At 36.8% G+C, this 53,723-nt stretch overlaps 1 protein-coding gene, 1 long non-coding RNA gene and 1 other non-coding gene across 9 annotated transcripts; 1 reads left to right on the top strand and 2 right to left on the bottom strand.

The window, feature by feature from the left end:
* Positions 1-9,742: 9,742 nt before the first annotated feature.
* LOC103437261 (uncharacterized) lies at positions 9,743-10,778 on the bottom strand. Its single transcript, XR_011578091.1, has 2 exons — positions 10,391-10,778; positions 9,743-10,226 (listed from the first exon to the last, which is right to left on the bottom strand). It is a non-coding gene; the product is annotated as an uncharacterized protein (transcript).
* A 4,746-nt stretch (positions 10,779-15,524) lies between these two features.
* Positions 15,525-19,007, top strand: LOC103437262 (uncharacterized). Of its 6 annotated transcripts, none has more exons than XR_011578052.1 (6): positions 15,525-15,925; positions 16,026-16,091; positions 16,185-16,252; positions 16,787-16,886; positions 17,398-17,548; positions 17,682-19,007. It is a non-coding gene; the product is annotated as an uncharacterized lncRNA (long non-coding RNA). The 6 variants fall into 6 exon arrangements; XR_003770483.2 differs by having other exon boundaries at positions 17,670-19,007; XR_011578053.1 differs by adding an exon at positions 16,624-16,686 and having other exon boundaries at positions 16,793-16,886; positions 17,398-19,007.
* Positions 19,008-24,402: 5,395 nt separating this feature from the next.
* On the bottom strand, positions 24,403-28,978 carry LOC103437260 (phospholipase D alpha 1). Of its 2 annotated transcripts, none has more exons than XM_008375733.4 (4): positions 28,717-28,978; positions 28,361-28,466; positions 25,476-27,375; positions 24,403-25,064 (listed from the first exon to the last, which is right to left on the bottom strand). In XM_008375733.4, exons 2-4 carry the CDS (start codon positions 28,457-28,459, stop codon positions 24,631-24,633), a joined length of 2,433 nt encoding a protein of 810 aa, XP_008373955.2. In that variant the 5' UTR covers positions 28,460-28,466; positions 28,717-28,978; the 3' UTR covers positions 24,403-24,630. The 2 variants fall into 2 exon arrangements, with proteins under 2 accessions (XP_008373955.2, XP_070673272.1); XM_070817171.1 differs by having other exon boundaries at positions 28,606-28,814.
* Positions 28,979-53,723: the final 24,745 nt, after the last annotated feature.

The raw sequence follows: 53,723 nt of genomic DNA, 5'->3' as shown, positions 1-53,723 counted from the left end.
AACGTAAACTTTTGGGCCAAAGTGCAAATACACAAAAGTATCAAAACTTTATGTAATTGCATAAAAGCCCCAAAAGTACTCCCTTTGAGGGAGTGGCCTGTTTTAGGGAGAGATAAGGTTGGTGTGTGTGTTGATTTGTGAGTTTTGTCAAAAACATGCAAGTGTATGTAAGATAAGATATGTTTTTGAAATAATTCAAACACAATTATTTCAATCATCATTTATACAAATATTTAACACTTTAAATACATAATAAATCATTTAAAAACATATCACATAAACTTTATGAAATAATTCAAAACTTTGAATCAATACACCAAACCTTTTTGTTCTTGGCAAGAACATCAAGAACAATGAAGAACATCCATGAAAAACCCAAATTTTTCCATGAACTTTTTCCACCCAAAAACATTCCAAAAACATTCTTACTTAAGGGAAATAACATCTAACCAAACTAGGGTACTTAGGGGTTCCAAAGAACACATTAAAACACTTTTAACAAGTCAAACAAGAACCCAAAAATTCACCCTTTGATTTTGGCCGAATTTTCCCAAAAGCATGGCACCAAATTTTAGCTCCAATATTCATGCTCATATGAACAACATCTACAACATTTGAGATAGCAAATTTTCCAACAAAATTTACTTTCAAAGAAGCAAGAATAAAGCTTGTAACAATTACAACTTTTAGATCACATACTATGAACTACAAAACACAAAAGGATTCACCAACTACTAGACCTAGGCTCTGATACCACTTTGAAGGAATTATTTTGTAAAACATGTTCATTTGAGCAACATCATATAGCATGCAATTAACAATTAAAGGCGGAATCATGCTTACATGCACTCAAAAACAAAACATTTACCCATGAAATTCAAAGCCTAGTAGATTGGTGAACCAATAATCAACTCAAAAATAAGTGAGTTGAAATTAATACCTTTGTAGATTCCTCTTTGCATAAGCAAAGGCTAATCACCCAAAGAGATAGGGGCCTTCATTCCTTGCTTCTTAGATCCATGGATTTGTATGGAAGAATAGGTTCTCCAAGTTCCCAAAATTGAGAACCTCTAAGTCTCTACACCAAGGAGAGATTGGATGATGAATGAGTGACCTTGGAGGATTAGATGACTAGCTAATCACCTCCAAGGTGTTGGCCTCTTTAGAGAGAAAATGGAGAGACAATTCTCACCAATTTTCCCAAAAATAAACCCTTATTTCACTTAATGAATATTTGGCTATAAAATCATTTATATAGTCACTTCTTTAAGTGACCTAAACAACCAAAACCCTAATTCATTTCATCATGGCTGGCCATTTAGGGATTTTTGGGCTTTTGGGCTTTAATGAATCTTTATTCATTAAATTGTCATACAACTTAAGTTAATGGGCTTGACGTTCGAAGCCCATTGGGCCTTAAGGTCCAAAACTATCCCGTAGTCTTTAACGAACTTATTCGTTTGATTAATTAACATATTAATTAATCCTTGCCATAAATAATTAAACCATTCAATTAATCTTACTCATTTCATTTATTTCGTCCATCTCTACCTTACACGGTGTATGATCCATTAGGTTCCTTTTAGCGAGGTAGTGGGCGATTAAAACCATTTTACATCGATTGTGAATTGAAACTATTTTCAATTCTCCCTTTAGTGATTACACACGTTTAGGGCTTCCACAAACCATGAGTGACACCTAGCCGTATGTCATGGTTACCCAAGCTAATCAGAAGAGGTGGAGAACCTATTCAGTCTGGGATTACAAATGCAATACGGTCTTTCTCTAATCTAATACTCTTGACCACATTGTTTGGTTTGATAGTTTATTTTCTCATGTCTACTATCCAATGTGTGTCTTGTGCTTATATGATTACCTTGAATGTGATTCGGAACGCATTCCCTAATCTCATTCATACTCTGGCCAGAGATTCAAATCATATCAGAGAGTATTCTCCCTCAAACGGTTTGAAGGTTAGAGATCCCTTGTTGCGCATTCATTTGTCTCCATAGCTAAGCGGCTTGACCCCAACGATGCCGTGGACACCCTCCTGGTGGGATGACTTTGACATAATCAAAGATCAAGGTCTTAACCACAAGACAACTATGATGCCTCAGGTCAAAGGACTACTTTGCATTATCCCAACCATGAGTTCTCATGTGACATGGAATATGAGAACTCTTCGTTGATCGCGTTCAGTGAACTCATTCTCTATTGAGCACCTACCGTACTTGTCTTGATGTCACACACACCAATGACTAGAGACTAATCACTCTCCCTGAGAGAAGACATAGTACGTACCGATCTTGACGGACTGTCAATGCCCAATTGGCAATCCTATGATCAGGAACGTTTAGGATGTGTCTACGAAAGAATGGTCTCAAGAATCTAACTTCATTAGATTACATTCTCCCAATCACATATTCCTTGGACTTTATCGTTTAAGCATATAACATTTATATGAGACGGCTCAAACAATAATCTATGCCCTTTATATGTTAAACTAGATTAGTTTAACATGTGAAATGTCCGTAAAGTATCATCACATGATTGGCTTTAGGGCACATTTCCAACAGGATTGGCCATGCTAACACTGAATGCTCTGGTCTTCCTGGGCAAGGGAATGTTGCTACCTATGGTGAATGGACAAGAACTGCTTCAATCCGTGATGAGGTAAAGGTTCAACACCCACTATCACTAAATGTAGGGGAAATGAGAGTTGCTGGAGCTACTAGGGGAGGCTCAGGGACTAATTCTCAGCGGCATGTGCGGGCTACAGAGGGGATGGAAACTGGGCGGTCTATGGGAGGGTTGCGGGGCCCTCATCAGCAGGACGAGGCACACAATTTAAGAAGTGGGAGTAGGAAATGGCAGAGAATTCGCAATCGATCGGACAATCAAGGATGCGCCACGGGACGATGGATTGCGGACCAAGCTCCCTTTATAACGCCACATTAAGTGGTCTTGGGCTTGGGGTAATTGGGCAACAGACCTAGTCCACTATCTGTGTCTCAAAACCCAGGTCTCGACACTCAGGCCGTGAGGATCCATGAGATTGACGATGAGGGAGTCCAAATTTCTGCGAGCTTGGGGGTGGAGAGTAACCCAGGACAATTGGTTTCCCTATAAACCCATTATCAGCCTCGGATGATAGTGAATGTCGATTTATCCCAAACTAAGTCTCCATTCTTTGGGGCTTGGTAGCTCAGAAAGGACCTGCAAGATAACATTATTCGAAGGAGTTCAAAAAGGGAACCATATCAGTTGGAGCATGGGGGCCAAAAGAAGAATAAGGTGGGCGAATGTAGTTTGGAAGGCAGTGGGAACTGTTTAAAGGTGGAACACACTACTTCGGTGAACGAGGCTTCGTTAAAGGTCCCCGAGGAGCATCAGGAACTTGGGAAGCAAGTTCAAGTGGGGTCTGAATTACAGAACAGCAGAAGGCAGGCGAAAGGAAAAGGTGTATTCTCTTTGGGTGGTGGCGGCTGGCCCACAACAGCCGCAAGGGAACCATGATTTACATCTTGTGGAACTGTCGTGGTCTTGGGTTGGACACGGTAGTTCGGGCCCTTCATGGGTTGATTCGTAAATATAGACCCTCTATGATCTTTCTATCTAAAACGAAAATGAAGGATCATAGAATTGAAGGAGTTAAACCTCGTATAGGGTATTCTAATGGTTTTCATGTTGCGCCTATTGGACGAGCAGGAGGTCTGAGCATGTGGTGGGACGATTCGTTGGAGGTGGAAGTGGACTACTCTTCTAAGCATATAATTGATGCTCGGACTCGGATGGTTGGCGAGGAGTGCTGGACCCGAGTCACTTGGGTCTATGGAACGGCCTATAGGGTTGAGAAGGCTGAATTTTAGGGGTGGATGAGGAATAGGTTTGGCCCTTCTAATCTTCCTTGGCTTTGTGGAGGTGACTTTAATGAATTCCTTTGGGACTTTGAAAAGGTTGGGGGAGCGGATGTGTTATATAACAGACCTCGGTTTCTTGAAGACTTTATGAATGGTGCGGAATTACTGGATTTATATTTTAATAGGCCTTGTTTCACTTGGAGGGGCACGAGGAATGGGCAATTAGTGGAGGAGAGATTAGATCGTGGGTTATCAAATCGGCTCTGGTTGGATAAATGGCCTAATACTTCTGTTACTCACAGCACGGTTATGGGATCTGATCATTGCCCTCTAATCATTCAAAATCACCCCCGGGATTATAGGTTGAAAAAGCTATTTCGTTTTGAAGCTTTTTGGACTAAGGAGATCTGTTGTAAAGAGATTGTTGATAGTTGTTGGAGACGTTCGTTTGGTGGCGATGGGATCTCTCGGTGGAAGAAAAAGATGAATTTGTGTCGAGCACAGCTTATTAAATGGAGTCGGTATGAGTTTAAGGCGCGGGGGAGGGAGATGGAATGCCTTGTCCATAAACTTGATCAGTTACAATTTGATTGGAATTCAAATTGGGAGGAAATTAAGGTGATGTCTGAAAGACTTGACCGGTTGTGGGAGATTGAAGAAAGCTACTGGCATCAGAGATCTAGGGTCAGGTGGCTTCGGGAAGGGGATGCTAATACAGCTTTTTTTCATCACTCCACGCTTCAAAGACGTCGGAGAAATAGTGTGCTATAGATAAAAAATGGGAATGATGACTGGATCGACAATCAGGAGGCGATTCAGAACTTGGTTGAGGAACATTTCACCACTGTTTTTACTTCTACTGGGCCTCGTGATTGGCATCAGGTCTTAGATTGTATTCAATGCTCTGTGACTAGGGAGATGAATGATGTGTTGATAGGCCCGATTACGGAAAATGAAATCAAACTTGCTGCTAACCAAATGGGGGGGTCTGAAAACCCCGGGTCCTGATGGATTCCAGGGTGTGTTCTATCAGTCTTTCTGGGACTCGTTAGTTTCGGAGGTTAATGTTGTGGTGAGGGATATTGTGAATGGTGTTAGCTCTCCTCAACGAATTAATTCTACACATATTGTTCTAATCCCAAAGGTGAAAATTCCTGAATCTGTGGGACAGTTTAGGCCCATCAGTTTATGCAACTATTCTTATAAGATTCTTTCTAAAGTGCTGGCTAATCGTCTCAAACCTATGCTTCCAGACATCATCTCTCCCATGCAGAATGCGTTTGTGGCGGGGAGACAAATCCAGGATAACATTGGCATAGCTCATGAATTGTTCCACTTTCTGAAGTTCCGGAAAGCGAAACGTCTGTTTGAGATGGGAATAAAGCTGGATATGCATAAGGCTTATGATAGAGTGGAGTGGGATTTCTTGGAGGCGGTAATGGAGAAGATGGGATTTTGCACGAGATGGACCTCTCTAGTGATGGGGTGTGTGAAATCTGTTGATTTTGCGGTTATTCTGAATGGACAGCCGGGTAGGCGGTTTATTCCTTCTAGGGGGATTCGGCAGGGCGACCCTCTATCCCCGTATCTGTTTCTCCTTGTTGGTGAAGTGTTATCTCGACTTATCCAAGTGGCGGTTGATAGAAGGGATCTTAGGGGCATCTGTATGAATCCTGCTGGCCCGATTATTTCACACTTATTTTTTGCCGATGATACTCTGCTTTTCCTTAGGGCGGATTGTCAAAATTGTGAGAATCTTGTTAAGATACTTGCTGATTATTGCTTGGCGTCTGGACAGCAAGTGAATCTTCAGAAATCTTGTATCTTCTTTGGTGCTAACATTCCGGGGGGTACAGCTGATGAGCTTAGTCAAGTTCTTGGCATGCATTTGGTGGATGACCCGGGGAAGTACTTGGGTTTGGCCTCTATCTGGAACCGCTCTAAGAAGCATGGCCTTGCTTATGTCAAGGGGAGGATCTTAGAAAAAATTCAAGGCTGGAAACAATGCACTCTCTCACAAGCAGGAAAAGAGATTATGATTAAGGCTGTGCTTCAAGCTATTCCCGCGTATCCTATGAATTTATTTAAATTCCCTACTACACTATGCTCCAAACTGGACTCTTTAATTGCTGATTTTTGGTGGGGGAATCAAGGGAGGAATAAGGGGATACATTGGGTTTCTCGGGAGATTTTGGGAATGCCGAAGAAAATGGGGGGTATGGGCTTCCGTAATTTCAAGGATTTTAATGATGCCCTCATTGCTAAACAGTGTTGGAGACTGGTTGTGGATCCTAACTCCTTATGGGCGCAGGTTCTTAAAGCCCATTATTTCCCCCACTGTTCGTTTCTTAAGGCCACTCGAGGAGGTCGGGCTTTCTGGGGTTGGTCCAGTCTTTTAGTGGGCCGCGACATCCTCCTTCAGGGTGCCCATTGGTAAATTTTGAATGGGGCTAATGTTAGAGTTTGGTGTGACAGATGACTTTCTTCTCTCTCGCTCGGGCATCCTCGTCCTCTAGGTAATGTGCAGGTTTCTAGGAACTTGTGTGTTAGCTCTTTAATAAGTGGATCTTCAAGGTCTTGGGATATAGACTTTCTCAAACCTTTTATTTCTCATGATGAGTGCCAGGCGATTTATGATACTTGTGTTGGTGATCCTTTGCTTAATGATCGTCTGGTTTGGCCGAACACGAGGAATGAGGTGTATTCTGTAAAATCGGGATATCACTGGATGCGGTCTCGTGCGGTTTCAGCGATATCTAGGGGTACCTCATCTTCGACTGTGGTTCCTTCTTCAGTTTGGCAGGCTATTTGGAAAGTGAAGACCCTCCCGAAAATTCGCTGCTTTCTTTGGAGGGCGTTGAACTGAGCTTTGGCTACGATGGAGGCTTTATTTCGGCGTAAATGTTCCCCGTCTCCTATATGCCCTATTTGTAATTGTGAGGTTGAATATGTTGAGCATATTTTATTTTTGTGCCCGTGGGTCGCTATTGTATGGTTTGGTGGTTCTTTAAATTATGTGGTGGACAAAGTGGGCTTCTCTACGTTAGCTAACTGGTTTTCTTCTATTTTATGTTCACCATTGGGCTCAAAGGATGTTTCTATTTGGTTCATGCCTGTTGTTGCCTTCACTTGCTAGTTTATTTGGAAGGCTCGGTGTAATTTTATTTATAACCAGAAGGCTATCAACCCTCATCAAGTTATTCTGTCTATATCCTCTTCGACTGCAGCTTTTTTGGAGGCGTCCCGTCCGACTGTGGGAACCTCTTTACCTCAGCCGGTTTCCCCTCTGGTTGTGGCTCGCTGGTATCCGCCTTGCTCCTCCTTTATCAAGCTCAACGTTGATGCTAGTTGGGATGTCATTTCGGTTAAGGGCTATGTGGGGATTGTGGCTAGATGCGCTCTCGGTAAGTTTATTGGGGCTCGAAAACTTAGGATTTCTACTCCTTGTGTTGCCGTGGCTGAGGCACTTGCCATTTGGTATGGTTGTGAGTTTGCTAAGTCTATGGGCTTGCATAGAATTATTGTTGAATCAGATTCTAAAGAGAACATTTCTGCTTTGGCTCAGGATTTGTCCTCTGGCCGCTGGGAGGCTTATCCGACGTTAACAAAAATTTTAAGGATTAAGGATATCTTTCAGTCGTGCCGCTGGTCTTGGGATTCGAGATCGGCCAATCTGGCGGCGGACCGCTTGGCGTCGAGAAGTAACACGGAGATGTGCGGGTTTACTTGGATTAGCCGTCCCCCATCGTCGTTGGTTCATATTTTGAACAAGGATGGCCTCCCTTGTCCTCCTTAATTGTATTTTGGTAGTGAAGGGGGTGACGCTTGGCACTCGGTTCTGTGTCTTTAGTCTTTTCTCCCCTCTTCACTGCTTTCTGTTGTTCTCCTCTGGTTGTTGCCTCCTGGTAGGCTTCCTTGTGTTTTGGCTGCGGCCCTGGTTATGAATTTATCCAGTTTCTCAAAAAAAAAAAAAAAAAAGGGAGAGTCCTTATAGTATAATCCCTAAATTTGAAGTTTTTATGATTTTGTGTGATAATTTGACTAGGTGCACATTTTTTGTTTATGTTAACCTTTTTTTATTAATTAAAAGCATTATAAGTTTCAATTAAGATTATGGATCATGTTTTCAACTCAAGGTTATCTCTATACATTCTTATATGTGAGGACATACACTATGTATCCAGTGAGTCCCTATACTTTAGGGACTCACTTTTCGATCTATTGAAGATTCATTTTGTCTTTATATTTATTTTATACATATTTAATATGATAGTTGTCCATATTTAAAAACTCCACTAAAGATAATGAAACTCCCAAATTTTTTTGGTCAGCTAAAACTCTTTTCCCAAAACATTGAATGAAATAGTTAAAACCAAGGTATAAAATATTGATGATATCGGAAATATCGGTAGTCCAAAAACACCGAAATTTCGATGGAAATATCGGGATATTATCGATATCGATAAAAATTGAATAAAAACCACGGAAATTGTAAGAAAAACTTGAAATTTTTTATTGAAACTTTGCAGGATGATTATTTAATCAATTATCTATTAGTTTATCACAAAAAATTTGGAAGGAATTGCATTGCATGATAGATTTAACTGATTTAAGTTGATTATATAGCGAGCTGGCAAACATTGTGAGTGTAGAAAATATGTAGTAATTAATGAAAGAAGTTTAAACACACCATAATCATTTATATATAGTGAATTAGTACAATATTTTACATTTCATACATTGCATGGTAAGATACATGAGTGACTTAGTACCACATAGAGTTCTTATCAAGATCTAAAATATCGATAATATTAGAAATATCAGTAGTTCAAAAACACGAAAATTTCGATGAAAATATCAAAATAATATCGATATTTTAGAATAGATTATTTGAATTGTGAAAATAAAAGCTTACACTGGTTAGATAAATGAAAAGAAAAGAACCATATAAATGTATTTGGCACGACTTGATAGAATGCGAGTCAGTAAGGAGCGGAGTTCAGTTCAATGAATCGTGAGAAATACATTTGACTTAAATATAACATTTTTAAATTCTTTATCCTTCAAAGCATTTCCAGCAGTCAAGATGAATATTTTACTCTCTTTTTTTTTCACTCATTCATTCAAAAGCTTTTCAATCAACAAAGAATACAAAATAGAAGATACTGTTCATTTTAACGAAAAATCATATTTTAACATTAAAAAGTTAATTTGAGTATTATTCACTTTATCCTTTATTTTGTCATTTTCGTTCAAACTTAAAGTTTTCAAACTATTTTCATTAATTTTTCTTATAAAATACCCATTTTGTGGAATTTTCTAGATGCAGTTAAAATGTCTCATTAGGTTTAAAAAAAGATTCATTTCGAGGGTACTTTTTTGAATTGTTAATAACACATAAGTACTGTTAAGACTTGTTAAAAGTATTTTTAAAATTACTGAAATGATTTTTAAAAATAATATTTTTGTTTTGGTTTTCAAAAACACTTGAACTGCTTTTTTAAGATTCGCTTACAATGTATACTAACTATTAGTTTCAAAAAACATTTCACTATAAGCGTTTTCAATTATTTAAAAGTAATTATAAATTAGCTCTTATTCATCACAAATGAGCTATAATCTATTAGACACGTTAGTTTAAGTTCAACATGTGTACAATCGAAAGAAAAAGATCAACATGTGTGACAACAAAGTCTTGGAAACGTTAGTTTTCTAGATTCTTACACTCTCTTCCAACCAAAAAACAATAGCAGAGATCTCTAAATTCTTAGAACATTTTTTTTAATTAAAGTATGTAAACGAGTTAATTTATCTGATAAAAGACAAAGTTTTACGAATAATCTCAAAATTCAAACCAAATAAGGAAAAGAAAAAGCAAGTAATTTTCGTAATAAACCAGAAACATGAAATTATATTCAAACATTTCTAAATTTGATGGGTCGAAAGTAGAAGAAAAAAGCATTGCCCAAATTTTCTTAATTAATTGGACAGAGTTCGAAGTATTTACAACCACATTTTTTTGGGGAACAAAGAGAAAAAGAAAGAAGACAAAAACAAATTTACAACCACGGAAGACCAAGACTTTTTTCCTTCTATGTAGCCAAGAAACCAAGAACCCCAGAAATTTCCAGACCAATCAATGAGAACACTCCATCCTCTGCATGCGGTTCTTGAGAATTCCGTTGTACAAAGCGATTCGATTCGCCGGAATTTTTCGTCGAATTTCGTTTCTGCAACTTGTTTCGACTTTGCTCTTCTCTATACTGATCGGTTCTTCTTCCTCCTCTCCATCCCCAGCTCGCTCCTCCTCCTCAATATTTTCAGCAAAATGTACTTTCTTCTTCTTCCTCTCCCTCTTCCTATCACCTGAACAAAACAACTCAACAACCATAAGAAAATAAAATTACTGAGCAAAGAGAAACAAGAAAGAAAAACGTAAGCCAGTTGGTCAGGCCAGTGTGCCGGCCACGTTAGTTTACAGTACTTAGAATATCGCCGGAAAAGTAAAGAAGTAAGAGAAACCCAATTACCTGAATACAAGCAAGAACGTAGAGGGATTTGGTTCGGAGACTGATGGGAAAGTTGGGTTGGTGGGAAATTCTTTTGCCTGGAGAAATGAAGAAAGACGAGCATGCTGGAGACGGCCATGGCAGTTGCCAGGACCAAACCTTGAGAGCCTAGCATAGAAGACATGGCGGAGAAGAAAAACAGAGGGTAATTTGGAGGAAGAAAGGAAAGTAGCCGAGAGGGTTTCGGTCACCGATCGAAGAGGCGTTTTATGTTATATTTGTGAATTGTTGCGTACAAGAGGACATGTAGAGGCGGTTGTCATATATAAGGACTCTTTTCTGGCTCGTGATAAAAAAAGGGGAAGAAATTATGTTTTAATAAATAAGAATAATTTGATTACTCACAGGTATGTAGGAGTTTTTACTTAAAATTGTTCATTGTTGATTTATATAACTTTTGAGTTTATAATCAGAACTCATCATATTATAAACCACCCTACAAAAGTCGTCTTAAACTAACATTGTTTAGTCATCCAATAATATAAATACAGATGAACAGAATTCATGTATTAAGAACCATCTATGTATTTGTTACTATAAATTGACTAAACTACTTTAGCTTTAAAATATTTTTATTCATAATATGAACTGTTCTGATCATAAGCACAAACATTTGGACTGGAACACGAAAATTTTTGAGTAAGAGTTCCTACTAATTCATAGAGAAAATTGTAGCAATGATCTCTCAACTTTAACCTAATTGGAGCAATGGTCCCTCAATTAAAAACTCATGACCATTGATCTCTTAACTCATCAAAATGTGTAGCTATGATCCTTTTTGTAAACTCTGTGAGAATTTCATCAAAATGACTCATTTTAAAATGACCATTGCTATAATTGAGTTAAAATTGAAGGACTACTGCTCCAATTGGATTAAAGTTGGGGGACCATTTCTCCAATTTGGTTAAAGTTGGGGGGACCATTTCTCCAATTGGGTTAAAGTTGAGAGATCATTGCTACAATTTTTTTCATTTGGTTTTCCATGTTTGCCCCTTGATTCAGCCACATGTGTGTGACACGTGACCTATTTTGACAAAAGTTCTAATGGAGTTAACGAAAATGACCATAGTTGCACGTTTTTATGAGTTGAGAGACTACTAGTCATGAATTTTTAGTTTATAAATCATTGCTCCAATTGAGTTAAAGTTTAGGGACTATTGCTACAATTTCATCTAATCCTTAAGTATCCAAACAATTAAACAATTAACTGTAAATTATTAATGTGGAAAAGATAATGGATAAAACTTAGACTAACTTTGACTCATGGTAATATGGTAAAAGGTTAGTACAAGTTTTATCGTAGACGCCACTTAGTATTATGGTATAGTTGTATTCCTCTTCACTTGTAAGTAAGATGTCTTATGTTCGATTATCTCCAAAGACGAATTTGAACAACACTATTGTTAGTTCACTGTGAGGTTTAACCCACCCCTCTCCTTAGTTTAGATACTATTGTTTGTTCAAAAAAAAAAAACAGTTTTATCATGGAATAAGCTATAAACTAGGGTAAACTATTGAATTTTTGGCTAAGATGATCTAATTTCAGTTTGTATCTGGTGAAATTATCATTTCTTTACTATATCTCATCATTGTATCGTCAATACATAATTGATATGTCGTCAATATTTGAGCAATTCAACAATTGAGATTTCATTTTAAATCATTTTTAACCAAAAGTCCTAAATTTTTGTGTATGCTGATGCAAAGTTACTAAAGCCATCTCTAGTTGTTTGCCATATTTAGCCACCATGTCATTTTTTAGCCTCCTAAGTATATTGTTTTCACATCTCCAGTCGTGCAGGGGCAACATTTTATCCCTCTCGATATTTATTACTTTTTTGTATATTGGAAAATACTATGGTACACTACACAAACATTCAAATACCGTGCATTGTTTAAATTATTTGAATCCATAATTTCTTTTAAAAAGATAAATATAGAAAGTATCTATCTATGGAGATATATATTTCGGATATCACACGTGTAGGCTTGTGGTGTTCTAAGAGCGGATATATATTTCTGATATCACACATGTAGGCTTGTGGTGTTCTAGGAGCAATTGTGCCTCCAAGTATTTTTATGCAATGTGATTTCAAAGCGTTTCTTAAGATATGTTAGTCACTTTAACGTTAAGCCTTGCAAAGAACTCGATCTTCACTTCATGTCCAATTTTGAATCTTCATATTTCTCAAACGGTTTGAAAAATTAAATGACTGAGGAGAAAAAAATCGGGAAGAAATGTTTTAAGGAGAAGTGTATGAAAGCTATGTGGAGAAGTAGGGAATGTTAGAATTTTTCTTAACTTTATGTTTATTTTTTAATAAAATTATAGAGGCTAGTAGCGCCCTGACGTCAGCTAGCTTTCCAAACAAATCTCATTGTGCGGCACAAAAGCTGCGAGTGCATGATAAAGCATGCAATCCGCAACAGCAGATCATTTACTTTCGGTTGTAACGTAGTGGGCTTCGTGAACACTGATGTCCTAGACTACCAACTCGGCTTAAATTACTTTTTGGAGATTCTCTTTTGCTATAATGGAGATGGTTTTTTTTTGGAAAGTTTTAGGCCCTTAATGATCTTGTAAACATGCAAATTTCGGTTAAAATAAATATTTATCAACGTATTAAATTTTGGCATGCGAGAGTTTAGGTGGCATGTATTATATGTCTCACAAATTGTACACATGACATGTGACTCATCAAAATCAGACGAGTCATCAAGAGGACCCGTGGCAACGTTTGGCAGAATTTAGTTAAAGAATTATCTTTATTAATTCTTTAATTAGTTTTAATTTAAATCAAACAAATTAATTGATGGAGTCAAATTACGAACCAAGACACAAATCAAGTCTTGGTTCTTTCGTAGGTAAAGTTTGGAAAGTCTATAAATAGAAGGCTCAAAGACAAAAAAAGTGATCCAGAAATCATTCAAGCATTCTGAGTTGCCAAAGCTCAAGCACCTAAATCACCAAAGTACTCAGAAGAATTAAGAACGTTCTCAATGTTCTTCACCTAACATTCGAAGAATCATCAAGCACTATTACCCATGTTGATCCTCAAATCGCCAAGAGCCAAAACCTCGCGACAACCGTTCATCCGAGATCAAGTCATTGCAACTCTTAGGTCAACAACCCTTACAACACTACACAATTACATGTTTGGAGAGCGAATCATAGGATTCAAATTGTAAGGAGATTGTAACTTTAATCTCATTAATACAATACATTTATTTGGTACACTTGTTCTCTTGTTCTTTGTCGCATAATTTTTCGTGCTTACAAACCTAATTTACTCAAATTATGACACATGGTCGGTGGCATATCTTTATAAACGTAAACCCATTTGAGGGGTGGAGCTAGGGATGGGCAAAATACCCATGAGTTGGGTAATCGCGGTTACCCACTCATTTAAAGTTCACAGTTATGATTATGGGTAACCGTTTAGACAAACAAATGGTTATAAGTATAACCGTTTATCCGTGAAATTTAAATGGGCAATTATGTGTATTACCCGCGGTTATAATGGGTATCCATCGTTATGGGTATTACCCGCGGTTATAACGGGTATCCATTTACCCAATTAATTTAATATATGTAAAATTAAAAACCCTAAATTTTCAATCCTTCCGCCAGACTCAGAGTCTCAAACGCCCCGTCCCCCGCTCATCTCTCCCTCCTCGCTGCCATCTCTCTCATCTCAGCTGCTCATCTATCTCTCTTCGCTGCCCTCTCTCTCATCTCTGCTGCCCTCTCTCTCATCTCCGCTGCCCTCTCTCTTATCTACGCCTCTCATCTCTCTCTCATCGCCGGTCATCTCTCTCTCATCTCCACCGCTCTCTCTCTCATCTACGCCTCTCATCTCTCTCTCTCCTCGCCGGTCATCTCTCTCTCATCTACGCCTCTCATCTCTCTCTCTCCTCGCCGGTCATCTCTCTCTCATCTCCGCCGTTCTTCTCTCTCTCCTCACCCCTCAAGGTGCATTTTACCCTTCCAATTTCATACTTATCTGATTAATTATTGATTTATTTGTTTATGAATGCTTATAAGATAGTTCCTTGGTTTTTGCCTTTACACAAATGAATCTATTAGAGAGGTGTGTGTGTGTGTGTGTGTGTGTGTGTGTGTGATCTTATTGCTTCTAGGAAATCAAATTCTTCTTGAGCTGCTATGTAATACCTCTGTTGGATTCATGCTAATTGGTGTCGGTGTTTCAAAATGGGATACTAATTCAATTTATACATTTCTTTTGTAGGTCTCTTTTGGTGACAACGGGACGATGAGACATTGTGATTGAACGTGCTAAAGCATTAGTGTTCGAAAGTGTTTAGTTTCAGAATATTTTTGAGCTTTGAATCATCTAGTATTCACGATAATAACTACTTTTTGTTTTTAGAAGCTTTACTTTGTAATCATATGGATTATAATTAAAGACTTGCTTGGGTGTAGCAGAAAAATATTGTTTGTAAACTATTATTTCAATTATTGGAATTGTATGAGGACTTAAATGATTAAAATAAGGAAATGCATGCTAAAATGTACCTATAACGGTGTTTAATTGTCAGAAAATGAAAATTATGACAAATTTTTCTTTTGTAATTTTCAAGTTGTTAATAAAAAAAAACATGTAGACCGGTGAAAAAGGGGTAAATGGGTAAAAAAAGGATAAACGAGTTCAAAAACGGATAAACAGGTGAATGGTTATGGTTAAATGGGTAAACGGTTATGGTTAAATAGTACACGATTATGGGTATGGTTAACTGTTTATAAACGGTTATCGGTATAGGTATAACCATTTATGCAATTACTCAACGGATGAACGGTTATGCGAGTATGAACATATATGGTTATGGGTAAATAACCATGATTACCCTTCCATCGTAACCGTTACTCATCCCTAGGTAGAGCAAGAGATCTTTGACAGCAGGCGTAACGAAGCAAGAAGAAAAATCTCTCTTTTCACAGTCAGCAATCAAACAAATTATACATATACTAAAACCCAACAGAAAAATCACTGTTCATTAACAGTGTTCTCCCATTTCCATCCCTGTTTCGTTTTTGTTATTTCAACTTTGCCCTTCCTTCCTATATCTTCTCGACCCAACTTTTCTCTAGATGCTTCCCCACCGTTTCAGACTTTAAACCCACCTTTTCGACTCATGCTCTCACCGCCTCCCTCATCGCCTCACTCTTCTCTGCACCAAGCCGCTCGATTTAGGAAGGGCTTCACCATTTCTCTTCAATCGAGGTCTCTATTTCTGGATCTTTCTTTTGCTTTCGCCTATTCTCTCTCGCATATCTCCATTTGCTTTGTTTCTGGCCGTCCTTTTTTCTCCACTTTCGCTTCTGTTTTCTTCATCGTGTTACTTCATTGTTCAAAACGCGGGCCATTTTGCTTAGTTGTTCTTCGATTAGTGGTCACAGTTGTTAATTTCTCTGCCTTTTTGGTTCGATTCCAATAATTTTTTGGGTTTTTGGTTCGTTGAATCCGGGTTTTCCAAGTAAGTTTTACATGTATATTACCGCACGGGGTTTCGATTTTCCATGTTTTTTTTGGATTTTTTTTGTTAATATCTCATGGGCTTTGCTTTTTGATTTCAGAAATTTTGTGCCCATCTTGGGTTCGCTTCGAACTTGGTTGCGATCGATCTAATCCGGCGTTTCCAGGTGAGTTTTGCATGTTTATCAGCTTATATGGTTTCGATCTTTTTTTTTTCGTTGGATCGTTGTTGTGTGTGTCTGATGCGTTTTGTTTTCCAGATTCGGGAAACAGTCCCTTTCAGATTTTGGATTTTCGATTCTGATTCTTGGAACTCTCTGTGCTAAAGGTATATAAATGTATTATTTGTTTTTTCCTTTGTTTTCTTTGCGGCTGAATTTTTTTTTTTTTTGGTTTTGTTTTGGTGATTTGGGACTTTTTTTGTGCGTCTTTGGGTTGTTAATTGGTGATGCATATTTTCTTGCTGATTTTTGTGCTAGCAATTTTATTTAAATCCATAGCTTCTTCTATTTATTTGATTTGCTGTGATGGTTATGCTTGATTCATAAGATTTGAGGTTGTGGTGATAAAATTGGAAGAGTGATATCTACGTTATTTTGGATTTGTAAAAGTTTTTTGTTAAAGTGATGGGTAAAATTTCATATGTAGTGTAGGGTCAAGTTTAATAATCATTAATGCGACTTGGTATATGTTTGGTAGAAACGCTATCAAATTGTAGATACACAGTTTGTTGGTGCAGGAGGGGGTTGGAAAAAATTTTCGGTATGTTTTTTATGGTACCTGCCTACTCCTTAATTAATTTTTTTTATTAATTCAACTTTAACCACTGATTATTACAATTCTACCATTTTTGCTGGTGAAGGTACAGATAATGGTCTGGACTTTGAAGGAAGCTTGCTTTGTGTTGGAAGTACGTTGATGTCTTGAGCTCCCATCGAAATCTTTGATATCACTCCTCATAGGTATTTGCTCTGCACTTTTTTCTCCTTTCTTTTTTTCAAATGTATACACGAAAACTTTGGGATGTCAATGATAACGTGTCTATATAATTGTACCAACACAATGTACCACTATGTTATTTCGATGCATTTTCTACAAATTTAGGATTTAGATAAAGTAATGATTGAGATAAGGGTATGATGTGGCTGATATGAACGCAATCCACTTCTTGCCTTCATAACGTGGGTTTTGAATGCAAGCACTTTTTTAATTTTATATGCAAACAAAATCAAACCTTCTGTTTGCTTTTGTTTTTTTGTTTGCCTCTGTTTTCAAATTTATTTTAATATAATTTTTGTTTGGGGATTAATTACATGCTTAGAGTTTTAGTAGCTTTGGATTAAATTTTGGTTGAACAGATTGTGCAATTGCAAATCTTGATCTGATGGATAGGATTGTCTAAAGAATTCGTGGATTTATCTCATCTAAAATTATTTATATTTTTAAGATTATAAATTGTTTTATGATGCCAAGTTTGGTAGAAAGAAAATGCCGGAGCCGCAGCAGAACGGGCAGTCCACTGCTGGAGCTGTGAGTAATGGGAGTAGTAATTCCTGTGTGGCAGCAAATGGGAATATGTGAAGAGAAAACTGACTTGGCCATCTATGAGCAATTTCAATACCAGGTTGTGGATTTGATCTTATCATATGCTACATTGCATTTGAATCATTGCATAGACTTTGTAGAGTTGGATTCGTTAGCATTTGATTTTCTCGGATTTTTTACATGTATTTGCGGTGACACAGGACGAATTCTAGGATGGAGGTGGAAATATTTGGAAGAATCAGATGTGCCTATTCATTTGCAAGGTGATTGTTTTACAGCTTAAAATACCGTGCAAATTTATTTCACTAACATTGCATTGGTTTTTTAATTTGATATGTTGTTTTGGTGTGTGAAAATCGAAGAACTTTTAGATGTTTGCAAATTTGGTTGACACTTAAGTGGAATTCATTTTGGTCAAGGCATTGGTTTGTGGCCAGTTGGAATTCATTTTGCTAAAATAAGATAAATCTCTTTTTGCAGCCTGCAATTGGCTTTCAATTAGAGAACTGTACAAGGTTTTTTTTTTTTTTTGTTCTTTGACCAAAGCTTTAAGAGCTTTGTATTAACAGAGTCCTAAGAGATTCCTTGGATTATTTTGCTTGAGATGAGATGTGTTTTGGAAATTCTATGAATATAATTGACATGGATTCTTGAATTTATGAGTGTTCAATTAGGTTCTACCAAATTAACTGTTTTTGAGAATTTTTCTTTGTCTTTATTTTTTTTGAGATTTGATGGTGTTTTTCTTTAGCCTAAATACCTTCGATGGTTCCTAGATTATATCTCCAACATTCCTTAGAAGAAGATGGTAGCTACTGTGTTGCATTCTACTTCCTTGGGTTGAAACCATTGGTTACTGTGCATCCTCGCTGCTCAATGTGCTCATCAAAATATAAAAAAATGAATATTTTCAGTCAATTTAATTATCATTTTGTTATATTTTTTTTGTTTGTTGATTAGTGTTTGCAGATATATGGAACATTTGCAAATTCACTTCATCACACATACATTAAATGATTGCTAAGAACTCTTCTTCTGCAGCCATTATTGGGCCTTCTAGGACGTGAGAAAAGAAAAAAAAGTCTCTCATTTAAAACATTTTTTTTATATAAGTATTGTCTTCGACGATGTATGTCGAGTCCAAGAGGGTGCGGGTGTGGACAAAGAGCAAACAGGTTATGATGGCCACCGTAGAAAGAGGTTGGAAGACCTTGGTGTTAGGTTCTAAGAGCCATGTGCTTGTTGATGAGTGGTCCCGTAAGCTCATTAAAACTATTTAAGTTTTGGGTTTTGCTGTAATTAATTGAAAATTTGATAAAGACATTATCTTTACAATTCTAGGGTGCCCATTTTGGGATTGTTTTGGAATATAGAGAATTTTTGCACCATTGTCTTATTCCTGGATTTCCTGATGATTTAGCATTGAGATGTTAGGCAAAGGTGTCTCATGGGAATCACAGATTGCTCAAAACTATCTCAAAGAAGTGGAGAGATTTGTTACTAGCTCAGACTATGCCAACTATGAAGCTATAGAAAAATGGTGCGGAAATTGGCTATTTGTTATTGATGAGATATAATCCAATAGCTAATAAGTATGCTCCTATATTCGACGTTTAAAATATGTCTGGAACTGATGTTACCATTACTACTTTCATTCTTACAGAAGGAAAGGTTTTTCATTTTCTACTTCTAGCTATATTAAAAGTCGGTTGTGCAAACTATCATTATAGGGGATCCCTTCATATATATTAGTTAATTCTTGCTAAGATTTGTCCAAACTGTTTTTGTTATGTCAAAGTTGAAACCTTATTTTAGGGTTGTAAATAGATTTCACATGTATGTAAATAGTATATGTACACAGTATAACTTTCTACATATTTTATACGATTTAAAAACCCACATCATCGCGGGGGCACTTTTCCTAGTCACTTACTAAAAGGTTTTGGTAATACTTTCTTTTGAAAGCTTTCCTTTTGGACAAGAATTAAGGGGGCAAGTGTCGCACGGGACCTCACCTCCTTATGTCATGCATGCTATACTTTTTGGGTGGGTTGCTGGCTTTCATGTTAGCATGTCATTTGATGTTAAGGATACCGGATGCGTAAATAATTTTTCGCAATAGTACAAAACGTGAGCATCTCGAATTTTCTTTTACTTTCTGAAAGTTGGAGGGAGGAACAAGTGTTGATATTGGCTTTTAGTTTGACTGGCTTTGAGTGGCTTGGTTTTGTTGTGATCTTCTAGAACGAGTTAGAGAAAGGCTAAACGGGTCTTTGGGATGAGTTAACCAGTCAACTTCTGTTGGACTTCTAGAGAAAGGAATAGTCAAAGTTGTAGTCTGGATAAGGTGTGTGAAGGAGTGCATTGTGTTGTTCTAAAAAGCAAACAATAAAAAAAGGTAATGCTAGGAGTGCATTGCATAGCATTGAACTAAGTTACGTAAATTAAATTATGTGATTGTTAATGATTAGATTATTAATTAAGTATTAATTAATATGTTTATTTTTTATTGGTAACACATCATTTGATTTGTAAACTTGATTTAAAAATTTAGTTTCCTTAGTATTATCTTAAAAGAAAAATTAAAGACTTATTAATTGATTTGACCCATAAAACTGCAATTAAGTCTTATTTTTGCTTTGCTCTCTAAAACTACTATTTTTATCTTATTTAGTCTCAGTTAACTTCATTTTCGTCTATTCCACCAAAATAGACATTAAACTAAAGAGTAGTATGGACATTTTATTTTTTGGACACCTCTTTGCCTCCAACTTGCCTACTAAAAGAATCCCAATTTTATTTTCGATAACTCTAAATCAAACTCCTGTTTGTCTCTCTAGCGGATTGGTGTGGAGTTGTAATTGTAGTCGTTGACAAAGTAGATAATGAGTTGTGTTTCAAAAGCAACTACTGCTCCGCATCAATTTGCAAGAGAGACAAACCGGGGTTTGAACTAGAGTTATCGAAAATGGAATTGGGACTGTTTTAGCAAGCAAGTTGGAGGTAAGGAGTTGTGTCAAAAATAAAATTTCATACTAACTTTTAATTTAACGATTATTTGACGGCATTAACGAAAAAGAGATAAAGACAAGGCTAATTTTTAGCAACGGTCATGTAACTCTATTTTGATCTCACCTTATCCCTGTAACTCAAGTCACTACTTTACTCTATGAAATTCAAAATTCGTTTCACTTTGACTTGTGGACTCTTCACCCTGAAACTTATAGATTGCCTTCTAAACATATGGTAGACCAACACCCATTAAGAATATGAAGTTTAAAAGAAATTGAAGAGATGAAAAAAAAATTGAGTAGCCTAGAACACTCAAATCAAATTCACATAAGAAATTAACATAACTAAGACAATGTGAAACGGATTTTGAGTTTTATAAAGACGACTTTCAAGTTTTGGGGCAAAATGGGATCAAAACCTTTGAGTTTGAGAGAGTAAAGTGATAACTTTTGAGTTCTAGGGAATAAATTGAGATTAAAATTGAATTACAGACATAAGAAATTAACAGAACTAAGACAATGTGAAACAGATTTTGAGTTTTATAAAGATGAGTTTTGGGGCAAAATGGGATAAAAAACTTTGAGTTTAAGAGAGTAAGGTGATGACTTTTGAGTTATAGAGAATAAGGTGAGATTAAAATTGAATTACAGAGAACATAGCTAAAAATAACACAAAACTAGTTTTAACGAGTAAAGTGAGACTAAACGACAGTTTCAAGAGGCAAATCAATGAATAAGCCCCACACACACAAAAAAAAAAAACATTGTTGTAGAAGTCAATTAAATCTCGCATCAATGAAGCTTATGCGGGTCAGCTGTATATTAGGCTAGGCTAGTTGGTTAAAATAGTATGACAAGTATGTGGTCGGAGAAGTGGCCGACGATGGTGGCATTGAGGGAGGAGCCCGAGAGAGATTTCAACAAGAAGACTGTGATGGCGCTGTCCTAGGGGACTTGGAAGAAGTATTCCAACCGATGGCTTCGTCAACCTCAACCAAATTCATGTATTATTTATTAATTAATCTCTTGTAGAAAACCTAATTCCGGTTTATTCGATACACCCGACTTTATGTAGATTAGGCAAAGGAAGAACGAGGACCCAAGTTCCATTTTTATGCCATAGCCGCACGCCATTCTTGTTTGCGATTTGCTTGAGAAAACCAGGTGGGCTCGTCAGTAGAAAGAGAACTATTCCAATGCATGGGCAAGAGAACACCGAATCGAGCCGTCTGTCCATGTCTTGGACTTGCAGGTACCCTCTCTGGTACGGGTGACCATAGGATGGGATGGTAGAGGCAGAGATGGCTGGGCAGCGGTAGGAGCAAATGGCAGTGAGGAGGACGGCTATGACGGCTCACGGGAAGAACCTGGAGCTGAAGGCTGTAAGGATTGCATTGAGGGAGAGGTAGCACACGGGTTCAGAGGGCTTGAGCAGCTTTGTAGCCCACGGTGAGAGCAAGGATAGGCTCTGCCAATGTAGAAGTGATGTAGCTAACCATCCATTGATCTTGTTGGAACCATTTTAGTTATTCCAGATTCGGAGCAGTTGACGAGGTGATTGTAGCAGTGGCTGAAGAACATCTGAATCAGAGGCAGGAGTGGGAGGTACGGTTGTGGTGGTGGTGGTGGTGGTGGTGGTGATAGTACAGGTGGGGGATTTGAGACATCAACAAACTTCCAGAGTCCTATTGGGATAATGAGTTTCCCGTCTATATCTCATACAAGATAATACATATCAACAACATGTATTTGAAAATAACAGAATACAAACAGATTCTAATGTATATTGACTCTTGTTTAACATCTCTCTAACGTTAGGATTGTGGACAAGTCCGAGCGAGGAGGTTGTCACAAGAGTTTGGCACAACCATATGAAAGACATCTATTTTTATGACACGTTAGGATTTTGCACCAACAATTCCCCTTCCATCTCGTCTAAGTAATTGATCAACTTGTTTTGTTTGTCAACTTTGGATAATATTTAGGTCATTCCTGTACTCTATATACTTACTTTTTAATTTTGGCCCAATAATATTTTAACACGTGTTTTATTATTTAGTAAATAACAGATATTTTTCTTGGACTTTAAAAAACAAGGAATATGTGACAACTTTTGATTGGGCCATATAAAAAAGTGAGGATATAAGGTACTCACTAGTGAGTATCCAAGTATTATCCGTCAATTTTTACCACACATGTATCAATTAACTAGATTTCGTATTCCAACCGTACCTTGTGTAAAAATTGCACTTGTCCAATATAGTTATTGCAAATCTTAATTTCCAAGAATTGATAATACATCTTGATTACTTACTTTGAATCACCACAATTTGGTTCAAAAAAGAAACTAATGCTGAGCATTCCAAGAATTGTGTTGAACTTGTTCAATTGGTTGACATAATCAAGAACAATAACAACTCCTCCGAACACATAAGGTTTTTTTAACTTGAAACGTTTGATATTTTGTAATGTCAGTGACTTTGATTTTATTATGTATTTGACTCCCATGTTAAAGAAAATTGAATGAATTTCAATTTATTTTGGCCTACTAAATTATTTTTGTTTCCGAAATGTTTTGAAATAAGAGCTCGTTTGGATGTGCTTTTAAAATGGTTAAAAGCGCTTTTGAAGAAAATGTTTTTGAGTTCAAAAAGCACTTTATGTGTTTTTTACAAGAAACATCAGTTTGTGCTTCTTCCAAGAAACATTTAAGTGTTTTTCCAGGATTTACTTGCATTTTTATTAAGGATTGTTTCCAAAAATATTTTCACCAAAAACTCTTTCAGTCATTTTAAAAGCATATCCAAATGAGCTCTAAATTGTTTTTGTTCAACCCAAATTGCCTTTTAGTGTTATAATGTTGCATTTCAACATTGTAGCATTGCATTGTCAATACGGCGTAACATTGTTAATTATATGCTATATTTCTAGGCGTTACAGAAAAATGATATCATATTTCCTGCTATTATGAGAGAGTCGAACTTATGATCTCTTAGTAATTAGGGAATATGAATGTAATTAAACCATAAATGGATTGTTGGTGATTGGTAGGTGTATTACAGTTGTGGCAGCCGTGGACAAAAGGGGTTGAGCCTTTGTGGTAATGCTAGTGGTGAGGTGGTGGCGACCATTACGATGTAAGCTTTGTAGGGTGGGGACGATGATAGTGGGGGTGGTGGTGGTGGCTGTTGTGGCTAGGCGGTACATGGCTGTCTTTTTCCCGCATGGAAATTTTGTAATTCTTTGCTTGTACTCTCAAGCATGATCTAAAATATCTATAATATCCCGATATTTCTATCGAAATTTCCGTGTTTTTGGACTAACGATATTTCCGATATCATCGATATTTTAGACCTTGCTAAGTTACTCATGTATCTTACCATGCAATGTATAAAGTGTAAAATATTGTACTAATTTATTATATATAAATGATTATGGTGTGTTTAAATTTTTTTCATTAATTACTACATATTTTCTACAATCACAATGTTTGCCAGCTCGCTATATAATCAACTTAAATCAGTTATATCTATCATGCAATGCATTTCCTTCCAATTTTTTGTTATAAACTAATAGATAATTGACTAAATAAATATCCTGCAAAGTTTCAATAAAAATTTCCAAGTTTTTCTTACAATTTCCGTGGTTTTTATTCAATTTTTATCGATATCGATAATATCCCGATATTTCCATCGAAATTTTCTTGTTTTTGGACCACCGATATTTCTGACATAATCGATATTTTATACCTTGCTCTCAAGAGATACGTCAATTTCAAAGTTCCCATTTTTTTTTCTTTCAAAATTCTCTTTTTATTTTCAAAATTTAAGTTTATTTTCTTCATTCAAACGCATAGAAACAAGTGAAGTTCAACGTATAGATAAAAATAGAGAGCACATCAATATCCATAGGGCAACATAAGTGAAGACAACCAAATAACATTACAATAATTAAACATGGTTCATAAGTTACATCAGTCAGCAAATCACACAACATTACCAAATCACCAACCTGCTATGAACATCCAGCAACAGAAAACATCTATGCAGGTAGTGACACAGATGGACTTATTAATCTACTATCACAAATAGTAGTGTAAAAACAAAGATAATGTAGAAGGTTTTTACAAACCAAGTGACAAAAAGCACACTTAATTAGTAAGGATCGGAGGAAGGTAGTCGGATTTGGCACCAAGAATACGAGCTTTGGTGTCAGGGAAGAATTCAAATCCTGGCAACTCATCGACAACTCCTTCGCTGGTAATACCAACTGGATATCGAAGCAAGTGACCAGGTAAATCATGTTCAAGAGTCTCACTTGAATAGAGATCCCAGTATTTGTCAGCAATCTGGTTCACCTTTGAAATACATTCAATTCTTTCTGGCTGAAGGAAGGCCTCATCAAGCATGCCAAGGTGCTCATACCATAGTGCCATACGGAAACCATGGATCTGACCACGTGCTGGTTCCCTGACAGACAGATGATATGGTTGGTAGGCTCCCATTGCTATTTCAGAGTCTCTGGCACCATCCATTGATCTCTGGTTGATGTTGGCAGATCCAATAATTATGTATTCATCGTCAACTGCAGAAACGCAAGAGTGAGTCAATTATGTGCTTTGTAGTAACCAAGATGGGTAGAATATAGAACCACCATTGTCCCGTGAGAGACAGCACTATAGTAGAAAGGTTTGTATATTTCTTTCTAGCAGACTATGTAATATATATGAAGCTGTTTGATATAATGATAAACACCATGAAACTGAATATCAAGAAGCAGGTATCGGTCGCTGCATAATCAACAACCAAAACATAACTAAGACAAAGGTCAGCTAAAATTCTAAAGTTTAAACCAAGAACAAAAGTTCAATAGAGAGTTGGGCTTGCTACATGTGAATGCAGGTGTTGCGTGGCAGGAACAATGTTCATGAATATAAAACCATGAGAAAGATATGTCAAAAGTGAGTAACATGAAGTTTATAAGTGTGTGACTTACCTATCATCATCTTGGCATGAACATAAATCATGAAGCGTCGGGCTGCCTGAGCTCTTTGATAGTCTGAATCTGCTTCTGGTGTCTCTGAGGGTTCATATTCCCCAGGCTTCTTTACCTCCCGATTCCCAAGGCAGAAAAATGTCAAGTAGGTCCGAGGATCCTCCTCGAGACCTTGTGCATCTAATGCACGCTTAACATCTGCATACATCATATTCATAGTCCTCCTCTGCCAGTCTAATATTGCCTGAACAGATCCTGACTCTGGGATCCCCTCTGGCCACATTGGAACAACGACATAGACAGTAAACCTCTCCCCTGCTTCAATCTTGCTAGCAATCTTAAGTGAAAGCTCCCTTGGAATTACATGCAAAGCGCCAATGTCCTCAGGCTTTATACCATCAGCCTCCCAGGCAAAAGAGCTCCCTAGAAAGTACTGATTTTCAATATAGATGAAATTCTTTGCGCGGCGAATAGCATGAATATAAGCATCCTGGATGCTTCGGTCAATGATGTTATCCTTCCCACTAACAAGCCCAGCTCGAGCTGCATCTTCAGGCGTATCTGGGAAGCCAAAAGCAGCTCCTCCATCAATTGATCTGAATAACTGAACATTCCATGTCTCATGGTCATCTGGGAACATAACAGGAGAAGGGGGAATGATGATTTCCTCCAGCTCTCTAAGCTGAACAAGTAAATCTTTACCACCTTGCTTTCTCCACCTCTGCTCAAAGTTAAACAAAACATCCCAAGCAATAGGCCCTTCCAGTCGAGAGTGGATATCATGCCACGGTTCCCTTGGACCACCTTTTGTAATTGAGGCACCAGTAAAATTTGGCTGATGAAAATCATCATGGTGTGCAGTATCCAATGTCCTGAAAAGTGAATGGAAGGGGGTATCATATCTTCCATCACACAGATCAAGACCCCCAACAAAACTAACAATTCTTCTCCTCTCTGATTCTCCATTTGGCATGTCATGGTCCACAACCACAATCTTCTGGTGATGAGTGAACATGGTAGAGACTTGTGCACCCTGAATAATGCTCCCGCCACCATCAGGATTACGGGGGCATAAGACACAATGCACATCAGTACCCTGGAAGAACTTTGCAGTGTCTTCATCATGAGTGGCCATCAGTCCATCTTTTTTCAATAAACCAACAGAGGTTCTGTCATCCCAAACAAGCATAAGAACCCTAACACCTTCACTTGCTTTCTTTTTAAGCAATTCACCAATGGTGACGTCTCCACCAGGCTTTGGCCTTCTTGAGTCCCTTACCAAGGAAATTTCAGTATAAACTGACCAACCAGTAATGTAGATCAGGTGCTTTGCATTAGTAATTGCATCAAAGATGTCTTCCCAGCATCTGTGGGGCTCGTAACGCTTGCCTCCAGCAAGAGGAATTTTAGGAATAAATTTATCTGGGATATGAGCATCTTGGTAAAGGGAAACCTTACACCCTTGTCTCTGTGAGAAAAATGTAAACGGAACTCCAGGAAACTTAGGACTCCTTATACCCAGACCCCAACTGCGGTCCTTTGTAACATGGAAAAATTGTAGTTTCACATGTATTTTAGGATTTCCATGGACAGGGTTCTTTTTTTCATCCAGAATTTCAGCCCATTGATCCACTTCTTCCCCCTCTATGAGTTCTTGAACAGGTACATATGCTCTTCCAATTAATGATGCCCCAATAGGATTAGACTCCTTGACAGTAAATATAACATTTGCAGCAGTATGAGCACAGTAAATGTGGAAAGACTCATACCACCTGGGATTAGAGGGCTCTTTCTCTATAACCCTGGTCCTACCAACCCTAGCCCTTTCCAGATCAACGGTTGCATAGAGTTTACTAATTCCCTTGCCAATACCAACAGTCTCCTCAATTTTTCCTGCAATCTGCACAGCAAAAATTCATATATGAGACAATACGAAGGTAAATACCCACAAAACTGAACAGACTTGTTCAGCACCAGACAAAAAATTGTCAACAACTGTATGCATTGCAAAGCATAAAAGACATAGGAGAGGCTATTAACTGCCCAGGAAAAGCAGAAATAAGATAGTGGTTTTTCATTTCTTATCTAGGAACATCTGTGACCAAACATTTCAAATGAAAGTAAAGTAGCTTCCACGAGCAAACAGATTCAAGTAACAGACATGAAAATTCATATAACTAAATAGACAAACTAAATCAACAGTGACCATATCGAAAATCATAAATGGGCACTGGAAAGGCTAGGCATAAATCTTAAACATTTAGCACTCCACATGATTGCATTTCACTGGAATAACAGGATAGAGTTTAACCAAAGATCAATTTCGGCTATGTGGAGTTTATATGCTCCACATGATTGCATTTCACTGGATTAACAGGATAAATCAAACACGAAACTCTGGACAGCTATATGATACACTGCACGTTCCAATTCAAAAGAAAATAGATGCGAAAAGTTTAATAAACAGAATAAACTCGCCTTCTCGTTGAAATATCACACAGAGAGGACATACTAGTTACCAATTAATGTATATAGCATACCAGTCGGCAACGAGCACAACAATCTACTACAATTAACATCGTGGACTTAGCATTGTTCATCTGCTCAAAAAAATCCTGGACATCTATACATATCTAAATCGAAATAGTCCCGATTTTCTCATTTATCTTCAATTTGAACAACAAACGCAAGATCGCATTTTATTTTAGTGTAAAAAAATTAGCTAACAATTCTACTACTTGTCCACTATAAATTCCAATGATCATTACAACACATACTCACAGAATTATATGGTCATAACACTATAAAATTACAAAAGAGATCAAATCACCCTTACCAGCTCGGATCTCAAATCAACCAAAAAAAAAAAGTCATAAATTATATACCTTGCGGAGGAAATTCCCACTACTACTATGCAACTTATCAACCTCATAGATCGTAGCGTGAAGCGTCCCATGAAGCCAATGGTTTTCTGCCTCCGTCATTTCTCACCTGCACACAATGGTCAACCAAAACAAACAAAACCCACTTCGCATCAGATCCCAAATCCACCAAAAAACCAAGAAATATTCAAACTTTACACAAAACAAACCAGAAACCCATCGGATCACACAGACAAAAAGTACTCAACAAATTATTTTTCCATATTTTGCAATGGTGAGTGAGAATTAAAGCTGATCCCCACGAAAATTGACTGAAAACTCAATTGCTAATCAGAGATGGAAAGTTGAGAGGCACTCACTTTTTGTGTTTCAGAGAGAGAGAGATCTGTGAGAGTGTAGAAGCAGAGAGAGAGCAAAGGTGGAAGAGAGGAGTGCAATGAGGATGTGATCCGGTATTGGCCCGGTGTTGTAATATAAACTATTCAAAAGCAACCCGTGGAGAAAGATGAATGGTCCTCTTTTTGGTCACCTTTCTTTCCCTTTCTTCATGATTGCCTCTCTGTGTAATTTGCTTTTATCCCCTTCTTTTTTTCGGACTAAGATTATTTAGGGGGTGTATTCAATTGGAATTTTAAGGGATTTTAATTCTTTTAATGAATCTAGGGGTATTCAATCAGGATTTTAAGGGATTCTCTGAAATTCTAGGTGTATTCAATTAGAATTTTAAAATAGTTTATTAAAATCCTTAGAAATCCAGGTGTATTCAATTAAGATTTTAAAGAAGTTTATAACATTCCAGGTGTATTCAATTAGAAATTGATTTTAAAGAATTTGAGAAAGTTGAGGAATTATAGGGAATTAGAGAGATTTCATAAGTGTATTTTAAGTATCCACAAATCTCACCTCTTCCCATGAGATTTCGAGAGAATTGAATCAAAATTTTATACGGAATCTCTACAAATCAATTAAACTCCATAAAAATCCATGGATTTATAAATCCATTAAAATCTCTCACATTCGCAATTGAATACACCCCCCTTATCCTCCAATTTCCATCTCCTCTTTTCACATTTTTTATTTTATCTTTTTATTTTATAAAAAATTAATATAAGATATTAAGGTAACTTAACCGTGACCGTTCAAATAGAAAAGGAGGAAAAGAGAAAGAAAATAAAAGAGATGAGAGAATTCTACTTCCATTTTTTCTAATTTTGCAGTCACCCCTAGTCACATTTCCTTTTTTTTCTTTTTTCTATCTTGCTAGAGTATAAGTTGGGTTTGAACAGATCTGAATTTAGTCAAATTGATTAGAAGAGTGTACTTCATAAGTTCAAATATTTCTCCCTACATTTTAAATAAATTTTATATAATTATCATATAATTTATCAAAATAATAAAATATTACGCGTAATTTGAATTATGTTATTAATAATTGACTCCTTACTAGCATTTGAGCTAATGATAAGCTTTTGATATCTTCATTACAGCAAATGATTAAGTTACAATCTCATTTAGAGTGATTAATTAAGATGTTGGCGTAAATATCTATTAGTATACACTTTTTTTTCTTCTGATTCATAAATACACTCATTAATTGTAATACGAGCATCTTCTAGTAAGAAAAAATGTGCTTCATAATTTTGTATATCTTGAGTATTTATCAACGGGTGGAATTATTTAATTTATTAATCTTTATTTCAAGATCATTCTTACAAAAAAATCATTTGAAATCGTTTAATTATCCAAACGCATCAAGTAAATAGATGGTTCATTATGAATATATTACATAGAATCTACATAGTCAATTTGTTATATACGTTTGAATGATTAAATAATCTTGGATTGAAATGATTTTTTGCACGAGTAATCTTCCAATCAAAATTAAGAAATTGAACGATTTCGATTATGAAATTTGTATGATCAAGAGACGTTATTCACAATAGGGAATGAGCTCATTCCCAAAGGGAGAATGCAAGTATTATGAGGACGAAATTCGAACAAATGACCTGAAGGTTAGGAGAAAATGCTTTTATTTTTTTTATTACAAGCAATTTTACACTAATTTACACAATTTCAACCCTAAACTAGGCTGAAGAAGAGAATTTTAAATATCAGCGTAAAAAAGACACTTTTAATTACTATCACTGTAAAAAAAAAGACACTTTTAATTACTTAACAAATTTCTTGTGAACTATTTTCTAGTATGAAAAACTTATAAAAATAAAATTCAAGTATAGTTGGAACTCTCATCTCCTTATTTGTATAAAACAAAATGTCATCTCTTTGTTAATAAGGAGAAATTTTTTATTGTGACTGGAACACGTGTGGTATACCATGTATTTTTATACAAATAGTGAAAAATTATATATTTTAAGTTATTAATTTTTAAACACACGTATCCCATCATTTGTACAATAACACGTGATACATCATTTCGTATTTCAATCACAATAAAAAATCTATCGTTAATAAGAAGAAAAAAAAATCTCATTCTCAAAAGGCACTAATTTTAAAGGTTAATAAGTTGCCATGGACTAAAAAGGAACTTTCCATGATTATTGCCGGCTTCAAGTTTTAGCCACGTGCATTCGACTAGTTTAATTGTCAATTAGCGAAAATGATAACAGCATGGAGATCAATTTTTTGGACTTGGGATTTTATCTGAATCTTCTTTGTAAATATATCAACAACATATTTGGTTATGTACATTGTACAATCGTATATTATTTTAAATTTCTTTTATTTAAAATTAAACACAAACATATTAACGAAAACATTCTTTGAAAATGACCCTCATAACAAATTTTTTAAATCAAATTAACAAATAAAGTGATGTGTTTGTAAATAATTAAATATTTATTAACTTATTTATTTCTGACCGTTATACATTATTTAATTTAAAATTTATTTTCTTTACGTTACGCAAATGTCAGAGGAATAACCATTTTTTTCTTATTTATTATACTTTTTGCCACCTAAACCCCCTATTACTTGTTTTCATTAATTATTTGATAGAAATCAGATCTTGCCGACAGGGGAGGTGACCCGCCATTTGCTCTGCCACGTTCCATGAGATTTCATTGATATGCGGGCACCTAATTACTCGTTTTCTTTATTTCTTATTTATTACGTCATTAGTGGGTAGATCCAACGTCGGCCCCCTGCTAGATGATATGCGTGTGGATATATGTGGATAAGCATGGCCCACCTCTATTTCGCGCCCATATTGCCTCTGCCGCGTTCCGTTTACTCTACATCGCTCTCACGGTTGACAATGCAACACGCGGCTTTCACACGCTTTGCAGTCCGCACATTTTTGTATTTTTAAACGAAATTATTTATACTAAATAATTGTTATGTAGTACTATTGTCTAGTAGTATTTTTCTTTATTTATAAATAAGAGGTCTTAAATTCGATTCTTGTTAAAGATGAATTTAAACCACATTATTGTTAATTAATTATGATGCTTAGCTTACTCTCTCACTTCTCCAGTGTATATATTATCGTTGGTTCCAAAAAGAGAAGAGAGAGATATAATTATGAGGTATATTTTATTTCACTCATTGTGCCTTTATGTACTATGGTAGGAAGATAAATTTCTTACCATAATTGCATTACTCTAATAGGATAATATCTAAAGATATAATACGGTGAATTCTTAATAGGAACCCGATCACATTTCTAAATTCTTAGGACTACAACAATGCACATATTATTTTTCCAGGAGCATTTTTGTACACCACCATAACTGTGATTTATGCTCACCATAACTATGTTGTATGCTCATCATACACCTAATCAATTGACATTTGTCTTTCACCTAACTCTAGTTAGTTACTTTTTCAATTTTGAAAAAAAACTTAACCAATATTAAGTGAAGAGACACATGTTAATTGATTAAGTGTAAGGTGAGCATACATCATAATTTATGGTGGTAAGCAAAATATGCTCCCTATTTTCCCCTTTTTATACCTTCTTTATTCTTTTTAACTTGTAAACTACAGATTTTAAGTTTAACTCATATAAATTATGATATTTGTGTTAAGTTCGATATTATTTAATGACAAATTCACTTTGTGGTCTCCCATCTCCCCTTAGAGTAGGGGTGGTTCAGATCAGGATCTCAAATCGAAACCCAAAACCCGAATACCAGCCCAATCATTTTCAGGATGAGACTTTATAACTAGAAACCGAACTGAATTTCAGAATATTTTTTTCCAAGATTTTGGGCTGTTTGGGATTATTACAAATGAATCCAACATGAACTAAAATCTAGATAGGAATCACACAACAATATCTCATCAAGTCAATATATACAACACAAACAATCAAAAGAAAAGAAAAACTATGTACAAAGGTTGAAACATTGACCAAGGTTGAACGACAATAGCCAAAGAAAAATGAAAAAGAAAACTTTCAGATTAGCACATAATCAAACCAAAAAGAAAAAGAAAAAGAAAATCCCCAAATCCTCATTTCTTCCTACTTTAAGCCAGCCACTAGTTTTACGAAAACCCCAAAACCCAGAAACCAGTTACCAAAACATTCTAGAAGAAAATCACTCAATTGAATACCAACATTCATATCCAAACACATAAAATGGACGGTTAAGATATATCTCAACCAATCCAACAGACCAAGTAATTAGTAAATTATAAATTAAAAATAATATATATAATATCGGTTCGATTCAGGGTTCTCGAATGATTACAAATAGGAGATTGAATACCATATTCAGTTCGGTTTTGGGACGGGATCAAAACGGTTCGGAAATTCGAATTTTTTTTCCACCCCTACCTTAGAGTATAATCCCATGCCCTTATACTAAGATGATGATGATGATTGCTGTAAAAAATCACTTTATTCTACAAAAGGTAAAGTTTTGTTAACAAATGAAAGGACGGTGAATCAAAAAATTATATAAATATGGTTTGTTGTAGGACTTAATTCTATTTCTTTGCCTTATCTATTTTTATTTAATTTGTATTGATTTCAATTAAATTAATTTGAAATAATCGAAAGCGATTTTTACGATTAGAATTCCAAGATTTCTGATTATTTTTAATATGAATCAAGATCAAAAGAATCAATGACTTCTTCATCGGAATGCTAACAAAAAGATTATTTTATACCCACCGAAGAAGTTATTCATTGAGGAGCTGACAAATGATCCATGGGAACTTCTTCGGATTTCAAAAAGCATTAGTAAAATCCGTCGACTTTTAACTTGGAACCACGTGCATCTAAAATACCTGTTACTAATATCAATGTAGTTGTATGTAAACCTAGAACAATAGCATGATAAACCAAGAATTATCTAGGTCCTATTGTTAAGAATAGTGAATTACTATTCTCATTAATAGCATTTAACTAACCCGGTAACCATATGCTTTGACCCGCATTGAACATTATGAAAGTTTTGTTAATAAATGAAAGGACAGTGAATCCAAAAAGTATCTAAATTATGTTTTGTTGTAGGACCTATTTAACTAGAAAATTATAGAGAAGGTGTGACAAACATAGAGAGAATTGAGAAAATCACTCAATTGTGTCTTTATTTATAATAGTAGGGAATGTAACTTTCTTACCCTTTAGGTATTACAATTTAAACATGATACTACCTAAATGATATGATAGAATCCAATAAGAATTTCCTAGAATTGACACAATCACATTCCTATCTAAATTAGGACTGCAACACATCCCCTTGAGTGTGTAAGTACTCGAGTAAATGGCAGATTGGTTCTTCAGTAATGAAGTAAATTCAGTTGATGAAGTCATCTGCACAATGAGCAGATGCGATTATGCTAGTCTCAAATCAACAAAAAAATGTTAATATTCCCAAAACCTTGCTATGGTAAAACCCAATATGTGAGCAAAAAAAAAAAAAAAAAACCATAGATTGAAGAGAAATGCGAGAAGTTTGTCAAAACTATAAATCTTCTGGACTCAAGTTAAAGACCTCACAAGGGTATAACTAGCTCAGGATGGGTGCCTCGCTAAAGCCTAGTTAGGTAGCAAATAAATCTAGAAATCCAAGTTTGTTAGTATTCTTAACTCTATCTGGTTATTTATATTTATCTTATACATAATTTAAGTTGTGATTTTCTTCATGGAATTCTTGTGTTATTTTCATATTTTCTAATATTGCTCCAACATAGAGAATGTTAATACCCCATACCAGTGTTCTAAAAATAGGCCTAGGCGGCCGCCCAGGCGCTGAGCGGCGAAGCTTCGACTTAATTTAGACCAAAACATTCATTTAGACGGGGAAGAATTAGGCGGCCGCCTAGGCTCTCACTAGGCGGCGCTAGGCGACAATCTATGCAGTTTGAATCTCACTGCAAATCCCAAAATTGCTGCAATTTTCACAACGAATCTACAACTTCCGATCTCGTACGTAGCAGCAGAGCCTCGACGAATTTCTGCAGCTCGTCTCTATGAAGATGATGGCAGAGAGAGAGAGAGAGAGACTGTCGGCAAATTTCTGCAGCTCGTCTCTATGAAGACAAAGGAAGAGAGAGTGATGTTGGCGAATTTCTGCAACTCGTCTGTGAAGATGAGGGAAGAGAAAGTGCGAAGAGAGAGAGAGACTTAAACATTCCAATATGTGGTGGCACAAGTTGAGGACTGGGATCTCAAATCCAAGATCAAATGCTGATGGTTTTAATTATGAAAACCACCCAAGGTGGACGGGTGATGTGAAAGAGGTGAGGTGGATGGCTGATGGTTTTAACTTTTAATAATGAAAACCACCCACTATGTGGGCTTTTTATATTTTTAAAAGTTAGGGATATATATATGTTATATAAATTATAAATTATTTAGATAATTTTTTTTTTCCCTAGGCAAGCATATTATATATGTACATAAAATATTCACATATGTATGTTCTTCTATAAGAAATAACATATTAGTCAATAATTATTTACATTTGATATAGTAAATTTAATTAATTCATAAAATATATAAGAAATTTACCTAAATCCGTCTAGGCTCCTGCCTAAACCCCGCCCAACCGCTAGGCGCTAGCCCATCACCCGACTAGCGCCTAACGTTTTTTAGAACCTTACCCCATACACTATATTTAAAATGCTTTATTCCTTATCCTACCTAAACAAGGTTTTCTCATAAATTTGGAAATCTAAAAGTAGAATAATAAAATAATAAATAAATGTTTCCTATTTAAAGTCAAATTCAGACGATAGAGAGAATCAAACTTTTGACCAACCAAATCAACTCTGATTTGGTTCCAAAAAATCTATTTTTAAAACTAAAGATGTCCCCATAAATCTTGAGGAGAACTTAAAATATGTCATCTTAACCTTCAAAATACCTAAAATGTCAAGAAATATCAATCTGTGAAAGCTGTGCACTAGGCTTTCTTTTTTTGGCCTCAATCAAACGTCTTGGAATTAAATTTTGAAATTTTGATATAATCATCTTGAAAGACTTGCAAATCCACTCAAATTGGAATTACTTAAAAATTCCTTCATTTGGTCACTGTTTGCTCAAAGTGGATTCACATGTCCTACAATTGAAATATATAACAAAGTATTAAAATTCAATCAAAATAATCAATAAATTATAACTAAGAATAGAGTAAAATATATACTATAACATTGACTCATGACGCCTCCATATTCTCTCTAAGTCAAGCTCTACCGCGCCCTTCCAGATTTCGATCAATTTCATCTGCATCTCCGATCGCCAAATTGATCTTTGGGCGGTCATCGAGCTCCGAAAAAGGACTAACAACGAGCGAGCTTGGCCTTCAATTCGCTGAATTACAGATCTCACCGAGAGACACATGATAATAATGACGTGGAAAATGAATTACATGGCAGTTTTCTAATTGGTTGCTGTGGTTAATTTTAAGGTCCAACTATGCCAACTAAGACGTAATTACTATATTAACCTTACACGTCAACACATTAGACTCGAATTTAACAGAATAAACATAAACACCACCCCCTCATGCATGAGGTGGTTAATATCTGTTGTGGGCGTTAGAGCATTGCGAGGACCTTTCCCTAGTACTAGAAGACCAAGAAGAACACACCTTTGGTGTACCCGTTATTGTGCCTTAATAAAAACTGGGTAGCTAAGTGCAGAATGATAGCTGCTAAAAGCATCTAAGCCGTAAGCATATCCCAAGATCTTATTCCAACTTCTCTATAGCCTCTAGTATCGCAGTCAAGACAACAATGGTTTTTCTCGGCTCTGCTGGATGGAGCAACATAAGTTTTAAGAATTTAAGAAAAAGTTATCGCGAGTAGGGCTGGGTACGGGCTGGGCCCAAAATTGGAGGGACCGACCCAGACCCGCTTGAAAATACAATGGGCTAGGGCGGGGTGGATTTTACTATTTTGAAACTGACCGGTTCCTACAGATCCAACAAGTACATTTTTTTTTTCTTTCTAATTTTCAGTATCCCACCCAGATTCCCAGTCGAAGAGCCACCGGAGACAAATCAGAAAACTGGATCCATCAGTAACTGCGGCCTGGAATTATTCAAGAACAACAAAATAAGTAGACTAAAAATATAAATCCACGAGATAATGAATTGCATGCATTTAAATCAAAAAACCCCAAAAATTAAGCAAAAAAAAAAAGATGAAAATCAACGATTGAGTACCTCGTGAATGACGACGGTGAGGTTGGCGATGGTGTTTTTGGCCCTACGTTCATCTAATCCGACTTTGATGAAGAGCTTGAGGTTCTTCTCCTTCTCGGATGAGCGTCGTCATTGCCGGGCATGGCTGAAACGGGAAAGAACTTTGGAGACCGATTGACCCTCGATGATTGGAGGCGTCGAGATCTGGATTCTAGAGGCTAGAAATGGTTGTTGAAACAAACAATTCGAGGTCGAGGTTGAGGTTGAGATTGAGGTTGAGAGGAGTTGAAGACTAGGTAGAAGTGGGAGACTCTGGTGGACTCTGGAGTCTGAAGTTTGGATCTGGAGAATTCGACAAAACCCATGTGGCTATGTGTTTGAAATAAACGGTGGAGATTTAATCTCCTTATAATGAACAATGGAAAAGGTTTGGGCCGGGGGCCCGTTTTCTCTGAAATTTGTACCTAACCTGCCCCTTTAGTTCAATGGACTTGCCTTGCCCCGCCCCATTTTGAATTTACAATATATGTACCCGCCTTGAATTGGCATCACAGCCTTAACCCGCGGATCCAAGACCTGTTTGCCCAGCCCTAACCGTGACATTAAAGTCAAGTTCATGAGACATCATAAAAATAAAATAAATAAATAAAAAAAAAGCCCAAAAAAAAAATAGAACTTCGAAGCAAGGAAAGAAGTTTGGCTACCTATGGTTTCGGGGCACTAGACTCTTGCTAAACAAAGCTCAGACCATTTATTACAAAGGAAAAGCCCAAAATATGGGTTGTGCTTGTCCCATACCAATCTTGTCTTTCTTACGTGAAGTTTGAGCAATCAAAATCTAGCCCAAGATATCTTGGGCCAACATTGTTTCTACTTCATCTCAACTATATATAAATAAGTGTTGTAAAATCGACTGTGGGTGCAGTGGAATAAATGAAACAAGACACAAAATTTACGAGGTTCCTCTACAGTCAGTGTGACTGGAGTACGTCCTCGGGGCAGCAGTGGTGCTTTCATTATAATTTGAAATAATAGGAGTACAAAGATAACTCTCTCTATTATCTCCTCTCATCTTCCTCTATTTTCTCTCTTCCTCTTCCTTCTCTCTCTTCCTTTTCTTCCTTTTCCTTCTTCTCTCCCGTGAACTCCACCACCAATTATGAAACTCTTTTTTTTTTTTGTGTTCCATAGTGTTGTTTTTATACAAGTAAATCACATGCTAAATAGTGGAAGGGCAACTTGCCCATTATTTGAGTGGACATCCATTTCTACAACACTCCCCCTTGGATGGCCACAAGTCTTCGATTGACTCGTTAAAATCTTGATCTGTTTTGGATGCTCCCCCTGATGAGTATCTCCCCCTGATTTCAAATCATTTAGGTTGATCGTTGATTGTTCTGCTTTAGTCTCTTAGTAAGAAGAGTTGCTGAAAGAGTTGCTTTACTTGTTGTTAACTTTCCACAGGCTTTTTCTTGAACTGGGTTGTAGGACTTTCTGCTAGACTAGCATCCAAAGGTCTGAATTTACTCCTTTTATCTGGAGCGGAATTTGATTCAAGAGTAGTGAACACTTGATCTTGAATCGGACTTGTGATTTCTTCAAGGACCTTCGAGGCTTGATCTTGAATGAAATTGGACCATGAGGAGCTTCATGTGGCAAGTGATCTTCAGTTTTGTCAGGCAGTATGAGGAAGAGTTATTTTCCCTGCTTTTCCCCCATGCATGTGTGGCATCTTCTCCGGCAGTATTTGCCCTCTGATGCCGGAGTGGAGTGCAACCCTTGCATTTGGATGGTTCATCACTTCTTAGTGACTGGAGACCCAGCTCCAACCGTTGAAGATGACTACTCGAGAGCAACACTAGGTAAGCAATCAGGAAAGGTTCCAGGCAGTCGGTTCCTTACCGGGAGTTTGAGTGGAGGTTCCGACATATTGCTTTCTTTATCCTTGTCTTTGCAGGCAAGAACAAGGACAAAGGAAAGGACAGGGAGATTGCATGATATGAGATAATCTTGCTCTGGTCCCTGAAGATATGTGATAATCTTGCTCTGGTGTGACATGTTTGAAGAGGTATTCTCGGAGATGAAGAAAACTGAGTATTTCGAGATGCTATGTTGAAGATGCATTCTCGGAGATGAGGAAGAGTTAGGTATTCTTGCAGTGTTGCGGGTCTGCCTTGTTATGGAGAACAGATGTCGACATATATAGAGATTTCTCAATAGCAAGTGGTGGTGCTGTGCTTTTACTCTTGTCAGCAACTGTGGTGTAAATAGAACAGTAAGATTTACACGTTTTCAACTTTGTCAGAGATCTTTGACAAAGTTGCACACGATATCTGAAAAGCTGAGATTACGTCTGAAAAATGCCAACGAATTTTATTCAGGAAAATCTGGCTTTTGAAATTCGGAGAGCGGTGCCTCATCGATCTTTGAACAAGTGGCTCTGCTGCCTCTTCTTTTATAGAGACATCAATTGTGTTCAAGAGTATGCTCAGAAAGTTACTGCTTGTAGAAATTTCCCCTATCTTGCACCTTTGAAATTTTATTTGACCTCTGTTTTTCCTTCATCATTTCTGAAAAATGACTTGCCCATCTAACATTTGCTTAGATTTGAGTCTTAGGAGTGATACAGACGAGCAGCGTCAAGATAATATATGGCGCCCGTCCTTCTTATCTTCTAATGGTCCTCTTACGGTTGGGGACTCTATGATGAAGAATAACATAACCGTTACTGTGGTAGCTAGGAATATTCTCACTCCAAGGGATAACAAGATCCTTTCAGAACGGTATGAAGAGTCGGCCGTTCAAGACTCCTTGGCTCTCAGTGTTCAGTGTGCTGGCTCTGTTTCCAATATAGGCCAACGCCTACTTGCTCAAACTCGCCAAGTTGAATCATTGATGGCGGAGGTGGCAAGTCTTAAACAAGAGATCAGAGGGCTCAAGCACGAGAATAGGGTGTTACACGTGCTTGCAAATAGTTACTCTACGAGCATGAAAAGAAAGCTCGTCCAACTGCAGGAATCCGAAAGTCGGATTCAAAGTGATCACCAGAGGTTCGTTGCTAGATTCCGAAAGCAACTGATGCCTTCCCCTTCTGGTGTTTTGCTAAGTACTGGGGTGCCACATGATCAATCTCCAGTGCCTCCCCCTTCTGGGGTACTTCCGAGTACTGAGGCTTCACATGAGCAACCTTTGTGAAGGCTCCATCCTGTTTGTTTGTTTTAACTCATGTGTATGTATATATCTGTAATTTCTTGGAGATATTAATAAATAAGCATTATTTCATTCAATGTATTGTGCCAAATACAATAAAGCATATACTTCACTAAGATGTGGTACTTCTTGACCAAATATTAATTTATCTTTACCCTCACGAAGATAAATGATTATTCTTAGTGTCTTCATCATATGAGTATTCAACTCATAATCTTTAATCCATATGGTTCTTTTAATATCATAAATATCATGGATAAGATTCGTGTTGGTAGATTGTTCGATCTGCAGCTCGAGACAATAATTCCTTCAACACTTTATAATTTTTCTAGACTCTTCAGGAGTCCCAATTTAATATCATCAACTCTTCAAGAGTTATAATTTAATGTCATTGACTCTTGCAAGAGATTTTAGTATGTTGCAACAATATCATAATGATAGTACTCACTAAGGCAATTTATATCATCCATTGGTATTGAGTACATATTTTATGTTTTACCCTTCAGAGGCTTACTTCAAGCAATTTGAATCCTTCAAGGGTTTTCTACACTTCATGATACATTTTCCTTTGGAATTTATACAAAGCAATTTGCTCCCATGTATACTTGAGGGATTTACTTATGGAGATATAATGTGGGCGACTCACAACCCTTCGTATATAATTCTCCATTCATATGAACTCGTTTACAACCTTGTGTCATATCATGTAAGTGTATTACACTGTATTACAAATGCCCATATATAACCTCCTTGGTTCAACATCCTTTGGCTATTTGTATTGTATTCAAATATATATAGGTTCATTTGCCCACGTTCTTACAAAATTGTAATGGAATTGCCTTTCTCCATTTTGGCCAATAATTTTTCTTTTGTCGACGAACAAAAGAACGTGACTCAATATTAACACAGCTCATTGATGAATTTAGTAGCTACTTGTAAAAACCAAAATTACCATTGGTTATCATCAATCCGTGATCCCATATTCTCATGTGCATGCGCATGCATAAAAGCTTTTCATTTCTTTGGATATCCATTGCCTCTTCAAGGGCATGACGCTATCTCTTCCAGGATAGTCATAATTGAGAGAATGTGGATCATAATCTCCTCTTGAGCGTTATAGAGCTTGGATTTTAATCTCCACTTCCGGGAGTTGAGTCATTGGAACCTATATGTCTATTATGCTTCGTGTATGAGACTTCAACATTCCCATGTCTGTGGATTGTCCTATCTGGGACGTGTATCCATGCGGCGACTGTCATGCTTCTGGCATGCAACAGTTATGCTTCGGGAATGCAATAGTTCAGTAGTGCCATATTATTCTTCTTTCGAATAACTGAACCTTTTGAGTCTAAAAATCTGCCACGCTTCAGGCGTGCAACAGATAAATCATTTCCTGTCTCATTATTTTATCCAACAGAGACATCAATTCTTGTAGGCACATTTGCAATAAGTATATATGATTTCATCACTTTCGTTGCATCATTCAATTATTCATATTTCATTTTCTCATTGATTGCTTCGTGAATCAAAATAAGACAAATTCTCTTCGTTCTTCTGGAACGGTCTTTTCTCATCATTCTTTTGGAATGATATTTTCTCATCGTTCTTCTGGAACAATATTATTTTCTTCCCCTAATGGCAGGAAAATTGTCTTATCAAAATGACTGTCCGCAAACCAAGCGGTAAATATATCCCCAGTCAAGGGTTCTAAATATTGAATGATAGATGATGTTCAACATCAATGCCCATTTCAGTACGTTGTGGCAGTGCAATAGGCACATAGATAACACAACCAAAAACTCGTAAATGTATAATGTTTGGTTGGTTCCCAAACCCGAGTTGTACTGAGAAGTATTGATGGTTGATAACATATCTCAACCGAATTAATAATGCATCATGTAAAGTTTACATGTCCTCATGTAGAAAACTGGCAATTTCGTTTTCATGAGCAGAGCGTTGGTAATCAATTTCACCCACTTAATAAATGCTTCTGCTAAACCATTTTAAGTATGAACATAAGGAACTTCTGGTCCTTGTTTAATAGTCTGTGAACCGAGACTCTTATGTCCTTTATTATGGTTAAGTTGAGGCACTGCGGCACTTTAAACTTACGGTACTCATCAAGGAATTTCATGTCCTGATCTTCAGGATCAAAGGACTTCATGCCTGATCTTTTTGTATGATGGAACTTCGGGTCCTATCATTTTATGTGATGAGGATCAAGAAACTGCAGGTTCTGATCTAATCAAGGAACTCTGGGTCCTTGTTATACTCATCGTAACAAAAGATAAGTACAATAAATAAATTAAAGCAATAGGCGGTAATTCCAGCTATAGTAAATAAATTGAACAATAAATAAATTAAAGCTTGTGACAAGGGCTTTAATTCAGCACCATTCACATAAATATCAAAGCTTTAAAGCAAAAGGGTAATAATTCTACCCACTGTAAATAAATTACTTTAAATAAATAGAACTTTTGAAAGTGTTTTAAGCCAACACCATTCATATAAATAAATATATACATATTTTCTTCTTTCGTTTCAGATGGTGTAACACCATCCAAAAAACTTTACCTTTATTTTATTTTTATTATTTTCTTATTCAATCACATTCTACACCATTCCAAAAAAGCATTGCCTTTTTCTTTCATTTTACATGGTGCAACGCACCATTCCAAATCATTGGCCCCATTTCCCCTTTTCTTTGTCTATCTCTACCAATCTCGAAACCCAGTACCAGCTGGGTTGTTGTGGGGGTTACACAAAACCAATTCAATCCAAAAAAGCTACCAGAGACTGGCGTTGTTCTTGCATGGCCCAAAGAACATGGCATCGCAAAGCAAGAACCTCTCCATAGAGACATAGATGACAGTGAGGTTGACGAAGGCACACGAGAGGGAGGCCTGTGTGGAGTCAGTCATGCCATCACCATCTCAAACAACTGAGGATTCATGGAGGTCCTCAAGATCCATTGAGAACGACACGATCTGGGTTTCCAAGTCTAATGAGATTCTTCTGGATCTCTGGAAACCAGTTGTCAGGTACGAGTTTTCTTATCTCGTGACGACTTCAGGTCGTTGGAAATTTCAATTCGCACCGGAATTCGGTGGGGCGCTTCTGGCGCGGTGGGAGAAATGAAAAATGGACATACCTTTGCTTGTTTTGCTGCACCTTTGTTTGTCTGTAAGATCTCTCCATCTTTTTTGTCCACGAGAGAAAAATAGATTGTAGGTCTAGCAGGGATAAGGATTAGCACATTAATAGTTAGAGTGATAAAAGAAAAAGTGATAAAAGAAAGGTTGATGGATTTTTGGGACAAGATGATCTTCCCTGTTTGTCGTGTCTGGCTTGCCGTCCCTACTCTGTGTTTATCCGAATTTATGGCGTTATACTTTCCACTGACATGAGAGCTTCTCGTGCTGATAACGTGTTGTAAAATCGACTGTGGGTGCAGTGGAATAAATGAAACAAGACACAAAATTTACGAGGTTCCTCTACAGTCAGTGTGACTGGAGTACGTCCTCGGGGCAGCAGTGGTGCTTTCATTATAATTTGAAATAATAGAAGTACAAAGATAACTCTCTCTATTATCTCCTCTCATCTTCCTCTATTTTCTCTCTTCCTCTTCCTTCTCTCTCTTCCTCTTCTTCCTTTTCCTTCTTCTCTCCCGTGAACTCCACCACCAATTATGAAACTCTCTTTTTTTGTTGTGTTCCATAGTGTTGTTTTTATACAAGTAAATCACATGCTAAATAGTGGAAGGGCAACTTGCCCATTATTTGAGTGGACATCCATTTCTACAACAATAAGTTCTTTATTGGCATATTATAAATGAGTAAAATAGAATGAAAAAAAAATCTTCTTGGGATGGATTGACTCCAATACTTGAGATTTAAATGAGAGTATATATGGCTTGTAGGATTTATCTTACGGGATAAATAAATATCAGAGGATATTCCACCCACATGAGGATATTAACCACCTAATTATCTATGTGATAATTAGATGAAAATCAAGAGATATTCATATTAGAATATACTTGGGAATTTCATGGGCCTTTCAGTCTTTGTACGCTCTTCTCAACCACTATATAAGGAGGCTTTGGGAAGAGAGAAAATATAAGAAACACAAACTTTTCCACAGTTCAAATATTCTAGTTAGGTCTTTAGAGCTATCACTTTCGGCTCTAGGTCTTGGGAGGCGAAAACCAAGGGACAACTTGCAGTACTGTAGCCAACCCGACGACCTGCGAGGTTCTAGACGTGCACGGAGGGTCAGAGCAGTTGTTCGTGTTTGTAGGAGCATGTTGAGATTCAAGCTTCTGCATAAAAGGTACACACGTCCTTTTGAATTTATTTATAGTCTTCCAACAGTGGTATTAGAGCCACTCACACACTCCTCGCATGAAAGCATGAGATATATATATATATATATATATATATATATATATATATATATATATATATATATATGAATATGCCATGAATGCTTGTCTTTAAAATTTTTCGTTTTTGCCATGCTTATTTTTTCTGGGTTTTAACGCTTGGGTTATGTTCTTTACATTCATATGGGACTATATTTTAAATTTGGTAAAGAAAACCAAGTGGTTAGAGAGATTATTGAAACCATAGTTTCGTAATAGCATGAAAAACGAAATTTTCCAAGGTTTTTGTGACCCTTTTTTTGTACGGTTACAGTTGTTTTTGGAATTCGCCAAAGAAGACTTAATTGTAGATGGTAATCTAATCTTTCTAACGACATAATAGACGCATAAAACAGATGTATATTCGCTAAGTTATGGCCTTTGTAAACAGGCCTCGCTAGAGTGAAAAATCTGGAAATTTCAGTTTTTTTTAATTTATTTATTTTGTTTTTAAAAGAAAATGATGAATAGTGGCTCATCTCTTCCACTCTTGGCCTAAGCAAGTACGAGTACAACGCTAGGCTTTCATGGATGTTAGCTACACTGTTTGATTCATCTCAGGGAGTTCAATCCAACGGAGGTCAAAAGAACGGCATCGGACCGCCAGAAAGCGGCGCGTGTGTCATGCGCCACCCACGACGAGTGGTTTCACGCAGTATTAAATTAATTATTAAAAAATAAAATTAATTAACTAATTTTGCACTGCCGCTTTGGGTGGCGCGTTGGCCGTGTTTTTGGGACATGGCTGGCAAGTGAATCATTGTGGTTCACTGACCTACGTAAGTGTATATTTAGGTTTGGTATTAGAGACGTTTTTAATTTACTAAAATTAAGGAAACGTTCTTAATTAACCTTTAAAAAAATATCCAACACATGCCAAGTTTTTAGGAAAATCAAAAAGAGATAATGTCGATCAAATTTGCTCATGTTGATTGAGCATTTTAAATTAGAAAGGAATATTCTTTAGGAAAGTATTTTAAAAAAACCTAATTAATAAAAAATAATGAAATTAGACGGGGGTTCACTAATGGTCACCTCTTATTTGATGTGGTGTCTAGGAAAAATCTTTAAGGAGACACTTTGGGTGTCAAAGAGGTTTGGTTTTTAAAAGCTTCGCACTGCCACCCCTCTTGGATTTGACCTAGCCGCACTTATATAGGCTCACATGTCGAGCCCATTGTCTAAAAACCCTAATCGTTGTGCACTCAATTGGATGTTGCATGAAAAATGGATAAACTTAAAACATAATAATGTTTTAAAGATTTATTTCGAAAATAATTAGAAAATATGATCTTCACTCTTAAAATTAAATGGTAATTACGAGCGACTTAGCAGGTTTTTCAATTTCAACCTAGGAGAAAAAGTGAAATATTTTCTAATGAATTTTTAAAATAAATAAATGTAAGATGTGTAATTAATAATGTCAAAATTATTTCACCCTTGTAGAAAGAATGGCTGCCAAAAATGTTGTTGCTGATTTGACCAAAGGAGAAAAGCTGGTTGGAACTAACTATGATGACATAGGAAGATCTAATATCTTTTCAATGAACAAGAGCTCTTGGAGCCTTTGGAGGCTTTGGTGGATGCTCCTGGTTGGAACTAACTATGATATTTGGCATGGGAAGATCCAACATCTTCTCAATGAACAAGAGCTCTTAGAGCCTTTAGAGGCTTTGGTGGATGAGCCTGATCTTAAGAGAGATGGAACCATTGCGGCTCAACATACAACTAAAGTAACATCTTAAGAATCTTGGTTCAAGAAAGATCGAAGTGCGAATTTTACTATGTTAAGCAGCATGCATAATGATCTTATTAGTGAGTATGAAGAGTACTCAACTGCCAAGGAGATGTGGGTCCAGCTGAAATTTACTTTTGGTGGAACCTCAACTACTAGGCTGAGAAGTCTAGTGTTAAAGTTTGAGGTTTACATGATGGATCCTAAGCACTATGTATCTGAACATCTTAGGAAGATGTCCAGCATGATACGAGATTTGAAAGTTGCTAGGAGTATCCTCACCGATGAATAGCAAGTCCAAGCTGTGATTAAGTCCCTCCCAGACTCATGGGATGCCCTTAAATAGATCATGACGCACAATGATTAGATTAAGAACTTTCATGACATCTCGCGTCATGTTGAACTGGAAGGTGAGCACCGAGTGGCGACCCAGAGTACTGCATTTTTTACTCAAGGTGGGTCCAAAAAAGGTAACCAGTTCAAAGGAAAAGGTAAGACCAAGAAAGACAAATCCAAGTCAACATGCTTTAATTGTAAAAAGAAGTGACACTTCGCTCGTAATTGCACTGAGGCGAATAGAAAGGTAATCCTTAACCCTAAATCTATCATTGTCTGTGTGTTCGCATATACATGTTGCTCACACGTCCGACAATTGAATTGTAGACACAGGAGCAACCAAACATGTGACGCTGGATAAAAGGGGGTTTGAAAATTATCAACGTTTTCCAGCAAAGTCACACTGGGTGTACATGGGTGAAGGAAGTCGTACATAAGCTTTAGGAGTTGGTTCGTATCAACTTCAACTAAACACTGGGTGTCAACTACTTATGCATGATGTCTTGCAGGCCCCTAGAATACAATTTAATTTACTTTCAGTTACTGCACCTTTATATGAAGGATATTGTCTTTACTTAAGCCCGTCTAGACTTATGATTTATTTGGATCAAGTTGAAATTGGATATGGTTCAATAAAGAACAATTTTGTTTGCTTGGATTTGATTGATTCTTGCTATTCTACTTCGTTAGCAACTGTTATTAAACATGTTAATTCTGAAAAATGGCATGCTAGATTAAGGCATATAGGGCAAGATAGAATGACAAGATTAGTTAGAGAAGGCTTGTTAGGGTAACTCACTAATGTCAATTTGCCTATATGTGAGCCTTGTTTTGCTGGAAAAATAATTAGAAAGCCTTTTGGAAAGGCTGTTCGAGCTACTCAACCATTAGAGTATGAGGGCCTGTCATGGCGTCTCTATTTTCTGACATTGATTGACGATTACACGCGATATGGTTATGTGTACTTGATCGCTCATCGCTATGCTTTAGATTGATTCAAATGCTTTGTAGGTGAGGTTGAGAATAAAAAAAAGAAGACTGTAAAAGCTCTTTGCATTGATCGTGGACGCGAGTATTTGTCTGACCAATTCAAGGTTTTTTGTGAAAGTAAGGGGATACGTAGACAACTTTCTGTTCCTTACAAGCCATAACAAAATGGTGTTGCTGAAAGGAGAAACAGAATTTTATTAAACATGGTCAGGTCTATGATGGCGTAGGCAAATCTCCTCATATCTTTCTGGGGTGAATGGATTATTGACTGTGATGTATATAATTAATCGTGTGCCTTTAAAGACAGTTCCCTCAACCCTATACGAACTTTGGAATGATGTAAAACCCAATATAGGTAATTTGCGTCCTTGGGGTTGTGCTGGATTTGTTCATAAACAATCACTAAGTTTGGAAAGTTGGGTCATAGAGCAAATAAACATATCTTTATAAGATATTGTGAAAACTCGAAAGGTTATGTGATGTATGGTGAACATCTAGATGGAAGGAGAACCAAAATTGATTCACGTGATGTGGAATTCATAGAGAATGACTTCCCAAAACTTGGCGATACTATCAAAAACCTTGACCTCCATGAGTTAGAGAAAGATGAAGAACTCGTAACATCTTCAAGCGAATGAAGGGAATTAATTTCCAATCCGATGGTCGCTGAATATGATGTAGGAGGTCTTGATCAGAGTGGGAGTACACAACCCAGTAAGAGTAATGTATCCAAAAACACTCAAGAGAATACGCCCAATGATAGAAGCATACTTTCTGAAATTCAAGGTCATATAGAGAGGCCACATTCCCAAATGTCATTTTGAGGTTGATGGGGAGGCCTACATTTGCATACCTTCAGAGGAAGACGAACCTTCTTCTTACAAAGAAGCTTGTCTTCAATGGCTAAAGAAAAGTGGATAATTGCAATGGAGGAAGAGATGAGCTCCATGGATAAAAATATTGTTTATGAGTTAGTTAACCTTCTGCCTGGGTGTAAAACCATTGGAAACAAGTGGGTTTTAAAAATTGAACTCAAGGCGGATGGTTCAATTGACAAATATAAGGCAAACCTTGTGGCGAAAGGATACACTCAGCAATTGGGTGTTGACTATGAAGAGACATTATCCCCTGTGGCGAGGTTTGCTTCTATTCACCTCATTTTAGCTATTGTTGCTCAACTAGTTTGGAATTTTACCAAATGGATGTTAAAACAGCATTTCTTAATGGAGAACTAAACAAAGAGATATACATGGATCAACCTCTAGGCTTCGAGGCCAAGAGACAAAAGCGTAAAGTTTGCCGCCTAAAACGTTCCATATATGGCGTCAAGCAAGCGTCTAGACAGTGGAACATTAGATTCCATAATTCAATCACTTGATTTGGTTTTAAGATGATTGAGGAATACCACTGTGTGTATCTTAAGAAATATGGGAAAAGTATTCTTATACTTTCTCTGTATGTTGATGACATCCTAATAGCGAGAAATGACAAAATCTCCATAGAAACCATGAAAGTGTGGTTGTCATCCCATTTTGAGATGATAGATATAGGTGAAGCACATTATGTGCTTGGAGTTAAGATCACAAGAGATCGCTCAAGGAAACTTCTAAGTTTGTCTCAAGATACTTACATTAAGAAGATACTTGAACGCTTTAAGATAGAAAACTCCAAACCCATAGACACTCATATGGAAAGAGGTGTGATATTGTCCTTAGAACGGTGTCCAAAGACTAAGAAAGAGAAAGAACAAATGGCAAATGTCCCCTATGCCTCTGCAGTAGGAAGTCTGATGTACGCGATACTTTGCACGCGCTCGGACATTTGCCATGTCGTGGGCATGGTAAGGCGCTATCAAAGTAATCTTGGACAAGCTCACTGGCAAACCGTCAAAAGGATTATGGGATACCTGCAAGGAACAAAAGATTTAGCCCTATGTTACCAAGGATGGGATCTGAAGTTGAGAGGATATAGATGAACACAAGTCCACCTCAGGTTATGCTTTTGTCCTTGAAGGTGGAATTGTTTCTTGGTGTAGCAAGAAGCAAACTTGTATTGCTCTGTCCATAATGGAGTCAGAATATGTTGTCCTTGGATCAGTTGTTTGGCTTAGGAGGTTTTTACAACAAATGGGAGTTACGGCTTATGCAGCTGTACTTGTCTATTGTGATAGCATTTCGGCCTTAGCATACACTAAAAATCCTAAGTATCATTGCAAATCTAAGCACATAGATACACGATATCATTTATTTAGGAACAAGGTTACCAAGGGTGAAATAGTGTTGAAACATATCTCGACCAAAAATATGCTTGCTAATCCCATGACTAAACCCATAATTAGAAACTCGTTTCTGACCCATGTAAAGAATATGGGTTTAGGTAGGGTTTGATGTGTTTTTCTTTGTATTTGACATTATTATTGAATAAAAAGGCATTGAAGTTTTTCATTTCATATTTATTTATTTTTGAAATGATTGTTTACACATCTTTACGAGTGTCACCAAGCTAGAATCCGTTTTTCACACAAACAATTTGCCCTGGCGCTGAGATAGCGAGTAGGATGAGACATTTGTGTCCTCAACGCATTGGGCTGTGAGACTGAACACGTGTATGTTGAATGTACCAATATGCACAAGGTAAACGTCGCCTTAGAAATATCTAAGATGAGACTCAATAGAAGTCGAACATGAGATTTGTTTCATGTTGAAGCTTGTAAAGCTGGATATGAGTATCTAGGTGGACACCGAGAAGGCGACTAGGCTAGAAGACTTAGGTTAGGCGCTTGTGTAACGACTAGACTAAGATCCGTATGGTGTATGTCTAATGGACATGTGACACACTCATTGAAATGAGGATACACCATGGCATACAAATCATAATGTATATGCTATAACCGACTGATAGTGGGAGTGATGAATTGATCCCTGCTTCAATCACTGTGTGAACTATAAGGAATCTATACGATTCCACCCTTATGCCCTTTGAACTAAAATCTATGTTGGAAAGATGAGGTTTAATGATCGCTACTTTAGCATGTTTATCTAAGATGGTCAAGTTAGCTATTGTCCCAAGAGGCGTGTCTAGGCAAGCAATTAAATGAAATTAGATTGACATGAGAGCTTAAGGAAGACAGTTCGAAGAAAACACCATGTCATGTGATTCATTAACTGTGCAACGCCTTTTGATATTTGTTATCAAACATAAGACATGGATACATGATACTTGTGAGACATGACATTGTTTTTATTTCATAACGAGGGATAAATAATGTCAAATCTAGTGTGTGACGAACAGTCTGGGGCATAAAGCAATGAACTTCCGAGTGATGCACTGTTGTTAATTTAGTGATAGCTTAATGGCAGTGCTCCTAGTTATGTACGTTCTTTCACGCGAGGTTGCACGTCCCATTTCCTGTATGAGGAGATATACTAGAATAGATGTGAACTAAGTGTGTTGATTGAGACTATGCCACACCCTATGTGGGTGAGTGGGAGATGTAGGATTTATCTTATGGGAGAAATAAATATCAAAGGATATTCCACCCACATGAGGATATTAACCATCTAATTATCTATGTGATAATTAGATTAAAATCAAGAGATTTTCATATCAGAATATACTTGGGATTTTCATGGGCTTTTCAGTCTTTGCACACTCTTCCCAACCATTATATAAGGAGGCTTTGGGGAAGAGAGAAAATATAAGAAACACAAGTTTTTCCGCAGTTCAAATATTCTAGTTAGGTCTTTAGAGCTATCACTTTCGGCTCTAGGTCTTGGGAGGCGAAAACCAAGGGGCAACTCGACATACTGTAGCCAACCCGACGACCTACGAGGTTCTAGACGTGCACGGAGGGTCAAAGCAGTTGTTCGTGTTTGTAGGAGCATGTTGAGATTCAAGCTTTCGCATAAAAGGTACACACGTCCTTTCAAATTTATTTATAGTCTTCCAACAGCTAAATTGTTTAGTTGGTTATTTTGTATTATAGTCTATTAGTATTTCATTTCATTTCATTTGTAACTTATAAGTGAGAAGACTTAGTTTCAAATATTGTGAGTGATGAGTTTGAATATCGTTATATACAAAATAAAATTATTTATTTGTTCCTAACATGATAGGTGTAAGTGTCCAATTGTTCTAAGTATAAGATAAAAAAAGGCCCTCTTAATAATGATCAAAGACAGAACATTAAGATCATCAGATGTATACAACATGCGATATTTTAATTTTGAACAAATGGGACCTGGACTATCATGGTAACCATTTGCTAGTTTCGCCTTTAGTAATGATACTTGGTTGAAATTGGAATTGGACACATAGTTCCCATGTGGAACTCCCTTAAATCTCGACGATGTGTGACTCTATTCTCCACCAAGTAGGTGTAAATCGACTAATTCTTATGATAAAAGTAGGGTTTTTTATTTGTCCATACTGTACGTAGTAAAAATCTACTCGAAAATCCTACTTTTGGTTCGAGTTTTTGAACTCCGGCCGGGGGTGAAATTGCCTAAGGGGAAGAAATACTCATTACAGTTTGTATACTATGGAGATGTGATCTACTTAATTACGCTTCCTTGACTTGAAAGAAGTTGGGTATGGCAAGTTCTTTAACAACGGTGATGGGCAAATTTAGTTTACCTAACGTCAAAGATCCTTTACCTTTCAGCATCAACCAACCCAGAAAGGACTTTATTTTTTGTGCCAGCTTCTACTTCATAACTCAAGCTTCTTATTTTGGTTGCAAGGACCAGTAAAATCTGCAGTTGGTGCATTGGTGCATGGCCTAACTTGGTACACATGTGCATTCTCAACGAGTATTAAGCTTTAGCACATTTTAGTGTGGTGGCTCTGTGAAAGTTGTTCAATGGATTTAAGCAGGGTGCACAAAATGTCACTTAAATGTTTGACACGATCTACTGCCGCCCTTTGGGTTTTGTTGGGGGGGTGGGGTCTTAGCTGAGCTGTTATCATTCAACCACTACCTAGGTGCGGCTTGGCCCTGCGAGCCTTTTATACATGATTTATCATTTACCAGTACAAGGAGTAATGTTCTCTTGTAAGATAAGTTATCTATATATATATATATATATATATATATATATATATATATATATATATATATATATATCTATTATGTTTTCAGATTGTGATATGAGTCATTCATCAAGTGATTTGTTGTTCAAAGAATGCCTAACTTCCAAAGAATAAATCATCTGATAGAGGAGCAAAAGTGGATGGCGGACATCTAAGAAATACAAACAGTTCGGTAAGAGAATATTACTCTTAGTATAGGTAATGGCGTTTGGATAGATCTGATTGAATGAATATAATTGCATACGGTGATTTTTCTTCTTTTCCTGCAGTAATTTCACCAAAGCAGTTTATCTTTTTTCTATTTTTCTTGCTTGATGAAATGTTTTAGAGTGACTAAGTAAGCAACTAGTCATATTTTCTCGGCCTCGAAAAAAAAATGGAAGTACTTGATGAAATGTTTAAGAAACACCAAGGTAAGTTGGACGTTGTACTAATTTTCTTAGCCCGACGGAAAAATTCCTGAATCTGCCACTACCACTTAGTGCAACCATAACCATCTAAATCACCATTACGACTACAGCAATTAGAAAGCTGAATAATTACTTATCCATTCAATGCAACTATCAACCAGTATTTAAATACACAAATAATTGGATTTCTTACCTGTTCAAAAACTTCCAGAAGATAGATCCAAAAGTTGCCCGACTTTTTCCCCCAAGTGTATAGAGTTGTTATAAATCAATTTATGGTCTACATTTAACTCGTGACAGTTATTGATTGCCACTTTAGTATATAGTACAAAGTGTCTTTCAAAGATATGTAAGAACTAACAGCTGCTCAGCCTGCTCTGCAGTCTTTATGTAACAAAAAATAACTTGCTGCAGAAACTACTTGGACCTAATAAAGTTGCAATTCATAATTCTTAGGTTTTGAAATTTAACAACCAAATCTGCAATCAACATGTACTTTCATTTCCCATATTGGTAATTAAGAGATGAGCTGTCGAAATGGGTTCCCAAAAAG

The sequence above is a fragment of the Malus domestica genome, chromosome 17, assembly GCF_042453785.1.
Source record: "Malus domestica chromosome 17, GDT2T_hap1".
NCBI lineage: Eukaryota > Viridiplantae > Streptophyta > Magnoliopsida > Rosales > Rosaceae > Malus > Malus domestica.
This window is presented reverse-complemented; position numbering and strand designations above follow the sequence as displayed.

Excerpts from the sequence above, each read along its gene's own strand:
- LOC103437260 (XM_008375733.4), bottom strand. The coding sequence starts at position 28,459 with ATGACGGAGGCAGAAAACCATTGGCTTCATGGGACGCTTCACGCTACG. Across the intron at positions 27,376-28,360 it reads GTGGGAATTTCCTCCGCAAG|ATTGCAGGAAAAATTGAGGA; the intron begins GTATATAATTTA and ends TTTGCTGTGCAG. Across the intron at positions 25,065-25,475 it reads TCATGCCAAGATGATGATAG|TTGACGATGAATACATAATT; the intron begins GTAAGTCACACA and ends GCGTTTCTGCAG.